This window comes from Cnephaeus nilssonii, assembly GCF_951640355.1.
Source record: "Cnephaeus nilssonii genome assembly, chromosome: 2".
Lineage (NCBI taxonomy): Eukaryota > Metazoa > Chordata > Mammalia > Chiroptera > Vespertilionidae > Cnephaeus > Cnephaeus nilssonii.
This window is the reverse complement of record NC_137073.1, coordinates 9388914-9457495: the sequence shown is the minus strand read 5'-3', so window position 1 is coordinate 9457495 and position 68582 is coordinate 9388914. Positions and strand designations below refer to the sequence as shown.

Genomic DNA, 68582 nt, shown 5'->3' with positions numbered 1-68582 from the left:
CCCATGCTCCATGGGGTCTGTGGGGAGCACAGTGGGCTCATGTTCTAGCTTCAGCTCAGTCTGAAAACCCTCGCCATCAGACATGCTTCCTGACCCCGAAGGCCTCCCTACCTGTTGCCCCCTGCACCCCTGCACTCCATCAAGAGCTGGGAGCCCCCTTCCCGTGTCAGACCTCCTTGTCTCCCAGGGATGAGGTGACCTCTGCCCAGACTGTACATAGCTCCTCTGTCCTGAGGGTGACCATCACCTACCTGTCCCCTCAGTCCCCCCAGAGGCTGTGAACATGTCCCTGGGCCTATCCCTGACAGCGGCCACCACACCCTCTCGGCTGCTGGTGAGTCGCCCTGGGTCACAGGAGCATCCTGAGGAAGGGGTGGGGACCTGGGACTGCAGGAGCTGGGGCTCTTGTGGAGGGTGGAGGTGCTGGGATGGGAGGGTGGAGGTGCTGGGATGGGAGGGTGGAGGTGCTGGGATGGAGGGTGGAGGTGCTGGGATGGGACAGAGGCAGGGGACAGAGGCAGGAGCTGCCCGCCCACCACCCCTCTGTCCCCAGGCCTGTGGCCCCACTGTGCACCATGCGTGCAACGAGAACATGCACTTGAATGGGTTCTGCTTCCTGTGGGCCTCCCCTTCCTGGCAGGCCCGGAGGCTTCCAGCTGACCTGCAGGGTGAGTGTCTGGGCCACTGGGTCTTTCGAGGAGCCCACACACATCTGACTGGAGGCGTAGTGGGGCCAGAGACACTACCAAAGAGATCAAAAGGAGGGAACTGGCCCGGCTGGTGTGGCTCAGTGGTTGAGCATTGACCCATGAACCAAGAGGTCACAGTTCAATTCCTGATCAGGGCACATGCCTGTGTTGTGGGCTCAATCTGCAGTAGAGGGCATGCATGAGGCAGCCGATCAATGATTCTCATCATTGATGTTTCTATTTCTCTCTCCCTCTCCCTTCCTCTCTCTGAAGTCAATAAAAACGTTAAAAAAAAGAGAGGGATCTGGAAAAAGGTTTACTGGGTTGCGTAGTGGGTCAGACATGGCGGGGGAGTCACTGCCCGCTTTCACGGCCTGCCCTGTGACTGCCCCGCTGCAGGGCCGCCCCTGTGGCCTTACCCTCTCTGAGCCCTCAAGTCTTCATCTGTCAGATGGGTTAGTAACACACCCAGGACAGAACCACCCCACGGCCAGGGTTTGGCACAACGCCTGGCATGTGCTGAGGGCTCAATGATTGCCAACTGCTATTGTTTTTAGAGAAAAGGGGGTTTATTTTCCCCCAGTGCACACTGGGATATACACTGAGTGGCCAGATTATTGTGATCTCTGAACACATAATAATCTGGCCACTCAGTGTATATCCTATATGATAAAAGGATAACATGCAAGTTGTCCACTCAACCAGGAGTTCTATCAGCAGGTAGGCCTGCCAACTGCCCATGTCCCCTCCCCTGGCCAGGCTGGCCTGACCCCACCCATGCACAAATTCATGCACCGGGCCTCTAATATTTATATATATATCCTCTAATATATATATACTGAGTGGCCAGATTATTATGTGTTCAGAGATCATAATAATCTGACCACTCAGTGTATATGACCAATTGGTTTGTGCCGCTGGCCAAGAAAAGGTGATGAGGGCAGTCTGAATGTGTCCGTGCATGATGTGTCTGTTTGTGTGTATGATGTGTGTATGGTGTGTGTAGTGTATGATGCCTGTGTATTTGTGTGTGTTATGATGTGTATATGTATGTGTGATGTGTGTATGTGTGCATTTGTGTGAGAGTGTATGATGTATGTATAGGTGTATGATGTGTATTTGTGTGTGTATGGTGTGTATTTGTGTGTGTATGGTGTGTATGTATTTGTGTATGAGTGTATGATATGCGTGTATGTATGTCTTTGTGTGTGTACGATTTGTGTGTGTGAGTGTGTATGATGTGTGTGTGCGCGTGCGCACAGGTTGAGGCACAGGGTCTGGCTTCCTGGTGCTGGTGGGAATGGAAAATGAGGAAGTGGGACAGTGAGTTCTTCACACCCAGCCCACAGCAGCCCAAGGCCGCGCCCTGCTGTCACTCTCACACTCAGGCCCTTGGGGAGGCGGGCATGGGCCATTGAATGCAGTGCCCCTTGCAGCACTTCTGGCTCTAACTTGACCCACAGGCACTGGGCTCCCCGGGGAACATCCAGGACGCCACTCTCTCGGGTGGGAGGCCACTGAGGCAGAAAGGGGAGCTGAGAGCTGGGCAGCCTTCTCTCCTGTGTTCACCCAGGAGGGGAGTGGGGTCCTGCATTTAAGCTGAGAACAGAATAGGGCCAGTGTGCGGCTGTTGCCAGGGGTGGCATTACAAATATTTAAAAGCCCTGGCCTGGTGGTTAGAGCAGCAGCCCTGCACCAAAGGGTCTTGGGTTTGATTCCCGGTCAAGGGCACGCACCTGGGTTGCAGGTTCGATCCCCAGCCCTGGTCAGGGCATGTGTGGGAGGCAACCAATCGATGTGTCTCTTCACATTGCTGTCTCTCTCTCTGTCTTCCTCCCTCCCTCCCTCCCTCCCTCCCTCCCTCCCTCCCTCTCTAAAAATCAATGGAAAAGTATCATCAGGGGAGGAGTAACAACAACAACAACAAATTTAAAATATAACAAAAATGCAGTTCAGCTCTGAACAGTGAGGAGAGACTTGGCCAGGGACTGGAGCAGAGTGGAGATGCTGTGGGGAGGGGCGTGGAGGGCCGGGGGTTCGGCCGCTGAGGTAGAGGAGGGGAGCAGCTTCTCACCATCTGCATTGGAGGGCCTTTCCTGTTTTTACCAACCAGGCTGGCTGCGCAGGTGTGAGCAGCCGAATCATAGGTGCAGCCTCTTAGAGACTCCGGGAGACTTCGGGCCCTGTTCTGGGCAGGGGGCAGGGAAGCCTGGGGCGGGGGGGCGGGGGGGTGAGTTCTTGTTATCAGGAGGGTCTGGGCTCTGGGAGCGCCTGCAGAGGACCATGCCACCTCCTTCCTCAGAGTGCCCGAGGCAGGAGCAGGACATCGTCTTCCTGGTCGACGGCTCAGGCAGCATCAGATCCAGGGATTTTGCCAAGATGCTGAGCTTCCTGAAGGCTGTGATGAGCCAGTTCCAGAGACCCAGGGCCCAGGTGCACCCGTGGGGCAGGGCTGGTGCTGGGCAGGCCTACAGGAGGGCGCTGGGGTTCGGGGGAGGGCGCTGGGGCTCTGGAGAGGGCGCTGGGGCTCTGGGGAGGGCGCTGGGCTCTGGGAGAGGGCGCTGGGGCTCTGGGAAGAGTGCTGGGTTTTGGGGATGGCTTTGGGGTGCTGGGGGAGGGCGCTGGGGCTCTGGGGAGGGCGCTGGGCTCTGGGGGAGGACCCTGGGGCTCTCGGGAGGACGCTGGGGCTCTGGGGGAGGATGCTGGGGCTCTGGGGGAGGACGCTGGGGCTCTGGGGAGGATGCTGGGGCTCTGGAGAGGATGCTGGGGCTCTGGGGAGGGCGCTGGACTCTGGGGGAGGATGCTGGGGCTCTGGGGGAGGACGCTGGGGCTCTGGGGGAGGATGCTGGGGCTCTGGGGAGGACGCTGGGGCTCTGGGGAGGACCCTGGGGCTCTGGGGAGGGTGCTGGGGCTCTGGGGGAGGATGCTGGGGCTCTGGGGAGGACGCTGGGGCTCTGGGGAGGACACTGGGGCTCTGGGGAGGACCCTGGGGCTCTGGGGAGGGCGCTGGGGCTCTGGGGGAGGATGCTGGGGCTCTGGGGAGGGCGCTGGGCTCTGGGGAGGACGCTGGGGCTCTGGGGAGGGCGCTGGACTCTGGGGGAGGATGCTGGGGCTCTGGGGAGGACGCTGGAGCTCTGGGGAGGACGCTGGGGCTCTGGGGAGGGCGCTGGACTCTGGGGGAGGACGCTGGGGCTCTGGGGAGGATGCTGGGGCTCTGGGGAGGACGCTGGGGCTCTGGGAGAGGACGCTGGGGCTCTGGGGAGGACCCTGGGGCTCTGGGGGAGGACGCTGGGGCTCTGGGGAGGACGCTGGGGCGCTGGGGCTCTGGGGGAGGACGCTGGGGCTCTGGGGAGGACGCTGGGGCTCTGGGGAGGGCGCTGGGGCTCTGGAGAGGATGCTGGGGCTCTGGGGAGGATGCTGGGGCTCTGGGGAGGACGCTGGGGCTCTGGGGGAGGGCGCTGGGCTCTGGGGAGGATGCTGGGGCTCTGGGGAGGATGCTGGGGCTCTGGGGAGGATGCTGGGGCTCTGGGGAGGACTCTGGGGCTCTGGAGAGGACACTGGGGCTCTGGGGAGGGCGCTGGGGCTCTGGGGAGGGCACTGGGGTTCGGGGGAGGGTGCTGGGGCTTTGGGAGGGCGGTGCCAGCCCCAGGGCTTCTCCCAGTTCTCCCTGATGCAGTTCTCCGACACCTTCTGGGTTCACTTCACGTTCAAGGACTTCACGCAGAGCTCAGACCCATGGCGGCTGCTGGCCTCCGTGCGCCAGCTGGGAGGGTACACGCACACGGCCACAGCTATCCTGAAGGTCATGTGAGTCCTGACTCTCCAGGCCCCCCAGGCGGCTGCCCTTCCCCCGGGCCTCCTCGGGCTCCGTGACAAAGGGGCCGATGGAACTGAGATTCTGCCCGATCTCCTCACCAAGGGGGTGGGTGCCCTGGGCCGCACGCATCAGGCCTCCCAGAGGAAGAGTCACCTCCTCATGGCCACTGAGGCGGAGGGCTCTGTCCAGGCGCCTCCGGACCCTCTTCTTTCCCGCAGAGACGAGCTGTTCAGTGTTCGCAATGGGGCCCGAGCGGATGCCTCCAAGATCCTCATCGTCATCACTGACGGGGAGAAAACAGGCGACAGCCGGGAATACTGGGAAGTCATCCCCAAGGCCAAGGCCAAGGGCATCATCCGCTATGCGGTCGGGGTAGGATGTGGGATGCCTGCCTGCTGCTTCCTCTTTGGGGACATCCCTTTCAGCAGGGGTCCTCAAACTTTTTAAACAGGGGGCCAGTTCACTGTCCCTCAGACCGTTGAGGGCCGGACTATAGTTTAAAAAAACAACTGTGAACAAATTCCTATGCACACTGCTAAGTCGGCTTCTAAGCAGGACAGGCAGCGGCGGCAAAAACACCCGGCGGGCCAGATAAATGTCCTCGGCGGGCCGCGTGTGGCCCGAAGGCCGTAGTTTGAGGACCCCTGCCTTTCAGGGATAGAAACCCCAGCTCTCAGCTTCCACTGCCCTCGGGATGAGGCCTGTGTTAGCCTGGGGACCTGACCCTCTGCTAACCTCCTTGTAGGGGGGGGGGGGGCGGGGGGATGGGGGAGGGCAGAGTGGCGGGGGGAGGGGGATGACACTGACCCCGGTTTCTGGAGGACATGGCAGCAGAGCGTGGCAGGCGCCCTGGGCTTGCTGTCTTTTCACTGAGTCGGTTTCCTGTGGGGACAGGTGGGGTCGGCTTTTCAGGACGCGCGCTCCTTGGGAGAACTGATCGCCATCGCGTCCACGCCCTCGCAGGAGCACATATTCCGAGTGGACAACTTTGATGCTCTGAGAGACATTCAAAAGCAGCTGAAAGAGAAGATCTTTGCCATTGAGGGTAAGGCAGAGGTGGAACTCGCTCCAGACACCTCATTCACGGGTGCCTTCCCTCTGGACAGAATCTCCACCATGAAACCCTGTTACAGCTGGGGTGTCCTGCCCTGGCCGGTTTGGCTCAGTGGATAGAGCGTCGGCCTGCAGACCTAAGGGTCCAGGTTCGATTCCAGTCAAGGGCATGTACCTTGGTTGCAGGTTCCTCCCTTGCCCGGGCCCTGGTTGGGGCGTGTGCAAGAGTCAACCAATCAATGTGTTTCTCTCATATCGATGTTTCTCTCTGTCTCTCCCTCTCTCTTCCTCTCTCTCTGAAAATCAATGGAAAAACATCCTTGGGTGAGGATTAAAAAAAAAGCTGAGGTGTCCTCAGACCTGGCAAAGCCTGCCCCGCCCCCAACCCACCCCCTGCCCTGAACCCGAGTGCCATGCCTCCCCCAGGTACACACACCGTGAGCAGCAGCTCCTTCGAGTTGGAGATGTCCCAGGAGGGCTTCAGCGCGGTGCTCACGCCTGTGAGTGGGCCCTTCTGGCCACTGGTGTGGGGTGAGGGGTGCAGGGAGGAGGCAGGTGAGGTGGGTGTGGGGTGAGGGGCTCAGGGAGGAGGCAGGTGAGATGGGTGTGGGGTGAGGGGCTCAGGGAGGAGGCAGGTGATATGGGTGTGGGGTGAGGGGCTCAGGGAGGAGGCAGGTGAGGTGGGTGTGGGGTGAGGGGCTCAGGGAGGAGGCAGGTGAGGTGGGTGTGGGGTGAGGGGCTCAGGGAGGAGGCAGGTGAGGTGGGTGTGGGGTGAGGGGGGCAGGGAGGAGGCAGGTGAGGTGGGTGTGGGGTGAGGGGGGCAGGGAGGAGGCAGGTGAGGTGGGTGTGGGGTGAGGGGGGCAGGGAGGAGGCAGGTGAGGTGGGTGTCAGGGGTGGGCTGCTGTGGAGTTGCTCTCTCCTCGCCCGGCTCAGCCCCAGGACTTTCTCCCAGGACGGACCCGTTCTGGGCGCTGTGGGAAGCTTCAGCTGGTCTGGAGGTGCCTTCCTGTACCCCGAAAATATGAAACCCACCTTCATCAACATGTCTCAGGAGAATGTGGACATGGCGGACTCCTACCTGGGTGAGAAGAGGCTTTGGCTGTGAGGACAGGCGGGAGATGAGCTGCCTGGGGGGCAGGGGCCGGGGGGGGGGGTGGGGGGGTTGGAGGCGGCCTTTGTGCTGAGGCCCAGCCCCTCAGGTTACTCCACGGAGCTGGCCCTTTGGAAGGGGGTGCAGAGCCTGGTCCTGGGGGCCCCCCGCCATCAGCACACCGGGAAGGCCGTCATCTTCACCCAGGCGGCCGGGCAGTGGAGGCCGAAGGCTGAAGTCCCAGGGACCCAGGTTGGGTGTGGAGGACCCTGAGGGGGGCGGGGTCTCCAGGGAGGAGGGAGCAGATGAAGGGGTTCGGGACTCTTGGCGGGAGGTCCTGGTGCCCAGGGAGAGGCAGGACCTGCCCAGAGGGTACCCTGCGCCAGGGCAGACAGGGTGACTCGAGGCTCTGCCCTCCAGATTGGCTCCTACTTCGGGGCCTCCCTCTGCTCCGTGGACGTGGACAGAGATGGCAACTCCGACCTGGTCCTCATCGGGGCTCCCCATTACTACGAGCCGACCCGGGGGGGCCGGGTGTCTGTGTGCCCCTTGCCCCGGGGGGTGAGTGGCTGAGGAGACCTGGCTGGGCGGGGCCTGGGTGTGGGGTGGAGGGGGTGCCCGGGGTGGGACTGGCGCTGTTTCTGTTCTGCAGAGGGCCAGGTGGCAGTGCCAGGCCGTTCTCCGTGGGGAGCAGGGCCACCCCTGGGGCCGCTTTGGGGCAGCCCTGACCGCGCTGGGGGACGTGAATGGGGACAAGCTGATGGACGTGGCCATCGGGGCCCCGGGGGAGCAGGAGAACCGGGGTGCTGTGTACCTGTTCCATGGGACCTCGGGGCTGGGCGTCAGCCCCTCCCACAGCCAGGTGAGGCCCGTTGCAGATCCTGTCACTCCGACTGCCTTCCCCTTGCTCCTCCCTGTCCCACGCTGCCACCCGGAAAAGTCTGTCACCACCTCTGGCCTCCTGTGCCCACCACGGGCTTCTCTGTGCAGCGAACAAACTCTGTGGGGCGTGAGAAACGGAAGCGTTCGATGGAGACTTCGTACTTGGGTGGGTTCTCCGTCCAGGACTTTTAATCCCCCAGCGGCCCATGCCCGGCGCCAGCCAGCCGTGTCAGAGATGGAGTCTGGGGTCTGGAGAAGTCAGTGACGGGGCTTGTCCAAGGTTTACAGTGGATCGGGAATGGGGATGAGGGCGGTTCGGTCTCCTGCTTCTAACGCGCTGCCAGTCACTTTGGGCTGGTGGCTCAGCCTGCCTGTCCACGCACCCCTTCACCTCCCGGAGGCTACACGACTTCATTCCCTGCTGCCATCGGTAATCCTGCAAATGCCCACCTAGACAGGAGCCCCCCACCCAGTGGGGCCGGGCTCCCTCGGAGGGGGGCTGCTTCCCCTGTAAAGTCAATGAAGTCCCCAATAAAAACAGGCGAAGGGCTGAGGAGACACTTCGCCAAAGATGATCTACAAAGGACCAGCAGGCAGCGTCAGTCATCAGCTAATTAAAGCCACAGTGAGACACCAGTTCACACCCGCCGGGTCGGGGTGGGGGGCTAGAATGGAGAGAGGCAACAGCAAGTGTGGGCGGGATGCCCTCGTAAGCCTCGAAGGGAGGGAAAGGGGGTAGGGGACCCGGTGCAGCTGCCTTGGACCACAGACGGGCAGGTCCTGAGAGCTGCGGCAGGAGGCATTGTACGACCCAGCGACTCTGCCCAAGAGAACTGCAAACACGTTTACACAAAACGGTACAGCAAATGTTCCTATAGCGTTATCACAATGACCCAAGGCGGAACAGCTCCCGTGCCCATCCGCGAGCGAGCAGACACACAAAGGTGGTGTGGCCCCGCAGTGGAGGGTATTCCGCCGTAAACAGGGGCGAGGGGCTGGCACATCTACAGCATGGATGGCCTTGAAAGCATGATGCTGAGAGAGAGGAGCCCGCACAGAGGCCACCTGGATCTGGCTCCATTTATATTAGCTCCAGAACGGGGGTCCACGAAGATAGAACGTAGGTTAGTGGTCGTCAGGGGCTGGGGCCAGATATGAGGGACGTCGGGGTGACTGCTCAGGCGTATGGCTTCTTTTTGGGGTGATGAAAATGTTCTAAAATTGATTCGTTGGTGGTCGCCTAACTGAACATCCTGGAAACGTGGAGCTGTGTACTTTAAACGGGTGAACTGCACGGTGTGGGAATTTTGTCTCAGAGACGTGGCCGTGGCCACTGCTCACCTGTCTGTGCTGCGCTCCTCCGCTGGCCACGGTGGCGACAAGAAGCCAGCCTTCCCAGGCCGCTGCTGTGAGGATTGCATGAGTCAGTACATAGGCGGCACGTAGCACGTCTATGGTGACATATGCATATGTGCCTGGCGCATAGTAGGTGTTACCTTATAATCAATTACGGTCGGTACAGCTTAACAACTGAAGGGCTTCAAAGAGCTTGGAACTTTAAGAAGAGGGCATGCCCTAACTCAGTGGTTGGCAAACTGCGGCTCTGTTGACTAATGAGTTTGCCGACCACTGCCCTAACTGGTTTGGCTCAGTGGATAGAGCATCAGCCTGTGGACTGAAGGGTCCCAGGTTCGATTCCAGTCAGGGGCATGTACCTTGGTTGCGGGCACTTCCCCAGTAGGAGGAGTGCAGGAGGAGGCTGATCGATGTTTCTCTCTCACCGATGTTTCTAACTCTGTCCCTCTCTCTTCCTCTCTCTAAAAAATCAATAAAATATGTTAAAAAAAAAAAAAAAAAAGGGGGCGAGAGGCTTTGCTGAGAACCGTGCGTCCCCGCGGCCCCGAACCTCCTTTCCTTGCTCTAGTCATCATGGCCACTCACCTCCTTTGAGGGCCCTTCATGGTGACATCTTTTCACTCCTCACCCCTTCTGTCCCTGTCGTTCCTACCTCCCCGTTCCTCCTGTTGCTGATTTCCAACTCGTTTTTCTCACCCCCAAACTGGCTTGCCCGCCCCTCTCACCAGAGGATCGAAGGCTCCCGGCTGTCCCCCAGGCTCCAGCACTTCGGGCAGTCGCTGAGCGGGGGTCAGGACCTCACCCTGGACGGCCTTGTGGACCTGGCCGTGGGGGCCCAGGGGCACGCACTGCTGCTCAGGTGAGAACAGCCTTCCCCAGGCACTCCCCCGGTGGTCCCTAGGTCTACCCAGCACAGCAGTCTCCTCACCCACCCCAGGTTGCCCTCCTGGGACCAAGGGCTGGCATTGTGCCCACAGGACCAGACCTGTGCTCAGGGTGTGGGTGGACATCCGCACAACACCCACCGAGATCGCGAGGTCTGTGTTCGAGTGTCGGGAGCACACAGCCTCCATCCGGGACCTGGCTGATGCCCGAGTCTGCCTTCGTGTCCACGAAAGCCCCAGGACGCGGCTGAGTGAGTCCTCTCTGGCCCAGGACTCCCGTCTCCTGCCTTGCCCCGTGCCCACCTGGGGAGTTCCTGGTTCTCTCAGCCCTCCCCACCCTCTACTTCCCCCGATAGGTAACCTCCAAAGTGATGTGACCTTTGACCTGACCCTTGACCCTGGCCGCCTGAGTCCCCGTGCCATCTTCAAGGAGACCAACACGCGGCATCTGACTCGTGTCAGACTTCTTGATCTGAGACAGCACTGCGAGGAAGTGAAGCTGCTGCTCCCGGTGAGGGTCTTGGGTGCTGGGGACGGGGTGGTGCTGAGGCTGGCAGTGGCCGGGCAGGGAAAGAACCAGTGTGTTCTGGTCCTGGCGTCGCCTCGCATGCAGGAGGAGCTTAACATTTCTTAGCCAGATAAGTGAGTGGGTCCGTGGCTGGGTGAATGAATGAATGGAGGGGTGGGCTGCGGCTGCCAGAAATCACACAGCTGCATGGCAGAGACGCGCTCGGCTGCTTCAGAGAACTAGAGCGGTGGGCTGGGATTCCTGCATCAAGCCGTTCCTCTGAGACAGACCCTGTCCTCGGTGCTAGGGACACCACAGGGGACAAAACAGTCCACGCCCAGAGGGCAGGCCGGGGAGAGAGCAAAAATAATCCGGTTCCTAGGTAACAGGGGTCAGGTAGTGGTGAATGCTGTGAAGAAGGATGAAGCCAGGGAGACAGCAGAGGGTCCTGAGGCCTCTCTGAGCAGGGAGGTTGCGAAGACCCTGAGTAGGCTGAGCTGTGGGAGGCTGGGGGAAGGGAGATCAAGGCAGAGGGCAAGCCCAGCAGAGGATTCTCAAGGTGGAATCTTAGCAATGAGCGTTTCCCCAGCGCAGGTAGGCATCACTGTTACCCCATTTCATAGATGAGGAGACGGGCACAGCTAGTGACTGAGGGTGCTGCCCTGAGCCTCCTGCTCTCCTCAATGTCCGCCTTGTAGGCTTGCGTGGAGGACTCGATGATCCCCATCACCCTGAGTCTCAATTTCTCCCTGGTGGGCAAGCCCATCCCTTCCCTTGGAAACCTCCAGCCCATGCTGGCTCCGGACACCCCCAGATACCTCACGGCCTCTGTGAGTCTCAGGTTGGGATCTTCAGGGGGCAGTGGGGTGTGGCCTCCAGGCCTTGGAGAAACCCCGCGTTGCCTTCCCTCTCAGCTCCCCTTTGAGAAGAACTGTGGAGACGACCATGTCTGCCAGGACGACCTTGGCATCACCGTTGACGCCTCTGGGTGAGCTTCCACCTCCTTAGACCTGCCCTGGTCCCCCAGCCCCTCTCGTGGGACCTAGAGCTGCTGTCTGGCTCTCCCTAACATCCCCACCCTGTGCTCAGAAACCAGACATCCCAGGCCCCGGGGCCCCCCACCTCTCCACTCTGTGTTTCGTCCCCACACCATTTCTAGCCCTGGTCATAGGCTCATCTCCTGCCCTCCACCCCAACCCCCAGCTTGGAGACCCTGGTGGTGGGGAGCAACCTGGAGCTGAACATGGGAGTGAAAGTGTGGAATGCTGGTGAGGACTCCTACGGGACCACAGTCACCTTCTCCTACCCGCCAGGGCTGTCTTACCGACGTGTGGCAGTGAGCCAGGTATTAATCCCTCTGGGGAACAAGCTAATGGCTGGGCATCAGCAGAGACTCCCGTTCAAAGCTCAGGCTGGGGCTGCCATTGCTCGGCAGCCTCTCATAGACCCAGAATCTGGGCTGATCCTGGTCGGAGAGACACGGTTGTGCCATCTGGGGCTTGCTCATGTTGTGCGCAACCCCGGGCCTCACGTTTCAAGGACACTTACTATTAGGAATGAGTGCCCAGCAGGCTGCTAATGTGGAGAGAGGGGGGACTCTGCCCGCAACTTTTTTGTAGTCCACATATTTTGTAATATCCTATCAATATTCTTCTCTTAAAGGAAAACCTACCTCGACCTTCAAATATTTTAAACACTGTCTTGTAGAAGCAGGGGTTAAATTTATTGGTTACTCTAGATCAGGTCTTGGCCTGCTTTTTCTCTGAAGAGCTAGAAAGTGAATATTTCAGCTTGGTGGGCCATAGCGCGTCTGTCACATCTGCTGAGCTCTGCTGGTGTCGAGTGAGAGCAGCCATTGACAAGACGTAAGCGAATGAGCGCCAACAGAACGTCCTCTATAAACAGTGGTGTTTGGGCTACCGTTTGGCAATACCAGCTCTGGAAGACAGAGCTAGGACCAAAGTGAGACAGATTTTCAACGAAAATTTTACAAAAAATGTTAAGCATTTATAAAAGTAGAGAGAAGATCAACAAACCTCTCAAAAACGTTATCACCCAGATTCAACCATTATCAACATTTTGCTGTATTTATTTCATCTGGCTCCCCCCCCCGCCTCTGTTTGCTGAAATATTTTAAGAGAAGTCCCAGACATCATGTCACTCCTCTCTCTTTCCCCCTATAGTTCTGGACTGTCCCCACATCCCACATGACCCAATACCATTATCGCATCCAGTGAAGCAAAGGATTCATAATAAAATTTCCTTAGTCTCAAAAATATCTTTTTATTTATACCTGATTTATTGGAACCAGCATCTAACCTGGGCCTATACATTACATTTGGTTGGTTGGTCTCTTATGTCTCTCTCAGGCATGCATTCCCAACGGGGTCATCTTTTGGTTAACGTTCAAAGGGACGCACTAGAAATGGCGAGATCCAGCTGCGCCGGGGTGAGAGCCCCAGCACTGGCAGTACTTCTAGACACACCAACCAAATGCAACACGTGGGCCGCTGTTGGGTATTTACTTTTAAAATGAGCTGTAAAACAGCATCTTTGGCGACAACCTAGGACAGTGGTTGGCAAACTGCGGCTCGCGAGCCACATGCGGCTCTTTGGCCCCTTGAGTTTTTAGCAAAGGCCAGCTTAGGAGGACCCTAATTAAGTTAACAACAATGTACCTACCTGTATAGTTTAAGTTTAAAACATTTGGCTCTCAAAAGAAATTTCCATCGTTGTGCTGTTGATATTTGGCTCTGTTGACTAATGAGTTTGCCGACCACTGGCCTAGGAAGACTGCACATGCCCCGGATACTGGCTGACATTAAGGAGTGGTTGCTTATGTTGCCGGGCGTGAGTTGTTGAGTCTTGCGGTCGGTGGTATATATTGAGGAATTTCTGGGTGAAACAATGTGATATTCAGAATGTGCTTTAAATTACTCAGAAAAAAGGTGGAGAAGCAGCTGAATAAAACAAAAGTAGGAAAATGTTGCCCATTTAAGCTGAGTGATGGGTATATGGGGCTTGATTTATCTAGTCTCTCTACTTTTGAGCATGTTTGAAAATCTCCATAACAGAAAGCCTGTTAAAAATAACAATAAATAAAAAGGGGGGAAACTTTAATAAATCTGAGATTTCTACATTAGGGAGAAATTTGACCAGACAGATAGTGTCTAAAGATTTAAAAAACAACAACACACAACATAATCTTAGGGAGGATTCCAGGAAACTGTCACTCCATCATGGCGTCTCTTTGGGACACTGACAAACGCTCACCTGCCATCCCCCTGCCCTTGCTCAGAGCCGGCCGCAGTCACGCTCCCTGCGCCTGGCCTGTGACAGCGCCCCAGCCGGGAGCCAGGACTCCTGGAGCACCAGCTGCAGCCTCAAACACATCATCTTCCGCGCGGGCGCTCAGGTCAGCTGTCTCCCACTTCCCTGCCCCCGCCCAGGCTCAGGGCTCCGTGACCTCCGCCTCCAACCCCACGCCCGCCTCTTCCTCAGGTCACCTTCGTGGCCACCTTTGACGTCTCCCCCAAGGCCATGCTGGGAGACCGGCTGCTTCTGACGGCCAATGTGAGCAGGTGAGCAGGGCCAGGCACAGGTCCGAACACCCTCGCGCCCCGCCTCCTCTTCAGGGGCTCCTGCCAATGCTCCTCCTCTTCCTCCAGCGAGAACAACTCCCCCCGGACCAGCAGGACCACCTCCCAGCTGGAGCTCCCGGTGAAGTACGCCGTCTACACCGTGATCAGCAGGTGCCACACCAGGACCCGAGCAGGGTCCTTCCCATCGCTCTGACGGGGCTGGGGGGTTCTCAGTCCCTGCGGCCCCCAACACCTGGGATACTGAGGTTCTACCACTCCCCGTCCAGTCCTTAGATGACATCTGCTAGCAGCACTTGCTAATGAACCCGAGTGTTTATTGTGGGCTAGCTCTGACAACAGGAAGTGACGTTATCACTACACGCTACATTTAACAGAGGCTATAGTTCTCAGAGGCTTTCTCCAAAGCCCCAGGACTGTCCTGGATTCCGTAAGAGATGTGAGAGACGTCTCTGTCTTCCAGGTTCTCACCGCCCCACTGGGGGTGAGGTTACCCTGATCTAGAGCAGAGCCTTACCCAGGGCCTCTCTGTGGTTCCGGAGCCTGAGGCTTTGTGAGCTTCTAGGAGGGGGTGGAGGCTCCTGTCAGGGGAGGCCTCAGCTCAGCATTGCAGGTCCTGTGGCATTGGCCGTGGCCCTTGGCATTTGGGTGGACAATTCTTCATTGCCAGGAACAGCTTTTACCTCAAAGGGCTTGTAGAACCACTCCTCCTCCCTTCCCCAGGCCCCTTGGGAAGGGTAGGGAGAGACACTCTGCCTTTTCCGGGGGTGAGGGGGGTAGGGAAAAGCCACAGATGCTGCCCAAGGAGGGGTGGATGCTGAGGGGTAGGTGCTGCCCACGGAGGGGTGGATGGTGAGGGGTAGGTGCTGCCCCAGGAGGGGTGGATGCTGAGGGGTAGGTGCTGCCCCAGGAGGGGTGGATGCTGAGGGGTAGACTGCCCAAGGAGGGGTGGATGCTGAGGGGTAGACTGCCCAAGGAGGGGTGGATGATGAGGGGTATACTGCCCAAGGAGGGGTGGATGATGAGGGGTAGACTGCCCAAGGAGGGGTGGATGATGAGGGGTAGGTGCTGCCCAAGGAGGGGTGGATGATGAGGGGTAGGTGCTGCCCAAGGAGGGGTGGATGATGAGGGGTAGGTGCTGCCCAAGAAGGGGTGGATGCTGAGGGGTAGACTGCCCAAGGAGGGGTGGATGCTGAGGGGTATACTGCCCAAGGAGGGGTGGATGATGAGGGGTATACTGCCCAAGGAGGGGTGGATGATGAGGGGTAGGTGCTGCCCCAGGAGGGGTGGATGCTGAGGGGTAGGTGCTGCCCAAGGAGGGGTGGATGCTGAGGGGTAGATGCTGCCCCAGGAGGGGTGGATGCTGAGGGGTAGACTGCCCCAGGAGGGGTGGATGCTGAGGGGTAGGTGCTGCCCAAGGAGGGGTGGATGCTGAGGGGTAGATGCTGCCCCAGGAGGGGTGGATGCTGAGGGGTAGACTGCCCAAGGAGGGGTGGATGATGAGGGGTAGGTGCTGGCTTTCATTTTAAATCCATTTTCCTAAGAATTTTTGATGTTGAACATTTTTCATACATTTGACTTCAACAAAGCTTTATTGAGCCTCTTTTGTGTGATCACCACCACACATAGACCCTGCCCCTCGGGATGTATGCGCTTGTGGTATGGGACAGGCCATGGGGCTTAGGCTGGGTGCACCACCCTGCTACGTCCACCCGCGTGCCTCGTCGGCTGCCCTCCTCCTGCCCAGAGCCCCACACTCTCCCCCGCACCTCATGCCGGGCTCCCGGCAGCCGGCAGTGCGGGCTCTGAGCTTGTCTGGGAGCGTGCGCTGGGCTAGCACGCCTCACGGGCACCCACAGGCAGGCACACGGTGTGACCTCTGCAGAGCCTCTGCCCTCTAACGGCCCCCCTGCCCGGCCCCCTGGGCAGTGTCCTCCGCGGGCAGCTTCTGCGAGCACCCAGCCGGACGCCCAGCCCCGCTCCCTACCCTTCCCACTCCTCAGGTCAGCCACACCCCTCACCCGGGACGGCCAAGGCCCCGGGCAACTTCAACCCACCCATGCCTCTTCTCTCCCAGCCACGAGGACTCCACCAAGTACCTCAACTTCTCGGCCTCCGAGGAGGAGGGGAGCCGCGGGGCCCAGCTCCGATACCAGGTGAGGACGCGGCTCCGGCCGGGGCTGCGGCCACAGCCAGGGAGCGGGGCGGGCTGTGGGTTGGGCACGCTTCGCCCTCGCTGCCCTCTGTGCAGGTGAACAACCTGGGACAGAGGGACCTGCCGGTCAGCATCCAGTTCTCGGTGCCCGTGGAGCTGAGCCAGGTGGCTGTGTGGACAGAGCTGGAGATCCTCCACCCCCAGGTGCGCGGGGACTGTGTGCGGCTCCCCCACTCGGGCCTCTGCCTGGGTTCCTGTGTCCCTCCCGATCCCCAAGGCCCCCGCCGAGACGCCTGTCCTGTGTCTTCCTAGAACCCACCGATGCGCTGCTCTTCAGAGAGAACGGTGCCCACAGAGTCCAACCCCCGGGCCCACATCCAGAAGAACTCCGTGCTGGTGAGGGGGACGGGCTGCCCCCCACTTTCCGCCACACGTCAGAGGGGCTGAATTCAGGAGTCCGTGTGACGTGCAGAGGGATGTCTGCTGCGCGGCATTCCTGAATTCGGATGTGGCTGCTCCCTTAAATCAGACACTTTAATGCTATCTTCTGCCTTCACACACACACCCCGCCCCCCTGGGCTGACCTACTTCCTGTCCCTAGGACTGCTCGGCCGCCGCCTGCCGGAGGTTCCGCTGTGACGTCCCCTCCTTCGGCATCCAGGAGGAACTTGACTTCATCCTGAAGGGCAACCTCAGCTTCGGCTGGGTCAGCCAGGTGTGTGGGCCCAGCGGCAGAGCCCCTGCCCCAGCCCCGGGCGGTCCCCGAATGTCTGTGCCGGCCTCCGGGGAGCGAGGGCATCTCCCTGGCGCCCCGCTTTCCCCAGAGCCGGCTGCCAGCTCCCCTGCCCTCTGCAGACGCAGCAGAAGAAGGTGTCGGTCGTGAGCGTGGCGGAAATCACGTTCGACAGAGCCGTGTACGCCCAGCTCCCGGGCCAGGAGGCGTTTCTGAGAGCCCAGGTAGCGACCGTGTGGGAGGCAGCAGCCAGGTGGTGAGAGGCTCTGATGCTGAATCCGTGTGCCGGTGGGGGCTCACGGCCTGGAGGGAGGCGGGGGGTGAAGATCCCGGGGTGGGACAGATGTCCCTAAACCCCCGAGGGCTTCTGTAGCTCAGCCCAGGAGTCTGGCCTGGGGAGGCAGGGGAGGAGGTTAGGGGAGGAGAGCCTGGGAGGAGCCCCGGGCAGCCAGAGGCCCGATGCTTTCTGATGGGGTCACCTCCTTCCAGGCGGAGGTGGTGCTGGAGAAGCAGGAGGTCCACAACCCCGTGCCCCTCATTGTGGGCAGCTCTGTGGGAGGACTGGTGCTGCTGGCTCTCATCACGTTCACACTGTACAAGGTGCGTGCTCGCCTCCTGACCCCCAGCACGTGCTCCCACTCTTCACAGCATAAGACAGCGCTCACCTTGGAGGCGGGCACCCGTTCTCGCTCAGTCACTGCGTGCGAGAGAGCCTCTTCCACCTCTGACATCAGCCGTCCCCACTGTCCTCCATGTGTGCCTCCTCCCTGTTCTCAGGCCTCCTTTAGTCTCTCCCCTCTCTTTCCCACTCGTCTCTGCCTTTGTACGCGTTTCCCTTGACAGCAAATCTATATATATAAAAGCCTAAGCGACCGAACAACCGGTCGCTATGATGCGCACTGACCACCAGGGGGGCAGATGCTCAATGCAGGAGCTGCCCCCTGGTGGTCAGTGCGCTCACACAGCGGGAGCGCCGCTCAGCTGACAGATGGGTGCCAGACGCAGGGCTCACGGCTGGGCAAGCCTGTGGCAGGCACAGCGGGGCCAGGATGAGCAGGAGCAGCAGGCAGGAGCGGTAGGCGGAGTTGGACTGCCGGTTTTGGCCTGATCCCCGCAGGCCACGCCAAGGGACCCTCTGGTGCACGAATCCATGCACCGGGCCTCTAGTTATAACATGGAAAGCACTGCCCTGGGTTTGATGTGGACACCACCATGGATTCTCTCTGTGACTAGGCAAGTGCCAGGTCCACGCTGGGTCTTGCTTCACACTGTAAAGGTAATTACCAGCTCACAGAACTCTGGTCCAGTCTAACGGCACTGCTTGGACATCGCAGGGGCCCCTGAATGGTGGTCCCTCCCCTTCCCCATCACCTCTTTCCCCCTCTCCCACTGGACTCCCTGACCTTCCCCTCCCTCCTCCCCTGCAGGTCGGCTTCTTTAAACGTCAGTACAAGGAGATGATGGCGGAAGCAAATGGACAAGCTGCCCCAGGGAGTGGGCCCTCGGACCCCCAAGGTGGCCAATAAGAAACTCCCTCCTGAGGAACTAAAATCGATACAGAGGCAGAGGAGCATCGGACAGACTGTCGAACAACAGCGGGAAGGCTGGGGAGGGTTGGGGGGAGGTAAGAGATCACCCGAAGGACTTGTATGCATGCATGTAAGCACAACCAATGGACACAAGACACTGGGGGGGGTGAGGGCGTGTGCCGGCAGGTAGGGGAGGCTGGGGGAAGGTCAATGGGGGGAAAAAGGAAACATATGTACTACTGTTTGTAATACTTTAAACAATAAATATATATTATATATATATATTATTATTATTATTATTATTATTATTATTAAAAAAAAAGAAAGAAAGAAACTCCCTCAGAGGTGTCCTGGCCCTTTTACTCTCCCCGCCCGCCCGCCCGCCGTGAGGGGACAAATGTCCCCCAGGAGGAGGCTGGCCTCAGGCGGCTTCTCTCTTTGGGGGGATGAAGTTCATTTGCACACAGTGTCTCCCTGGGAAGGACCGTTTGTCTTGTCAAAGCTCCAGATGGAAACTCCAGGGCAGGATCCTGCCCTGCTCCCAGAGCACATGGCTTGAAATTTCTACCTAGACATACACGGACCATAGTCCCCCGGCTCCATTCTCCCTTCCCCCACAGGCCACCAATGATCTCGCTAAAATCCAGTATTGTTTTTCGTGATTAAAAAAAAGAAATTTATTGGGCTGACGGTTGATAGGATCATGTAGGTTTCAAGTGTACATTTCTATGATACAAGATCTGTATATCGCCCTGTGTGCCTACCACCCAAAGTCAAATCATCTTCTGTCACCGTGTATTAGGCCCCCTTCCCCCCTCACCCCTACCTCCTTCCCTCTGGCAACCCCCTAAAATACGGTCTTGAACAAGTCACTCATTCTCATCCATCTTCAGTGGCTCCCCCTTGATCACAGGATAACAACAGCCAGACTACCCGGCTGGATGTCGGGGGCCAGCTCTCGTTCCAGAAGACGGGCGTTGGAGCATCTGCTGCAGGACCAGGGGACAGCTGGCCACGAGGGAAGACTGCCCTGCCCCGGGAGGGGCGGTGTCCCCAGTGCCACTCCGGCTCGCCCGGCTTCAGGGTCTCTTTGAGGCTCTAAAGATAGCAAATGAATAAATGCCAGAACATACTAGTAATTCTAAAAATTGCACATTTTAAATATGTGCATTAACACTTTGTGCAAAAAGATGCATGTGCCTTTCCTGGGAAGCATGTCAAAGACCTAAAGTTAATGCCTTTTATGGACGTGAGTCCTGGAAATGACGCTCATGCAGTCCCCGCATCATGGTAGACGCCGGCCAGCCCCGGGGCCTGGGGCCAGGACCAGGCAGTTAGACAATTAGGGTTATAAACGGGGTAGCCTGACCTCTTTTTTTTTTTTTTTAATATATTTTATTGATTTTTCACAGAGAGGAAGGGAGAGGGACAGAGAGCCAGAAACATCGATGAGAGAGAGACATTGACCAGCTGCCTCCTGCACCCCCCCCCCCCGCCCCAACCGGGGGATGTGCCCACAACCAATGTACATGCCCTTGACCGGAATCAAACCTGGGACCCTCCAGTCCGCAGACCGACGCTCTATCCACTGAGCCAAACCGGTTTCGGCTAGCCTGACCTCTTAATCTACTCATTCCATTCTCAGGATGGCACTGCTGGGAACCAGATAGGGCTGAGGGGGCGGGGTGGCAAGGAGAGGGGCAGCGCTTCGTGGCTACATTTCCATCTGGAAAGAACCAACACACAGATGTTTTGTACAAATCCCGGGATGCGTTGACACTGTTTGTATGTGGCTGGTGATCGGGGAGACTCTGAAGTCCTATCTGAGGGGCCTGCTGCCCCCGACAAGGTTATTATTGTGCCACTCATCCCGGCATAAAGCTCAAAGCGGTGCCTGGCGCTGCGCTGGGAGCCAACACCTCCCTGCCCGGGAGAGAGCCCCTGTTGCTGCCACCACACGGAGGCTCAGGCCAGGAGGATGTTTTCATTGGAAAGAAAGAAGGGGACGCAGTTGATCATGTGATCTGAGGGAATGCTAGAAAGTGGCCCTTCCCCTCCGCCCAGCAATACCCCAGCCGCCATCTTCGGGTCCAAACGCCTGTTGGATTTGGAAGCTTTGGAGCCTCCAGAAGGCCAGTTACCATACAATAGCCTCCTGGTGGGCTCCAGACTAGACTTCACTGGAACCTGGCTGTAGAGTGCTATTTCTCAGTGTGTTCCACCAGCCTCTGGTGGTCTCCACTGTCTCCTATGTGCTAAGGCTTTGTATTTACTTATTTATTCATTTCCTTCCTCACCCAAGGAAATGCTTATTGATGTTAGAGCAAAAGAAGGGGGGGGAGAGAGAGAGAGAGAGAGATCCATCAGTTGCTTCCTGTGTGTGCCCTGACCTGGGATCAAACCTGCAACGTGGGTGTGTGCCCTGACCAGGAATCGAACCCGCAACCTTGTGGTGTACGGGGCAATGCTCCAACCAACCGAGCCCCCGGCCAGGTCCTAAGTGCTAAGTTTTAGAGGAAAAAAAAGCAAGAAACGGAGGGGTCCCAGTGGTGCATGGGAAGACCCTGCGCTCACGCCCTCCCAGCACACCGAGTCTACAGCTGTGTGGGACCACTTCCCTCTGAAAAGGCCCTGGGAAGCAGATGGCCTGCTCCTCCATGACCACAGAGGAAGGACCACGGCGGGAAGGGAAGGAGAGGCAGAGGCGGGCGGATCTCACCAGTGCCGGGCCTCTAACAGGCTCAGCCCTGGGACCCGCACCGAAGAGACAAGCCCCGAACCCCTGGCTTAGAAAACCAGTGAGGCCCACAGCGCTCGAGGGCACTGAGACTCCCCGTGGGCGCCTGCCTGTGGCCTCGCTCGCCCAGGATGCGTGCAGAGCAGAAGTGTGAGAAGCACTCAGGCTGTAGGTCAGTGGCTCTCCACCTTCCTAAGGCCGCGGCCCTTTAATACAGTTCCTCACGTTGTGGTGACCCCCAACCATAAAATTATTTTCGTTGCTACTTCATAACTGTAATTTTGCTACTGTTATGAATCGTAATGTAAATATCTGTGTTTTCCGATGGTCTTAGGCTCTACAGCAGCGGTTCTCAACCTGTGGGTTGCCTAAGACCATCGGAAAACACAGATATTTACATTACGATTCATAACAGTAGCAAAATTACAGTTATGAAGTAGCAATGAAAATAATTTTATGGTTGGGGGTCACCACCGCATGAGGAACTGTATTAAAGGGCCGCGGCATGAGAAAAGTTGAGAACCACTGCATAGGTAAGTGATGGGCAACCTTTTGAGCTTGGTGTGTCAAACTTCGCCAAAAAACTGAGCATAACTCGGGTAGTGTGTCACTTTGAGGAAAAAACTAACTCCAAGACTCTAGTCACAAATGTTTCATCCTCAGGAGCAGCAAATGTTTCATCCTCGGCATGTGGCCGCGTTTCATCAGAAATGGCTACGCGTGTCAGTGCTGACACGTGTGTCATAGGTTAGCCATCACTGTTATAAACTCATCTGGAGCCCTGAGTTTTGCAATTGTCAGCCAGGGGACACCCCCAGATCTCCTGGCCTGGAGACTATCAGGGCTTCTTACTGCAGCCCCGCAGAAGTGTGTTTATTTTCATACTTTAAAAACTGCTGCCTCGCCCTAACCGCTTTGGCTCAGTGGATAGAGCGTTGGCCTGCGATTGAAGGGTCCCAGGTTCGATCCCGGTCAAGGGCACATGCCCAGGTTGCAGGCTTGATCCCCAGTAGCGGGCATGCAGGAGGCAGCCAATCAATGATTCTCTCTTGTCATCGATGTTTCTCTCTCTCTCCCTTCCTCTCTGAAATCAATAAAAATATTTTTTTTAAAACCACAACAAACAAACAAAAAAAAACCTGCTGCCTGAAGGTCTAGCTTCCAATCAGCCGGAAACTAAGTGTCAAATGAGAGTCCTCACCTTGGAATATTGACAAGACTTAGCACATCCTCAACAGTGGGGGACTATTAAGAATAAATCAAGGTGTTTAGACAATCACAAAGTTTTGAGAGATAACCAAGAGCTAGGGCAAGGTTGAATGACAAGTTTCATCACCTACACAAGGCCACTTCTTCAAGACAGAGAGGTAGCTATTGCACCTAACACGTAGAAAAATCTTGGATATCCACACCAAGACACAATATAAGTTAAAGATAGAGAATTATGAGAGCAGTAAGACAAAAGCAACTTGTTACATGCAAAGGAAATCCCATAATGCTATCAGCAAATTTTTCAGCAGAAAAAAAATTTTTAATCCTCACCCAAATATATGTTTTATTGATTTTAGAGAGATAGGAAGCGGGAGAGAGAGAAACATTAATGTGAGAGAGAAACATCGATCAGTTGCCTCTTGTACACACCCTGACCAGGGGTGGAACCCAAATCCTAAGTATGTGCCCTGACCTGGAATCAAACCTGCAACCTTTGTGGTGTACGGGGTGACATTCCAACCAACTGAGTCACTGGGCCAGAGCTCAGCAGAAGTTTTGAAGGCCAGAAGGGAGAGACATTATAAAGTGCTGAAAGGAGAAAACTTCCACCAAGAATACTCTACCCAGAAAAGTTACCATTCAGAATCGAAGGAGAGTTAGAGTTTTCCAGACAAGCAAATGCTAAAGGAGTTAATCACCACAAAACCAGCCTTACAAGAAATGTTATAGGGACTTCTTTAAGCTAAAAAAACAATGGCACTAATTAATAACAAAGAAAACATACAAAAGTAAATTCCTCTCTGGTAAAGGTAATATGTAGTAAAAGTAGTGGGATAATCACTGATAAAGCTAGTATCGAGGTTAAAAGACAAAAGTAGTTAAATTAACTAAAACTACAATAATTAGTTAAGGGATACGTAAAAAGATATAAAACATGACATCCAAAAAAACCCCACAAAATTTATGGGGAAGGAGAGTAAAAATCTAGAGTTTTGAAATGTGTTCACATTTAAATTTCTATCAACTTAAAATATGCTGTTATATACATGGCATATTATATGTGAACCTCACAATAACCACAAAGCAAAATCATATAGTAGATAAAAAGAAATCTAAAGTAAAGAAAGTAATTAAACCACAAGGGAATGAGAGAGAGAGAGAGAGAGAGAGAGAGAGAGAGAGAGAGAGAGAGAGGAACGACAAAAACAATGAACAAAATGGCAATAAGTACATACCTACTAATATTTACTCTACATGTAAATGGACTAAATTCTCCAATCAAAAGACACAAAGTGTCTGAGTGAATTAAAAAAATAAGGCGCATCTATATGCTGCCTACAAAAGACTCACTTCAGGAGTAAGAACACACATAGACTAAAAGTTAAGGAATGGAATATTATATCCTATGCAGGTGTAAATGAAAAGAAAGCTCCCATATGACCCAACCACCCCACTTCTGGGTATCTATCCAAAGAAAATGAAAACACAAATCTGATGCACTATATGTATCCTATGTTCATTCAGTGTTATTTACAATAGTCAAGATATGGAAATAGCCTAAGTGTCCATCAATGGAAAAATGGATAAACAAAATGTTACACACACACACACACACACACACACACACACACACACAATTGGCTATTACTCAGCCATAAAAAAGAATGAAATCTTGCTATTTGTGACAACATAGATGGACTTGGAGGGGATTATGCTAGGTGAAATAAGTCAGACAGAGAAAGACAAATACTGCATGATTTCACTTATATTGAAATATAAGAAACAAACCAAACAAAAAAACTGAATCCTAAAGCGAACTGATTGGTTGTTGACAGAGAAGGGGAGTTGGGGTTGGGGGAGGGCAAACTGGGTGATGAGGATCAAGAGGTATAAACTTCCAGATATAAAATAAATAAGCCGTGGGGATATACTAGTAACGTACAGCATGGGGAATATGGTCAACAGCAGTGAATTAACTTTGTAGGGTGACAGATGGTAACTAGACTGATTGTGGTGATCATTTTGCAATGTATACAAATGTCTAATCACTGTTATACACCGGAAGCTAAAATAATATTGTATGTCATTATACCACAGTAGAAAAGAGCCAGAAACAGTTTAAACCCACACATCTCACCCATTTGAAACCGGTAACTTTCACAGAAATCCTGCTATAATTTTAATAATTGTGTTCTTAAAAGTTGTCCATAGATTCCAAGGACTGCAGTGTCCTCTTATCTAACATGCAGGTGGCAGGTGCGATTTTCACATAATTTTCCTTTGTGTGTAATTGCTTACATTCACGATATTTGCATTTTCAGGGCTGCTGTTGTATTGTATCTCCAAGTAACAAAATGGATCAATGGTTCAAAAATTATTCATTGAAGCATCAACGTTGTGATAAAAATAAAACATTGCTGCATCTTAGCATAATGTCATAAAGATTAACACTGAATGAGAGTCCAGGTGCATGTAGTACTGGGGTGTGGGAATGCAGGGATGAGTGTTTGTGAGCCAGAACATTACAATAGGTCAGGAAAATATTCTATCATCTGAAAAGTAGATTTTATGGAGTCGCATATCTGTTCGCTCTTAGGCTGTGGTCCATTAGAAAACTATGTCACATAGTAGCATGAAGCTAAAAAAGCTTTTGTGACCCCTTAGATAAAGCAAAAGAGATTTCTTAGAACTGCAACATATTGCTCTCCTAACCAAAGTCAATTAATTTTATCATTAAATACACAGGAAACAGAAGAACTGCAGTGGCATAAATCAAAGTTGCTCTTATATAAATAGCATGTACAAGTCACAAATTTCCAAAAAGCTTAAAAATCAGTGGTGAGGTTACTATCTGTATTGGAAGGTTGCTTTTTTATGCAATTAACAGGCTTTAAACAAACAAACAAATAAGAAAACCTTCACACAAGATGTCCAGAAACCAATAATGAACTATCAGAAAGGAAAACTAAGAAAACAATCCCATGTACAGTTGCATTAAAAAAAAACACACCCCAAAACCTAGGAATAAATTTAACCAAGGACGTAAAAGACCTGTACTCGAAAAGTTATAAGACACTGAAGAAAGAAACGGATGAAGATACAAATAAGTAGAAGCATGTACCGTGCTCATGAATCAGAAGAATTAACATCATTAAAATATCCATACTACACAAAGCAATGTATAAATTCAACCCAACTCCTATCAAGATACCAATGGTATGTTTCACAGAACTAGAACAAATATTCCAAAAATTAACATTTTGGAATAACAACAAAAAAAAACAAAAAACACCAACCCTGAATAGCTACAGTAACCTTGAGAAAAAAAGAACAAAATTAGAGGAATCACTCTACTTGAAATCAAACTACTCCACAAGGCCACAGTGATCAGAACAGAATGGTACTGGCGTAAAAACAGACAGATATCAATGGAGCAGAATAGAGCGTCCAAAAATAAACCTACGCCTTTATGGCCAATTAATATTTGACAAAAGAGGCAAGAACAAGCAATGGGGTAAAGTAGTCTATTCAATGAATGGTGTTGGGAAAACTGGACAGATATGTGCAAAAAAGTGAAACCAGACCACCTTCTTACACCATACACAAGAATAAACACAAAATGGATTAAAGACTTAGACTAAAACACATAAAAATCCTAGAAGAAAACATAGGCAATAAAATCTCAGACATTTCTCGTAGCGATATTTTTTCTGATATATCACCTTGGGCAAGGGAAAGAAACGAAAAAATAAGCAAGTGGGACTATATCAAACTAAAAGGTTTTTGCATAGCAAAGAAAACCATCAACAAAATGAAAAGACAACCCACAGAATGTGAGAACATATTAATCAATGATACATCTGATAAGGGGTTGAATCCGGGACCCTTCAGTTCACAGGCCGACGCTCTATCCACTGAGCCAAACGAGCTAAGGCAATATCCAAAATTTATAAATAATTTATACTACTCAACACCAAAACAAACAAACAATCTAATTAAAAAAATGGACAAAGGACCTGAATAGACACTTCTCCAAAGAGGACATACAGATGGCCAATAGACATATGAAAAGGTTCTCAATGTCACTAATCATCAGAGAAATGCAAATTAAAACCACGATAAGATATCACCTCACACCTGTCAGAATGGCTATCATCAATAAATCAACAAACAACGTGTTGGCCAGGATGTGGAGAAAAGGGAACTCTTGTGCACTGTTGGTGGGAATGCAGACTGGTGCAGCCACTGTGGAAAGCAGTATGGAGTTTCCTCAAAAAACTAAAATTTAACTGCCTGGCCTGGCCAGCCTGGCTCAGTGGTTGAGTGTCATCCCATGCATCAGGAGGCCACGGTTCAATTCCAGGTAAGGGCACATACCGGGGTTTGGGCTCGATCCCCAGTAGGGGGCGTGTAAGAGGCAGCTGATTAATGATTCTCATCATTGATGTTTCTCTCCCTCTCTCCCTTTCCCTTCCTCTCTCTGAAATCAATAAAAACATATATATATATATATATATATATATATATATATATATATATATATATATATATATTTCAATGGAACTGCCTTATGACCTAGCAATTTCACTTCTGGGACTGCATCCAAAGAAACCTGAAACACTGATCCTAAAGAATATCTGCACCCCTATGTTCATAGCAGCATTATTTACAATAGCCAAGATTTGGAAGCAGCCCAAGTGTCCGTCAGTAGGTGAGTGGAAAAAAACGCTGTGGTACATTTATACAATGGAATACTACTCAGCTGTAAACCAAAAAAAGAAAGAAAGAAAGAAAGAAAGAAAGAAAGAAAGAAAGAAAGAAAGAAAGAAAGTCTTACCCTTTTCGACAGCATGGATGGATGTGGAGAGTATTATGCTAAGTGAAATAAGCCAGTCAGAGAAAGACAAATGCCATATGATTTCACTCATATGTGAAATCTAATGAACAAAATAACTAACAAAATAGAAACAGACTCATAGAGAACAGACTGACAGCTGACAAAGGAGAGAGGGGTTTCGGGGCTGGATGTCCAGTGTACCCCCTGCTCTGTGTCACAAGAGCGATTTGCCTTCACATGAGAGGGGCAACAATGGGACTTGCAAGTGCCTCACAGGCTACCCGCACGGCCCCACAGATGTCGCAGGACGGCAGCCTGAGGTCTGTGCCCGGTCTGGTCTCCTTTGCACAGCAGTGAACGGGCTGTCACGTTGATGAGATCACGCAAACCCTGTGAAGACCCGCCTCTGCTGCAGGATGTTTGGGAGGGGGAGGGGCAGCCAGCCCAAGGGAACTGCAGGCCCAGGCACCACCGACTTGTCTTTGGTGGCTTAAGACACACATTGTGCCAGGAGCTGTGATTGATGAGGTGCCAGCCTCTCGGGCCTCTCAGAACGTGGAAGACGTGGCAGCCTTCGCAGGGGGTTGTGGGTCTGGAGGACGTTCCTTCCCCACCTGGCACAGAGCCGCCGTCCCTTCTGCTGCTGGTGAGGAATGGGCACGTGTGGGACTGGGATCCGAGCAGCGAGTGCCTTTGAGCAGGCCAAGTACCAGAGAAGCCGATGGAAGCTCTGGGCATCTCCACGGAGGCTGCCATCGGAGTTAGCGGAGTCTGTGACTCCAGAAGGTAAGGGCTGGGCACCGCAGTCAGGAGGAGAGAGCACCCCCAGGATGTTGGTCCCAGCTCTGAGCAGGGTACCAGCACCGCTCCAGGCAGAGCCTCCAGGAAGGAGAGCGCATCATGGAAAGGGCTTCTCTCCCTCTCTGGGGCTGGGTGGGACTATGTCTCCTTACCCACCTCGGCCGTGGCTCAGACTCCCACGTGACTGTGTGGCATTTCTATTTGCACCCTGTCCACCAGCCCGCTGTCTGGAAATGCAGGTGCTCTAGGCCCTGAGTATGGAGGGCCTCCAAATGGCCCGCCTCTATTCCCGTGGCAGCCGCCCTGCAGCCTGTGGAGAGGGTACGAGGGAAACTCCCGCTGATGCCTGGTGCAGAGGTGGGTCTGGTCCGGGCAGCCAGGCCACGGGCACCGCCGTAGCTATTCAGCCCAACACTGACACCATCTGGATGGAATCAGGAATGAACCACAGCAGTGGTTTCGCTGGTGATCGCTCAGGAGCCCTGGCTGTTAACCCTCTGCACTGACAGTTGGGCTGTTCTAAAGGGACTGGCCCTATGCCTTGGACCATGGGAAGCTGAGGGGTGAGCTATCATGAGTGAACCCTTGTAGGGTCAAGATTTGTGGAAGGAGATTTGGGTTCACCTGTAAGAGTCGGAGGCAGCCCTGTCTGCCTGGCACGTCCCAGCTCATAAGGAGCTGACACCCCTGCCCAGCCGGAAGCCGATGCCCCAGCGCAGGTGTAAGCCCGAGCAACAGACTCTTCAGCAGGCACAGCAGGTTGGAGCACAGGAAGAGCGGCCCCCATGGCACCCAGCTGGGGGGGCATGTTGCCTAGGGTGCTGGATTGCCCTTGAAGTACAGTGACGTGGTTAGTGCCCTTGTTTTCAACAAGCCTGAGCAACTGGCAAAGGAATCGGGGGCTGTCCCCTGGAGTTCTCACCAGGCGAGGGTAAATTGATTACATTGGCCCGGGCCCCCTGCGTGAGGGTTCTGAATACACCTTGGTTTGCGTGGACCCTGCATCTGGCCTAACCCCAGCTTTCCCCTGTCGCCATGTCAACCAGGCTGTCGCCAGGAGGGGGCTGGAGCTACTGAGGACCATGTATGGATACCCCCGCAAACAGGCAGTGCTCCAGAGTCCCATTCAAAGGCCGTGATGTGCAAGACTGGGCTGCGGAGGATGGCATCGAATGGAGATGCTACGCCCATGCGGCCCGCAAGCATCAGGGTTGGCAGAAAGGAATAATGGAATCTGAGAACATCAGATTAAATTACTAACATGTAAAGCCACCTTGGCTGGGTGGACTGAAGAACTATCCCAGGCTTTAATGCATTTGATTGATCAAGCAGGAGGGTCCATGGCCCCATATGCCAGACTGGGGACCCCTGCCCAGACACCCAACACCGTAAAGGTGTGGAAGTTGCCCAAGACAGCCATTGCTCCAACTCTCACAGTGGCTCAGCGTGCTGTGCTACTGAGAACACCCAGTCCCATCATGCCCGGGAGCGGTGTGATGGACTAGAATTTGCAATGGGATGTCCCACGGGGTGGGTGGGTTACTTTGTACCCCTAAGTGCCCTGAGTGAGGGCGAGCTACTCAGTCTCCGCTGGTTCCCCATTGTCCTGCTGCAAGCTGACCTTGACCTGGAAATGCATTATTCCTGGGATGGAACTCACTCCATTGAGAGAGGGGAGAAGGAGGGGTCCTGGTCTGGCAAATCCCACCGGCACGCCATCTCCTCGTGGCTGACAGTGCAGCCTCCCCTGGCCAACATGAATGGTACGCAAACCAGGTCAGGTTCCTAAAGCTGCAGCGACTAAGGATTAGGCCCCAGGGTAATGCTTACGGAAGGGGAGGCCTCCAATACAAGTTCCTCCTCTATACCTGCCATTTTGACTTTAGACTCCTGCTGCTCCTGTGGTGTCCGGGCACAGGATGGGCACCTGGTGAAAATACCCTTCCCCGGGCCCACTCCTGCAACAAAACAATCCAGCTCTTGGGTATGTGAGCCCCTGCTTCTCTCCAGCTCCTCAGGATTGACCGAGTGGGAGCCACCGCCCCACGGAGCGGACTAGACGGCTCCAAAGCAGTACACTCAGGAGGAACAAGCTAGGACCAGTACTCTTAATTCAAGGCAGCCGTAGAGAGCACTGTGTGGTTGAGACCACCTGGATGGTCCCCGTGACTGAACCCCGTTAAGGCTTCTGTAGATACTTAAGATCCTGGCAGGTGGGGCGTAGATCTACTCCTGTGGCCCCGAATGTAAGTCCCCTGACTTGTTAAACCTGCCACCTAGCAACCTGGATGGCCTATCTCAGTGGTCGGCAAACCGCGGCTCATGAGCCACATGCAGCTCTTTGGCCCCTTGAGTGTTCTAACGCCACTTCTTCAAAATAGACTCACCCAGGCCGAAAACCCACTTCTGGGCATGGGCCACAAAGTTTCAATCGCACTGTACGTGCGTGCCCGCACGTGGTGTTTTGTGCAAGAGCCACACTCAAGGGGCCAAAGAGCCGCATGTGGCTCGAGAGCCGCAGTTTGCCAACCACTGGCCTACTTCCTTCAGTCTCTCCACGCCCACAGGGTAGGGGGCGGAGCTGGTTTCAGATTTTCCAGGGAACCCCCAAGGTTGAGAACCAGCCTAATGTCTCCTCCCATCTTTCTACATCAAGGAGGCAAATGCCTCAGATACCTCAGATACTCCCTTAGATCCCATGGACCAGGACTGAGTTAAACGACATTCCCAACTGCACGGAACGCTGAGCAAGTGGGCATTGGCCTTTTGCAGGCTTAATGTCCGAGGGAGCTGCGGCGGCCAGGAAGCGGGTGGCCGGGCTACCCCCCGGCCTGGTAAATGTTACGTCGGAAGAATAAGCTGTGGGCAACATTCCTTTATCAAGGAACAGCTTGGACGCTGTGTGATGTCAAAGGTCTACACAGGAGCAGCAATGGCTGAGGATTCAGTCACTGACCGGGGAAGTCTGAGTCAGCTCCAGGCTCTCGTGCATGAATGCGAGGGAGAAGCGCTTGGTGAGTTTTTGCTTCTTGCTGGCTGCCGAGGGACCAACAGTGATGTCTGGTTGCTGGTGATGAACAGCCTTCCTGTGAGTGGCAGGACGGGGTAGCATCGCCGCTGAGGGAGCAGTGGCCTCAGAGACTGGTCTACATACACTTTATTGGCGGGGGGGGGGGGGGGGGGGGGGAGCGGGGGGGGGCGGGCGGGGGGCGGGGGGCAGGGAAACAGTGCCGTTTCCCCCTGACTCCGCGCTGACGCAGGGAGAGAGCATTGTGGATCCGACCAAACACGGCCCCTGGCTGTGCTCTGTGCAATGCTGCATGGAGAAGTAGGCGAGCGGGAGGCCGCTTTCGCACTAAAGTAACGTCAGGGAGGGCTGCGGCTGCTCGAGATTCTATTTTTTATTTTAAATTGTGACAAAATACACGAAACATGAAGTTTGCCTTCGTAACCATTTTAAGAATGGTGTACATTTCGGGCGTGTCAAGTACATTCCCATTACTGCACGACCATCACCACCTTCCACGCCAGGACTTTTTCATCTTGTCAAACTAAACCTCTACACCCATTGAAAACCCATCCCTGTTACCCCTCTCCCAGTCCCTGGCAGCCACCATTCTCCTGCCCGTCTCTATGAATTTGACTGCTCTAGGGACCTCAAATCAGTGGAATCATAACAGTGTTTGTCTTCTTGTAACTGGCTTATTTCACTTAGCATAATGTATTGTTCAATTACTTTTTTACATATAAATGTAATGGTTCTAAGCACCTGAACTCCAACGGGTATGTGGTGGGGGGTGGCTTTTTCCCATCACCGAGCAATTCTTCAGCACCAGCCAGGTGTTCTACAATTCAGCTCCATTCTGACCCTTCTCTCCATGGACACAGCGTCAGGTTCTACAGGTTAGGGGCTCAGTCCTACAAGGCTGCCCATTGGGTGTGGATGGCAAGCCTGGGCTCTATCACCTGTGCTTGTGATTCACTGGCTGCAGACTGGAGGTTCCAACGACCCTCCCTCCTGGGCTTTGGCTAACTTCCGAGAATGGCTGACAGAACTCAGAGGAACATATTCCTGCGGGTGACTAGTGTCGTATAACTCAGGAACAGCTCATGGAAGGGATGTGCAGGGCAAGGTAAGTGCAAAAGGCCTGGCGCTTCCATGCCCTCGGAGGGCGCCACTCCCCACAAACCCTCCTGTGTGCACCCCCCTCCCCCGGAAGCTCCCTGACCCCATCCTAGTGGGTTTTGTGGAGGCCTCAGTTCACAGGCCATGCTGATTAAATCACTGAGCATTGGTGAGCGAACTCACTCTTCAGCTCCTCCCCCAGGAAGTTGGGGGTGGGGTTGAAAGTTCCGACCCTCCAATCACGTGGTTGGCTCTACTACAACCAGCCCTCATCCTTAGGTGATTTCAAAAGTCACCTCATTGAGGTAACAGGAGGTACATTTATTTGTTGCTCTTGCTCTTGCTATGGAGCAAGGGCCTGCTGCCCTGTGTGTGTACATAGGAGCCAATGCTATGACGTCAGCTTTTGAGAAATAAAAAAATAAAAATAAAGGAGAAGAAGCGTTTATTGCTAAGTTGACCAGCAAGGAGGAGGCAGAGCTCAGACCCAGGTTCAGGCGAGTTTGGGGAACGGGCTGGTGTTGGGAAGTGCGGGCAGGGCCGGTTTCAATGGAAAGTTTTGGAACTTGGCCATTTATGGTAGAGGGGCTCCAGCACCGATCTTTCTGGACAACGGACCCTTCGCTTCGGAAAGGGTTCCGGTGTTCAGGTTCTGGTCATGTCCTGGTCCTTTGGTTCCATCATGGTGGTGGTGGTGGGGGGTGTGTGGGGCGGGTGGGGGGGCCTTTTGTCCTGGGTGCAACTGGAGGTCAAAGTTCTCTCCTTTTTGCAGACTTGGGCTGCATGACTTGCAGTTTTGGTCTGTTGTCTCTGAAAAGCAACTCAGTATCTTGTTAGAAACAAGGACCAGTTTGAGCTGGTTCTGCAGTTATACGCTTATGACTTAGGAAATTCCAAGAGTTTTAGGAGCTCTGTGCCAGAAACGAGACAAAGACAATCCTACCTAATAATAGACAAATATGCAAATTGACCGCACCTTCGCTACGCCCAAGCCACGCCCACCAGCCAAGCCACGCCCATCAACCAATCAAGACGAGTATGCAAATTACCCCAACAAAGATGGCGGCTGATTTGCATATCAAGACAGTGTAGAAAGAAGTCAAGAGCTGCAGAAGGGAGCAAAGCTGCGGAGAAGCAAGCAAGCCAGGGGGAGGAGAAGGGAGGAGCGGAGGCGGGGCGGGGGGAGAAGGGAAAAGCAGGCGGGCTGGCGGAGAAGGCGGGCCGGGGGACAAGGGAGGAGAGCAGGCAGGGCGGGGTAGAGTGCAGCAGGAAACCCTATTGCAGGATTTTTCCTGCAACAGGAACGCTAGTATATATATACTAGAGGCCTGGTGCACAAAATTCATGCACGGGGTGGGGGGGCGTCCCTCAGCCCAGCCTGCACCCTCTCCAATCTGGGACCCCTCAAGGGACATCCCTCTCACAATCCAGGACTGCTGGCTCCAAACTGCTCAACTGCCTGCCTTCCTAATTGCCCCTAACCGCTTCTGCCTGCCAGCTTGATCACCCCCTAACCACTCCCCTGCCAGCCTGATTGCCCCTAACTGCCCTCCCCTGCTGGCCATCTTGTGGCAGCCATCTTGTGTCCACATGGGGGCAGCTATCTTTGACCACATGGGGGCAGCCATCTTGTGTGTTGGAGTGATGGTCAATTTGCATATTACTCTTTTATTAGATAGGATACACATACTAGTGACCCAGTGCACAAAATTCGCGCACATTAAAAGGGGATTAATTAGAGGAAATAATTTAATATTGCTATTTGCCCTTTCTCTATAATAGAAGTATCAGAGATGAAAGAAAATTAGTAAAATGTATATGAAAACCTTCCTCCTGTCACAGTCTGGGGCTCACCATGGGACCCAGAGTCAAGTCCCCGCCCACCCACATGCAACCTCAAAATCACGTGAGACCCAGACCCGGCTGGCCCCCCCTATTGGGCTAGATCCAGACCCGGCCAGTCCCACCCTTGTCAAGCCCTGCCGGGCAGGGGGGTGTACTCTCAGGTCTCCTGGCCTGGTGCCAGGATAGGGGTGTGGCCTGAGGTCCCCCAGCCCAGACGGGGGGTGGGGGGGGGCCTGTGCCTTGAGGTCCTCCGTCAAGCCCCGCCAGGTGGGGGACGCAGCCTCAGGTCCCTTGTCAAGCCCCACTGGGTAGGGGTTATGGCCTGAGGTCCCCTGTCAAGCCCAGCCAGGCAGGGGGTGCGGTCTGAGGTCCTCCAGCCTGGTGCCGGGCGGGGGGCATGGCCTGAAGTCCCCTGTCAAGCCTCAGGTCCCTGCTGATTGCTTGTTAAGGCTTCTTATGGGAACTTGGCCTCAGCTGTGGGGCAGCCATCTTTGTGACAGAGTGATGGACAATTAGCATATTCCCTCTTTATTAGATAGGATATTTCTCATAAATGGCAATATCACAGGCCCCGAGGATACCCAGGTCGAGGCACCTCACTTACAGCAACTGCTGGAGGTGGGGGGGGGGGTGCCTTCTGCACCCAGCCTGGGGGAAATACAACGTGTGGTTTTTGCAAGCACTTGTTTATCTTTTCTGCAATTTGCCCTTATTGTTCTTTAAAAAAATGACTGGGCAACAAAAATCTTTTGCTGAGACAAGTGATAATATAATTGAAGCAAAGGTGAAAATCTTTACAGTGGCCGAATCAGCAAAATGTTAGCCTTAAGCCCTGCTTTTGAAGGGAAGTCCCAACTTAAAGATTATGTGTGAAAGGTGACATCATTCAAGGTCGTGTCTATTCGATGAGGTATGGTGAAGATGAAGAAATGAAGAGATCTTTACGTTTTGGGATTTAGGGAAATCATTAACAGTTATTTTGAGTTTCTAGACACAGAGAGAGGGTCACAGATCCACAGAACTGATGACAGGGCGCTGTTTGCGACAGACCCGTTAGCACAAGAGGGAGAAAGCTATTGTTCAACTTGGCCTTGATCGTGTTAAAGGGCAAAATTCAGCCAAGCACCTTGGAGATCTGACTGGCTTTACTAAGTGACTCATGAGTCCAGCAGCACCCTGTCTAGCAACGGAAAGGGAGGTTTCTTCGGGAAGGTATTTTATAGGAAAGAGGGCGTGGCAGAGAAGTTAGCAGTAAAAGAAAAGGAAGGATTCTTGTTAGACCGGGACTTCTTTCCAGTGGCTTGCCTTCCTTTCGGGTGGGTGGAGAAGGCCCGTCCCAGATGACCGTTCTGGTGCTCACCCAGGACGTCCCGGGCTGGTTAATGAAGACTGTTTCTGGGAGAGGTCCAAGCAGGTGTTCACTGTAGGTGTAGTGTCATGGGCTTCTAGCACAAGTGGCTCCGTTCGGGGGCTGTGGTGTTCTCTTTAACGATAATCTGCAGAAAGCAGGAACATTCTCCTCGAAGCCTGCAGGTGCAGTCCCCGGCCCATCCTTGCCAGGACACCATCAATGCCCTTCCCAGTGTCTCACTGATCTCTTCTGTCCACCACGTATCAGCTCAAGTAAACTGAGCTAAAAGTTCTGTTTAGAAAACTATTTTATATTGTCTACACTTGACATTTAACCTACATTTTAAGTGTTAGAAATAACTGTCATAAATATATACTTAAAATAATATGCCATGGTTAGGGATTTTCTCATATATTTTCACCTTCTAAGTCTGGGCTTTATATATCGGACCTTTCTTCACGTTGTTACAAAACATCTATTTATGTTTAATTGTGTAATACTTAGAGCACACAGAAAACTACAGAGAGAGAAAATAGCAACCACACATTTATCAACCCCCCCCCTCCCTGAATTCACAAATGCTAAAATATCCAGTGCTGAATGTTAAATTTAAAAAATGCTAGCAGCTTCCTCCCCACCCCACCAGAGGCGGTCACCCTTCTGACTTCTACCTCATGGGCGAGTTGCACCTGTTCCTATGAAAGGACTCATACATATGCCTTCTGGCGCCTGGCTCCTTTCACTTAGGATGCTGTTGAGATTCATCCATGTTGTCACATGTACCTGTGACTTACCGCTCACTAGTAAGTCCATTTGTATGACTTCACCAGTTTGGTTCTGCTTGGTTCTGCTTCTTTCAACAACACCCTGGCCCACGTCCCTCCTGCCCGCCCTCCCCCCATTGACTATTTTAACATTTGTTAAGTCTGGGAGGAGTAGGTAAATGTGTGGTTGCTATTTGTTCTCTGTAAATGTCTGTGTGCTTTAAGTATTACACAATTAAACGTAGATAAATGTTTTGTAACAACATGAAATAAGGTCCGATATATAAAAGCCCGGGGGTAGATTTAGAAGGTGAAACTATATGAGAAAAATCCCTAACTGCGGCATACTATTTTAAGTATATATTCTTGACAGTTATTTCTAACACTTAAAATGCAGGTTAAATGTCAAGTGTAGAGTCATGTGGGTGTAGACCTGAGGGGTGGTCTGCCCCTCTCCTGCTCACATTCATGTTCTAGGGCTCATATGCCGCCTGGTTTCGGAGGCACCAGCTGGGTCAAAGGGCGGGGGGGGGGGGGGGGGGCGCAGGGGGCGGGGTGTCTTCTGGGTGAGCCAGGCCCTAGAGGTGGAGAATTTGGGGATTGTCTCCAAGGGTGGCGTTGGCTTCTGCGCCTGCCTCTGCTCTATGGTGAACCAAGGACTTCCTCAACTAGCCTTCTCTTCCCGCTTCAAGGCCCTGAGTAACTGTGACTCTTCACCCAGCAGCCTCCAGCGTGTGCTCAGCCACAGCCGCCCTCACGGCTCAGCGATGGCCCCTGGGGCTGTGCTCTTCCTGGGGGGTGAGTGGGCCCGGTGCGGGGAGAAGCCCCGGGCAGCTCTCCCGGGAGCTGAGGGCAGGGAGGGCTGCTGTCCCCGTGGGTGTGGAAGGAGGAATGGCCTGGAATGTGGGGAGGGCGCGACCGGAGCCGAGGCGGGGAAGAGGGGCGCTGGGTGCTGCTGGGGCCGAGGCGAGCTGCCTCTCCGCACCCCAGGCACCCCTCCCGCGTGGGCCGGGTGGGGGCGCGGCGTGGGTGAGAGGAGCCGCCGGCCGCGCGGGGAGGGAGGCCGCAGGAGCAGCAGAGGGGAGGCCGGTACCACCTCCCGGTGCCGCGTTTCCCGCGAATCTTGGGTTCAGGTTGGCACTCGTGCTGCTGCCCAGAGAAAACGCTGGAAGCTGAAACCGGTGTCAGGGCACATCCTGAGGCATTTAAACTTCAGTCGTGTGTGTGTCTTAAAGGCCGGCTTCACACAGAAATCAGAGTCCCAGCTTCTCTTGAGCCGTGGGCAGGTCCAGCCGGGGATGGCTGCCCTGGAGGAGGGCCGCGTCTCTGGGGCCCGCACGCCCGGCTTCACTCGCCCATGTCACCTGCCTGGCCCCTGAGGCCCCGAGACCGCGGCTCCCTGCCAGGTCCTGGGGGCAGCGTCAGACTCGCCGCAGTCACTCTTGGGCAGGAAGGCCTGGGGCGCGAGGCTCCCTGCCTGTGGCCATAGTGGGTCCCAGAACCCTAAACGCTGTCCTCTTCCCGGAACCCCGGGCCTGAGGGTCACGGCCCAGCCTCGTGCCTTGGGGTTGAAGTCGAGTCCTCGGTACAGAGAGGACGCGGAGCTCTAGGAGGGAGGGGAGGGAGGGCGGCTGCCTGGGATGGGCAGTAAGAACAAGCCCTTAAAATGTAGGGGTTTCCCTGAAGCTTTGGGGCGCAGCCACCGGAGAGGAGCCTGTGGCCGGTGAGGGCCGGAGAGGGGCCGGCTCCTGGCTGTGCCACAGACAGCTCGTCCCCGGCTCGGGGCCAGGCACTGGGCCAGCTCCCGGTCAGGACAGACAGTCCTCGCCCTCCTAGCGCCTGGCGCCAGGGAGAGGGGCAGGGAGACGTCTGGCTTCGAATGATGGACCGCAGAATTCTCTACTGTTTGTCTGTGTGCTTTTGCTGCTTGTCCTCATCTGAGGGTATGTCTCCATGGCTCTTCAGAGCGTGGAGGGAGGAGGGAGTGGGGGGGAGAGAGAGAGAAGTGTTGATGTGAGAGAGACACAGCGACTGGTTGCCACCCACACACGCCCCACTAGGGGCAGGGAGTGAACCCGTAACCCGGGTATGTGCCCTTGAATGGGAATCAAACCCACGACCCTCTGTGCGCGGGCCAGCTCTCCAACCACGGCGCACACCGGCCAGGGCTGATCCCAGAATTCTAAGTGTGCTCCCCAATCTGGCCCTCAGGGTGACGGACAAGGAGAGGGTGCGGCAGGGTGACGCTATGCCCTGGTTTGCGGGGGGGCAGCCCCAGTGTCCGGGGTGTGATTGTTAACGTGCTCCTTTCTCTCTCGGAAGGTCCCCATTTAGGCAGTAAACCCTGTGGTCACTTTGTCTTTAAAAGGCTTCGGTTCCTGATCCGACACGCCGGGCGGTGCCGGGCCTGAGTCCGGGCTCTGGGCGCCCGCTGAGGTCCCTGAGGCCTCCCTCTGCGTCCCCGTCCTTGGCAGTGTGGTCTGATTGTTTCTGAGGGAGGGAGGGAGGAGACAGGAGCCACACAGCCGGCTACCGGGCAACAACCCCGGCTGGGGGAGGGTGGGCATCCAGATGCCCAGAAGGGGGGTCCGGAGGCCGGGGGCTTCTCTGACCCTCCCGCCCGCCCCTCCGCCCGCCTCCCCTCAGTTCTGGCTGCTTGTCACGGATTCAGCCTGGACGTGGAGGAGCCCACGGTCTTCCAGGAGGACGGCGCTGGCTTCGGGCACAGCGTGGCCCAGTTCGGCAGATCCAGGTGGGCCCCCACGCCCCCTGCCTGCCCGCTGCCTGCAGGCGGGGGCTGCGCCCAGGCGTCCCCGGGGAAGCGCAGCAAGGTCCTCCCCCCCCCCCACCCTGCCGGACACCAGGACTAACGGTTCACAATTTCAGGCCCGGCCACACACTCTGGGCAACACATGGCCTTGGGAGAGAGGCCTTGAATGTGCCCCCTGCACGCAAGTACTGCTCCGCAGCCTCCCTCTTGAAACGATTAATAATTTAATCTTTGCATCTCGTTGTGTCAGTAAGATGGACGGGACAGAGACGCGCTGGCGCTTCGGAGCCCGCCTCCCGCAGCCTCTGCGGGAAGGTCCTCAGCCGCCTGCTTCCCACCCTCCCTAGTGACGGCTGCTGACCTTGGCCCCTGGCCTGGGCCGGGCAAGGTCATGATGGGCTGTGCCCGGCTTGCCCAGTCCTGTGAGGGTCTGTGCTGGCCCTGTGAGTGCCCCTGTGCCTGAGGGAGAGTGAAACTAAATGCCAAACAGAAATACCAGGACAGGTAGAGAGGAAAACACTTATTGTCAAGAACAAGAGGCCTCACATTTTATTTTATTAATTTTTGGTTAATCCTCACTGGAGGATATGTTTTCCACCCGTTTTAGAAAAAGTGGAAAGGAGGGGGAGGGGCAGAGAGGAGAGAGAGAGAAACATCGATGTGAGAGAGCCACATCAGTCGGTTGCCTCCCGCACTCACCCCACCCAGCGCAGGGAACCTGCAACCCAGGTACGTGCCCTGGCCCTGATGTGAACCCACAACCCTTCGGTTCTCGGGCCGGTGATCTAACCACCGGCCACTCCGGCCAGGGCAGAGGCCTCGCATTTTAATTTTGCATTGGACCGGCAAACTTCGCACCTGGACAGAGACCCAAGGAGCTGAAGTCACGGTGTTAATGCAAGCACCCCAAAGTCCAGACTATTTACCCAAGCGTGTTCTCCAATCTGGACCGCAGGCTCTCTGTGCCGTGAGAAGATGAAGGGTGAGATCTGGCCCAGGAGGGGATCCAGGGAGGCTCCTGGGGGCTGGGCAGCGAGCCTGAGCGCACAGGACGGTTCCCGCGCCAGGAAGGGCCATGCAGAGGTCACTGCGATCTCAGTGCCCATCCCGCCCCCTTCCCACCCGGCTGGCAGGCTGGGGACAGAACAGCAAGAGCCAGGCGCCAGCGTTTCGCTTTTTCTTTCTTTGCTTTGAAATATAACACACAGACTGAACAGCCGAAATCCGGACAGCCCAACTCAATACTTTTCTATGTGTGCCAGGTAACCCTACCCAGATCGACATGGAGAACATCTCCAGCTACCCACCCCCAGGCCCTGGGCCCCTGCTGGTCGCCCAGCACCCAACAAATCCAAGGCAGCCACTGTCCCACTTCCATTACCACCCATTTGTGTTCGGGCCCCTCTGTCTTAAAAAAATGCATATAGAGCTACTGACCAGCATCTATGATAAAGTAAATCCTATATAATAAAAGCATAGTATGCAAATCATCCCCTCAACTCGGAGCTTGTCCGGGAGTTTGACCAGGGAGTGGGGCCGGCCAGGGGGAGGGAGGGAGGCCCCAGCAGGCCACCAGGGGAAGGGAGGGACTACCTGGCCAGCAGCCAGCAGCCACTAGGGACCCTACCAGTGCACGAATTTCATGCACTGGGCCTTTAGTCGTATATATTGGGTGATATTCCCGTTGTTACAACGTTATTGTTTTTCCTGGTTTCTGCTGAATTATAGCCCAAACACTAAAAAGACTGAGCCTACGTGTAAGGAATGGGATAAAGAAAAGCACGCAGTATGATAGTTTGACTAAAAGTTGGCTTGTGCATGGAGACCAGCAGGCCAGGCTGCTCCAGGTCTAGCCAGCCATTTAGGTTCCCACCAGCATCTTAGACACACAGGGGCCTCAGCTTTCCCTGCAGGAATGGCTCCAGGGAAGGCACTTTAAATACCAGCTTAACGAAGCCTTGCTCAGATAATTAATTAAAACACACCCGTATTTCTCTGATTTTCTCATCTAAGTGGAGGAGTTGCTGATGGTGATAAAAATTTGTTCCAAAATTAAAAAATTCTCTTCTCTCAAGTTTTGCAAAGAAACCATTGCATTTATATGACTACTAGAGGCCCGGTGCATGAAAATTCGTGCACTTGGGGGGGGGGGGAGGGTCCCTCAGCCTGTCCTGCGCCCTATCCCAGTCCAGGAGATCTCGGGGGATGGCCTACTGACAGCCTGACAGCTCGGGGAGAGGGCCTAAGCCGCAGTCTAGCCTCCCTCTGTGGGAGGTGACCGGGCTGGCCAATGAGGGGACGCGCCACCCCCATCACCCCACCATTGCTGCCTGGCCTCCCTCTGTGGGAGACAACCAGACAGTAGATCAGGGGATGGTGCCATTCCCCCCCCCGCCCCCCATCGCTGTTCCCTCCCTCTGCCTGCTGGCACCAGCCTTGGCTGGCTTGGCTCCGCCTGCTCGCTGGCCCCGCCCCACACTGACTGGTCCTTTCCCCCGTTTGGTCGATTTGCATATTATGCTTTTATTATGTAGGATAGATATAGTTATGGATTCTGATATAGCTATAGCTGTTTTAAATTGTTCAACTTAAATTTTTTATATTATATTTTTATATAATTCATTATAGAATCATCAAATTGTTTCAGAAACTAGGACTTCAGAAAATTTTCCATTGAACTTGAGGTGATCTGTTTCTTGGGGTGACTAAGAAGGATGGCACCCCAGAAACAAAAGGCACTTACCCACAATTGGGAAATGCTGTTTTGCTGTCAATAGTTTTATTTTTGGTGAATGTTAAAAAACAAAAACAAAACAACCAAACCATCTGTGTACAGAAATACACATATATTCATGTACACACACACACACACACACACACACACACACACACACACACACACACACGATGCCCCCACATGATCCTTCCCATTTGTGGCTTAAACTCAGGCCCTGATATATATATATATATATATATATATATATATATATATATATATATATATATATATATATTTATTTATTTATTTATTTTTATTGATTTCAGAGAGGAAGGGAGAGAGAGAGATTGACACATCAATGATGAGAGAGAATCATTGATTGGCTGACTCCTGCACGCCCCCTACTGGGGATCGAGCCCACAACCCGGGCATGTGCCCTTGACAGGAATCGAACCCGGGACCCTTCAGTCCACAACAGGCCCTAATTTTTGAGTCGCTGCGCAAGTGCCAAATGCCTAGAGCAAAGTTTCACTTCTCCCCCCGCCCTGACCCCAAACCCTGTGCCCGCCCCTGCGACGTGCGTCATGGTTGTGCCTCCCCCACCCCACCCCCTGCAACGTGTGTCGTGGTTGTGCCTCCCCCACCCCCCCTGCGACGTGTGTCATGGTTGTGCCTCCCCCACCCCACCCCCTGCAACGTGTGTCGTGGTTGTGCCTCCCCCACCCCCCCTGCGACGTGCGTCATGGTTGTGCCTCCCCCACCCCACCCCCTGCGACGTGTGCCATGGTTGTGCCTCCCCCACCCCCCCTGCGACGTGTGCCATGGTTGTGCCTCCAGACTCGTGGTGGGAGCCCCCCTGGAGGTGGTGGGAGCCAACCAAACCGGACGGCTGTACGACTGCGACGCTACCTCGGGCCTGTGTGAGCCCATTTCACTGCCCCGTGAGTGATTCCACCCCGAAACCGGCCTCAGCTCTCCATGCCCGCGTGCCCCTCTCAACTTTCAGCCCAGGTTCTCCCGAGAATGAGGGGTGCCTGAGTGTGACCATGTGTGTCTGGCCCTCAGTCCCCCTAGAGGCTGTGAACATGTCCCTGGGCCTGTCCCTAGCGGCCTCGGTCACCCGGCTGTTGGTGAGTTTCCTGGGTCACAGCAGGGCCAAGAGGGGCAGGGGCCAGCGGGGCTGGGGCGGGGCCGGAGGGGGGTGTTCTGGGCCCTCTTGCCTACACAGGCCTCTGCACCCAGGCCTGCGGCCCCACCCTGCACAGAGCCTGCGGGGAGAACGTGCATGTGGAAGGGTCCTGCCTCCTGTTGGGCCCCCAGCTGCAGGTTGTGCGCACAGTCCCCGCTGCCCGGCCAGGTAGGTCTCTGGGGGGCAGCAGTTCTGTGGGGGCACGTGCTGCCCCGGAAGTGGAAGTGGGAGGGCATGAGGCCGGGTCTCCGCCTCCTGTGCTGAGGCCGCCTCCCCCACGGCCTCAGTGCTGAGCTGCCGAGTCCCCAGATGACCTTTCCCCTCTACTCTACGGGCGGCGAGTGGCAGGCCCTGGGAGGGTGCTCAGGGCGCACAGAGCACGGGCCGGGCACCGCACAGGCGTCTCTTGCCCGTGTCACCTCCTGTGTCCTGGGGCCGTGCTCCATCCCCTGGGCCTTGGTTTCACCATGGGAAAACGGCGCTACCTCACCAAGGTGCTTGTGAGGATTAAATGGACATAAAGCGCGGCCTGGCCTCGCCGCGGGCTCCGTGGGCGAGGAGGGAGACCACGCTGCCTCCCCCGTGGCCGAGGGGACAGCGGGCCCCAGGGCCGGGCCGGCCTCTCCGGTGCTGACTGAGGACATGACCGGGGACAGTGCGTTGGGTCAGGGGAGCCGTGATGCCAGACGTGGTGGCTTTCAGCCGAAGGGGAGGCGGCAGCAGAAACCCCGTAGCCACAGGGTCTGCAGAGGGGGAGCTGGAGGAGGGTGCCCGCTTTCGGGTGCCTGTGCGGGGGATGTGGCATTTAAATACTCGGAGGGGAATGTCTCCCCGAAGTCTCCGGGGCCTGAGGAAATGGAACCTGCAGGAGAGGCGTTTGCCTGGAAGGGAAGGGGCGGTGTCCAGGCAGTGGAGGGTGCCCGGCTTGTTGCATCCTCACGAGATAGACCCTGGGTGCTGGGCAGGTGCTGGGTGGGGGTAGCGTGAGAAGGGGGCCTGAGGGCCTCTGAGCCTGCCGGCGGGCGGGCGGCTGGATTTCCCAGTCCTGAGGAGGCAGGGCAGTGGTCTCCCATTTGCTCTCTGCAGAGCTGGCTGAGCAGGAGGATGGGGGCGGAGCGGCCGCGGCTGAGCCTCACTCCTCCGTGCTGGGTCCCTGGCCCCACCAGCCCGGGCAGCACAGGATGTGGGCACACTGCAGGCAGCCACTGGGTCTGGAAGACAGGCCACAGCCCCCCACACGAGTGTGGGGACCGTCTGACATGTCCTCTTTGTACCGTGCTTAAGGCCTGGCTTCCATCACAGTGTGGACTCCACAGGCAGGGATGGAGCTCTTTAAAGCTCTGGTCTTACATTACATCCCCTGGAAAAGACCGGAGGCTCCCTTGCGAATGTTCTCGGGAACCATGCCCGTGAGTGTGAGGAAAGCAGGACTGGGCAGAGGGAGAGGGTGGGCGCAGAGCCATCGGATCAGAGGCCTCAGCCGGAGCTCGGAGCTCGGAGCTTGGAGCTTGGAGCGTGGAGCGTGGAGCGTGGAGCATGGAGCGTGGCTGGATACAGGTTGCCTCCAGGAACAGGAGGTGTAACTGTGGGCAAGACAGCTTCCTTTTGGACGGGCGTGATCCCCGGTAGGGACTCCACAGGGAGCCCTACACAGCTAATTCCCTGTGGCTGCGATGAGCGCTTTGTCCTGATAGGGGTCAGGCGTGGTGGCACGCCCCAGCTGCACCTGTGTCCTTCCCTGGGCGGGCCTAGCGCCACGCCAGCATGTGGTGCCCTGGGGATAACAACCACCGCTCACTTGGGGATGGGGGCGGGACACCCCTATCTTTGCGTACATATATCAGTTCTTTTTATCCTGGCAATAATCCCACGTGGGAAGCCCTATTATTATGCCCATTTCACAGATGGGGAAAACTGACGCCAGTGAAGTTACATACCTTGCCTGAATCCACCCCTGGTAGGTGGTGGAGCTGACTTGAGCCCAGCATGCTGGCTCCAGGATGCACACGCTGAACCACTTTGCTAAAATGCCTTCTCCTAACCTCTATGACATCTTTAGAGTGCGTGTTCAATAGGTATTTGTTGACTACATGACTGAGGAGCCCACTGGGCCCCTGCCCTCTACTTCCTCCTTCCCCTTTCCACGCCTTGTGGGCAGAGGGGAGCCACAGGGACTCCGCTGAGGGGAGAAGGGGCTGGGCCACAGGCGCGGGTCTCCTCTGTAGAGGGTGTGGGAAACCGGGTGGGAATTGATTCCTGCGCCCAGAACAACCCCCTGCGTCTGTGGAGGGGGAAGGCTCTCTGGGTCCTCGGAGATGGCTGGCACCCACACGCGCATCTCTGATTCTTCCCGCCCTCTCTGCAGAGTGCCCGCACCAGGAGATGGACATCGTCTTCCTCATCGATGGCTCGGGCAGCATCGGCCAAAGTGACTTTAAGCAGATGAAGAACTTTGTCAGAGCCGTGATGGACCAGTTTAAGGGCACCAACACCCTGGTGAAGACTGGGTCCCCTAGGCCTGAGGAGTGGGATGGGGGGTGTGCGGGGTCTGCTCCTGGGGACGACAGCCTGGGAGGGAGCGTGGCATCGGGAGGTGGCTGGCTCAGCGGACCTGTGCTGTGATGAGGCCAGGGTCCAGGGTCCAGGCAAGGTGCCAGCGTAGGGCCAACTTGAGTCCTGACCTAGGAGGTCCCCCCCAGGTGCATTTAATAGGTTCCCACATGCCACAGACAATAGGCTGTTTTGCTGTTTAAAAGCATTGAAAAATTTGTAAAATAATTCTGCTGTGAAATGTGACTGAAAGTAACATGGCCAGATAATTGATGATTCTTTACAATTCTTAACTCATGGCTTCTCCAGCTCAGTATTTGATCTCCCGGTAATCAGTGAATGTGCATGTTCAAATTCTTGAGAAGGAGGAAGCACAGCCTACCAACTGATTTCATGTGTTATCGTTTTTAAAATGTAAGTTTAACAAATACTGTGGTTGGCAAGGTCTGTTAGAAGCACTATTGGATTTCGATGTTCTGGATTTCTTTTGGGTCATTTTCTTTCCTTGTGGGTTTCAGTATGTGTTTGCTGGGCCTCAAAGACACAGACCATGGGTTGTAAGTCCAAAACTATTCCAAAATAAAAAGCGTATTACACCCCAAAACGACAGCCCCTGAGCCCAAGCCCCCGTCTCGGCCCGCAGTTCTCGCTGATGCAGTACTCCAACATCCTGGAGACCCACTTCAACTTCATCCGGTTCCAGACCAACCCGAGCCCTCAGCGCCTGCTGGATCCCATCGTCCAACTGAGCGGGCTGACCTTTACAGCCTCAGCCATCCAGAGGGTGGTGTAAGCTCCCCCGGCTGCCTGCGGGATCCCGCCTCCCCCCACCCCCTGCGGCCTGCGGGATCCCGCCTCCCCCACCCCCTGCTGCCTGCGGGATCCCGCCTCCCCCCACCCCCTGCGGCCTGCGGGATCCCGCCTCCCCCACCCCCTGCTGCCTGCGGGATCCCGCCTCCCCCCACCCCCTGAGGCCTGCGGGATCCCGCCTCCCCCCACCCCCTGCGGCCTGCGGGATCCCACCTCCCCCACCCCCTGCTGCCTGCGGGATCCCGCCTCCCCCACCCCCTGCTGCCTGCGGGATCCCGCCTCCCCCCACCCCCTGCGGCCTGCGGGATCCCGCCTCCCCCACCCCCTGCTGCCTGTGGGATCCGGCCTCCCCCACCCCCTGCTGCCTGCGGGATCCCGCCTCCCCCACCCCCTGCTGCCTGCGGGATCCCGCCTCCCCCACCCCCTGCTGCCTGCGGGATCCCGCCTCCCCCACCCCCTGCTGCCTGCGGGATCCCGCCTCCCCCCACCCCCTGCGGCCTGCGGGATCCCGCCTCCCCCACCCCCTGCTGCCTGTGGGATCCGGCCTCCCCCACCCCCTGCTGCCTGCGGGATCCCGCCTCCCCCACCCCCTGCTGCCTGCGGGATCCCGCCTCCCCCACCCCCTGCTGCCTGTGGGATCCCGCCTCCCCCACCCCCTGCGGCCTGCGGGATCCCGCCTCCCCCACCCCCTGCTGCCTGTGGGATCCGGCCTCCCCCACCCCCTGCGGCCTGCGGGATCCCGCCTCCCCCTGGGTCCTGTACAGCCTCCCTCCAGGCTGAGGGAGGCTCTAGGGAAAGGGGCGCAAAGGGAAGGGAGGGGCTGCAGGCAGAGTCCTCCCTGGAGTGCTTCTGGCCTCCTGGCTCACTGCATCCCCCCCCCCCCCTTGCAGGAAGGGCTCCTCTGCCCCCTCCCCGTGCCTGGCCTTACACTGGCTGGACCCTGAGCCCACCTAGGGCAGCCAGCTCCTGGCCTTTGGTTCAGACACACCTGGCTCCCCACGCTGGCTCCCCACTTGTGGTCTGGGCAACCCTGGGAGTTACTGACGCTTTCTGTCTCAGTACATTGTCCAGTGAGAACAAACTCACCAGCTGGTTGTAGGGTGAAACGAGGTACCATGTGTGAGGAGCTAATGCAGAGAAGGCGCTGGATCAGCGACGGGGCTGTTCGAGCCGTGCCGCCCTCCTCCCCGCCCCGCAGGCCCCGCGCCTCTCTCCCGCTCCTTCCTCACCCACGCGTGCCCTCTTCATTACCTGGGTGCTTATGTTGTATTCTGTAACTTTTGGTGTTGTTTGACTGTGTTTAAAACCAGCACATGGAATGCATTACTAACCACGTGCTCACAGGATACAGATGGCCCCACCATACGCTGGCGCCGGCCGGGCACCTGTCAGCACTGGGTGCGGAGGCCCGGGAGGAGGGCCTCGGTGAGGCCAGCACAGAAGACGCGGTTCTCGTGGGAGAGCCGGGCTGAGTGTCCTGGATGCTTTGCTGCCCGCACGCTCCCGGGCGCGGCTCTGGGGGTGCCCCTGCCAGACGCCCCCTCTTTCCTCCTGGTGGCTCTTCGGCCCTGGCCACTGGCCCCTGGGGCGGGACAGGCGTGAGAGCAGCCTCTGCCCCTGAGTGCGGCTTCTGTCCTGGTGCCGCCCCTTCCTTCCCTGAGCCCCGTCCGGGGCGGCCCGTGGCAAGGTTCTCTCAGAGCCGCCCTGCTCCACTCTCCGTGGCCCAGACAGCGCCGGCCAGCCGCTCCCCAGAGCCACGGAGCCTCAGGCTGACTCAGCTCCTCCCGCCGCTGACTGGGGTTGGGGTGGGGAGTAGGAATTTTGTTACAAAGGAGACAAAAGGGCAATGACGTTAAGGAAATATTGGGGACTTACTGTCCCTCCAGCCTAACACCTCACTGTATTTATTTTTTTAATCCTCACCTGAGGATATGTTTATTGATTTGAGAGAGAGACAGAGAGAAACATTGATTGGTTGCCTCCCACTTGCACCCCAACCAGAATCAAACCTGCAACCTGGGTATGTGCCCTGACTGGGAATCGAACCCACCACCTTTTTGCTATATGGATCCGGGGCTCAGCCATGTCACACAGGGCTCCCGTCCCTCGTGTGGCTGGTCAGGGGGCCCTGAGGCTGGAACACGAGAGCCGCACTCGCGTGGCGGCCGCCTCGGCAGGATTGGCCGGGGTGGCGGGCGGGCTGGGATGGCTGGGCCTCTCTCCCTGTGGCCACTGCAACAGGGTAGCTAGACCTCTCTCCTGTGGCTCAAGGGCTCCCCAAGGGGCAAAAGCTACCAAGGCTTTGGGGCCCATAACTGGCATGGTGTCTCTTCCACGGCAGCCGAGTAGAGCAAGTCCCAGGCGGGCTTCAGCATGGGAAGGGGATCGGGTGGGGCTCCTGGGGCCACCTTGGGAGACCGGCTATGGCACAATCGTCATCCTCATCTTGATGGAGGGAAGCAGAGGCTCAGAGCCGAAGCAGCCCGCCCGCCCGCCCGCAGAGCGGCTGACCCAGAGCTCCTGCCCACACCACGCTGCCCCCGGGAGTGAGAGTCCGCCGCGGATGGCCTTCTGGGAGCAGGGAACCGAGAGTCTTCGTTGTTGGCCTTTCTGGTCACTGTCAGCATGGTTTTCAAAAGGGCTGAATGGACCTCTTCACAAGCCTGGCATCTAGGGCGCCAGGACGCCCCGGCTCTCGGATGAGCTAGTGGTGCTGCAGACGATTTCCTCCCAGAGTCGGTCCCCTCAGCAGCATCTCCCTGTCTTCCCTGGCAGGAAGGAACTATTTCACAGTAAGAACGGGGCCCGCAAAAGTGCCAAGAAGATCCTCATTGTTATCACAGACGGACAGAAATACAAAGACCCCCTTGAATACAGCGATGTCATCCCCCAGGCCGAGAGAGCCGGCATCGTCCGCTATGCCATCGGGGTGCGTCCTCTTCCTCTGCACCTCCCAGGCTCGGCCTGCACCTGCCCGCGCCCCCCCTGCCCCCGCGCCCAGCTCCTCCTCAGCTGCCTCTCTGCGCAGGTGGGAGGCGCTTTCCAGGAACGGGCCGCCAGGCAGGAGCTGGACATCATTGGCTCAGCGCCCTCGCAGGACCATGTGTTCAAGGTGGACAACTTTGCCGCACTCGGCAGCATCCAGAAGCAGCTGCAGGAGAAGATCTTCGCAGTGGAGGGTAAATGGGGAAAGAGCTGGGGTCTCAGAACTGAAGGTGTCCGGGCCCAGTTGTCCCCTGCGGGTCTGAAGGCCCCTCCCTGGTCACAGCTCACAGCTCCCCCAGAAGTGAACCCACGCCCCAGACCACGTCCCCGTCCTCTGCTCTGAGTCCTTGCGGCCTCATGGCCTCCGGAGCCTAAGTGACCTGTTCCCGCAGGAACCCAGTCGAGGACAAGTAGCGCTTTCCAGTATGAGATGTCCCAAGAAGGCTTCAGTTCAGCACTCATGACGGTGGGTGGAGCGCGTGCGTGGCAAACAGGCCTCGGGCCCTGCCCTGGGCCAGCCCTTGGCTGGCAGCTGGGACCCAGAAGTAGACAAGAAAGCCGACCCTGTCCTCAAGCTCACCATCTGTTCGGGGGGAGACGTTCAGGGTGTGTGTGGGCGCTGGGGGCACGGCAGAGGACAGATTAGCCAGCGCTCCTTCTGCTCCTGATGACCAGGACACCACGCACTTTCACACTGTGCTGAGGGTCGGGGCAGAGCAAGAGAGGGGCTCGGAGGAGACCGGGGTGGTAACTGAAGCTGGATGCTGAGGAAGGGCCAACCCTGGAAACGCGTGGGCAGAGAGCGCTCCGGGTGGAGGGGAAAGCGCGTGCACGGGGCCTGAGGCAGGACAAGGTCACTGCAGCGGGGCGCTGGAAGGACCAGCGTCCCGGGCAGAGCGCGAGGGCCGCGTGGAAGGAGATGGCCACGGCGGTGGGGAGGGCCAGACCGCACAGACCCAGACATGACACATCGCATGCCTGTCCAAAGGTCGGTGTGTGGTCCATATGTCCAGAGGGACCTGCTTCCAGGCAATTTGTGGAGAGAGCGAGGGGGACACAGAAATGAAATGAGGCTGGCCATGAATTGGTCCCTAAGCTGAGCCATGGGTCCTATGGGCTCGTTATACGCTTCTCTCTACTTTTGTAAATGTTCTAAATTATCCACAACGGGAAGTTTCCAAGTAAACGGTCTGTGTGGAGCAGGAAATGCCCATGGCTTCCCGGGGGAGGAGCAGCCCCAGGAGGGAGGAGGCTGCCGCTTCCAGAGGGAGGCGCTGAGTCCCAGCAGGAGAGGAGCGGTGCCCGGCAGGGCTTGGTGTGTTGGGAACAGAGGGGACTCCACAGGCTGGACTGGGGTGGATCCTAGATGCCACCCTCAGGGGCCTGGTGACGGGTGCCATCTTGGTTCCCCAGGAGGGTGGTGGCTGCACACTTGGGTTTGAGGAGACCTAGCTCTGGGCAGTGAGAGGTGGTGGGGCTGACCAGCAGGGCCCGGATGGGGAAGAGGAATTCCAATGATGAGTGAGGCCGCCGTGGAGTTGCTCTCTCCTCGCCCCCGGCTCAGCCCCAGGACTTTCTCCCAGGACGGACCCGTTCTGGGCGCTGTGGGGAGCTTCAGCTGGTCTGGAGGTGCCTTCCTGTACCCCGAAAATACGAAACCCACCTTCATCAACATGTCTCAGGAGAATGTGGACATGACGGACTCCTACCTGGGTGAGAAGAGGCTTTGGCTGTGAGGACAGGCGGGCGATGAGCTGCCTGGGGGGCAGGGGCGCGGGGGGGGGGGGTGAGGGGGGCAGGAGGCGGCCTTTGTGCTGAGGCCCAGCCCCTCAGGTTACTCCACGGAGCTGGCCCTTTGGAAGGGGGTGCAGAGCCTGGTCCTGGGGGCCCCCCGCCATCAGCACACCGGGAAGGCCGTCATCTTCACCCAGGCGGCCGGGCAGTGGAGGCCGAAGGCTGAAGTCCCAGGGACCCAGGTTGGGTGTGGAGGACCCTGAGGGGGGCGGGGTCTCCAGGGAGGAGGGAGCAGATGAAGGGGTTCGGGACTCGTGGGGGGAGGTCCTGGTGCCCAGGGAGAGGCGGGACCTGCCCAGAGGGTGCCCTGCGCCAGGGCAGACAGGGTGACTCGAGGCTCTGCCCTCCAGATTGGCTCCTACTTCGGGGCCTCCCTCTGCTCTGTGGACGTGGACAGAGATGGCAGCTCCGACCTGGTCCTCATCGGGGCTCCCCATTACTACGAGCTGACCCGGGGGGGCCGGGTGTCTGTGTGCCCCTTGCCCCGGGGGGTGAGTGGCTGAGGAGACCTGGCTGGGTGGGGCCTGGGTGTGGGGTGGAGGGGTTGCCCGGGGTGGGACTGGCGCTGTTTCTGTTCTGCAGAGGGCCAGGTGGCAGTGCCAGGCCGTTCTCCGTGGGGAGCAGGGCCACCCCTGGGGCCGCTTTGGGGCAGCCCTGACCGCGCTGGGGGACGTGAATGGGGACAAGCTGACGGACGTGGCCATCGGGGCCCCGGGGGAGCAGGAGAACCGGGGTGCTGTGTACCTGTTCCATGGGACCTCGGGGCTGGGCGTCAGCCCCTCCCACAGCCAGGTGAGGCCCCTCTTCAGCCTCCTTCGCATTTTTTAGATTCACCTGCTGCTGCCCCCCCTCCGGCCCCCCCCCACACACCTGCCTTGGCAGGAGCCAGCCCCTCCTCCTCTCCGCGGCGTGTTTCCCTGACGTCCACCAGGCCCACTAAGCAGATTGCCTCCTCCTCTCCTGTGGTTTCAACAGGCTTCAGCTTGTTGTGGGCAGCTTATCGTTAAGAGACGGTAGGCCCATGTAAATGCCTGGCCAGCAGATCAGCTGTGTGCCTTTAGGCAAAGGGCTGAGTTGGCTTTAGTTTCCTTCTATGAAACATTTAATAATAAATCCACTCCATAGGCTTCGTGTAAATATAGCTCAATGGGAGTCCATTCATCTAACGTTTATGAATAAACACAAATTAATAACTGGCTCTGTTGTGTTCCCATCGTGATGCTTTTATTTTGTTGTCAACCTGCACCCTCATGATGAGTTGGCCCCAAAGCGCTCCCCTGTCTTTGTCCAGGGTCCCTGAGACAGTTACTCTGCCTGCCTTCCATCCTACCCCCATCTCTTCGGTCCAGTGTCTCCACTCCGATCCCATTCACTGCAGCCTCCTTCCCAAATCTTTCTCGTCAAATCTCTCCGTCACCTCCCCCTGACCTCTACCTTTCTCCTCCCTGGCCAGCGCATCGCAGGCTCCCAGCTCTCCCCCAGGCTCCAGAATTTTGGGCAGTCGCTGAGTGGAGGTCAGGATCTCACCCAGGATGGACTGGCAGACCTGGCTGTGGGGTCCCGGGGTCACGTGCTGCTGCTCAGGTGACAGCTCCCACATCCCACCCTGCTTGCTGTGCGTCTGACCTACTCTTCCTCGTCCTCCCAGAGGCAGAGTCCTCTCCTCAGCCCTGTGTGTACCCCCAGGAGCCGGCCAGTGCTGGGCATGGGGGTGGCCATCAGATTCGCCCCCTCCGAGGTGGGGCAGGCTGAGTACCAGTGCCTGGAAGAGGTGCCCTCCCCGCTGGGAGCTGGGAGCGCCACCATCTGTTTCACTATCCACAAAAGCTCACCTGACCAGCTGGGTGAGTTTCCTCCGGTGGGACCCAGTCCCTCAGCCCCCGAGGCCCCAGCCCTATCCTCAGGACAGGGGGGCCCTGAAGCCAAGTCTCACTTCATACCCACTTCTGCCCGTGGTGGGAACCTGGGCCCTTCTCTCCCCCTCTCCCCCGCCCGGGCCAAAGGTCTGTCTCCAGCATCAGTCTGGAGTCTGCGGACCTCTCTCCACCCGCCAGCCGCTGCCTGCCTAGAGGCCACCCTCTTCCTTCTGGGCTTGGAGCTCTTCCCCTGTCTGTTCTCGCACCTTCCCATCCTCCTCCTAGAGTGATTAGCCCTAAAATGCAAACCTGGCCTCCTCACGTCCCTGCTTAACACCCCTCAGCTCTCCCCTTGCCTTTGTAAAGACCAAAGCCCCTCCTCACAGCCTCAATGACCCGGCCCCTCCCCCGACGCCAGCCTTCCTCGTCCTGTTCCCCCTAATCCACATGGACCACAGAGACTGCTCAGCAATATCTGTTGCATGAATACATGAGACAGGACACTGGAGGTTCTCTTTCCCATTCTGTCTTCCATCCTCCTCCTCCTCAGGCGACGTCCAAAGCTCTGTCCGGTATGACCTGGCGCTGGACCCCGGCCGGCTGACTTCTCGCGCCGTTTTTGAAGAGACCAAGAACTGGACTTTGACTCGAAGGAAAATCTTGGGGCTGGGAGAGCACTGTGAGACCCTGAAGTTGTTTTTACCTGTGAGGACTTTGCATTGTGGGAAAGGGAGAGGGAGAGGGAGGGGGAACCCAGGGCTGGCACCCCTGTTCCCCACTGAGTGAGGTGGGAAGCGGGAGGGGGAGGGGGCCTGGGGCTGGAGAGAGGGAAGTTGGGGTCAGAGAAGCGGGCTCCACAGCGTGGTTAGGGCACCGTGTGACAGCGGGAAATGAATCCAGCGGAGGAGAAGCCCCCGGCGGGGAAAGGAGGGAGGCAGAGAGAGGGTTCTTAAAAGCCCATCCTCCCTCAGGACTGCGTGGAGGATGTGGTGAGCCCCATCATCCTGCGGGTCAGCTTCTCCCTGGTGGGGCAGCCCATCCCCTCCTCCCAGAACCTCCGCCCTGTGCTGGCCATGGGCTCCCAGGACCTCTTCACAGCTTCTGTGAGTCTCCCGATGAAGCCCCGGGGATGTGTTGACTTTCTTGTGTCTCCATGTGCGTAAGAAACTCCAGTAGCTCCCAATCGCCCACCAACCACGTCGAGTCCAAAAGGGCACCCCCCGATCACCGAGACCCTGTCCGCTTGGACCCTACACACACACACTCCCGTTTTCATTCTGCAGGCCCTTCCTAACGTGTCTCATTCCTGCCCCTGTGCCTTTGCCCACGTTGTAGCTCTTATGTGGAAGACATCTTCTCTCCTCCTCAGCGATCCTTAGTCCCTGAAGCCCCAGTCTCACCTCCCTTTCTCTGGGAATCCACACTCGGCATCCGTCTCTTCTCTGGCCTCGTAGCATGTCACGGTGACGTGCCACATGTCGCATACGTGCAGTCATAGCCATGTGCATCTACCTCTGTGGCTCTCTTCAAATTGCTCTCTTGGCAAGAACCAGGTCTCATTCACCTGTAGTTTCTACCTTTCCTAACTCTCCAACCCCATCCGACCCAAAGCCTGTCCGAGTATCGACTCTTAACAATGTCTGTTGAATAGTTGTCCCAGTGTGAGTTAGGTTTGATTTCTCAGCTAAACATTATGTTCCTTGAAGCCAAGGATGTTGTCTTAGCTTTCTTTTATAGTCTCACTGCCTGTCTCCCACCACCCCACGCCTTGCCAGTGCCTAGCACAGTGCTTGGTGCAGGGTGTGGGCTCAGTAATGCTCAGTGTTGATGAGTGCTCTTAATGAGGGAGTTGGAGAAGGATTAAGACATGGATGGGAAGAGGCCTACTGTTTCGCTGCAGCTCCCCTTTGAGAAGAACTGTGGGCAAGATCACCTCTGTGAAGGGGACTTGAATGTCCACCTCAGCTTCTCAGGGTGAGTGCTATCTCCTCCCACATCCAGGCACTCGAGCTTCTGGGTCTCCTGCCAGCAGGATGAGAAGTGCTTGTGTTCCCCTTTGGCTGTCTTTATAACAGAAATGATTGGAATGTTATCAGCTAATAGCTCATGAGCTTCCAGGGTCCTGCCCCTGCCCCTGATTCAATTCCAAACCCTTTCCAATGGAATCTCTCTCGAGTTGTACTTCCTCCTTCAGCCTGCAGGCCCTGGTGGTGGGAAGCTCTCCAGAACTCAACGTGACAGTGGCTGTGTGGAATGAGGGTGAGGATTCCTACAGAACTGTGATCAACTTCTACTACCCAGCAGGGCTGTCCTATCGACGAGTATTAGGAACTCAGGTAAATAGCTCCTTGCGCTCCGGTTGGCTGGGACCTTTCCCCTGCCCTGGCTTATAGTAGGTTCCTTTATGTCTCCTATGATAAAAGATAAAACACAGAGAAAAGTACGTAAAGCAGATATACACTTTAACAAATAATATTAAGTAAATGTCTATGCAATTAGCACCCCAGTGGGAAATAAATCCAGGTCAAGAAATAAAATAGGGCTAGCACCCCCAGAAGCGCTCTCAATATGCACCTTTCCTCATCATAACCTCACTCTCTCCCCAAAGTAATCGCCATCTGACTTGTGACAATCCACTCCTTGTATTTCTTTATAGTTTTTTACCGTCCATGAGTACATCCCTGGTACTGTTCAATTTTGCCAATATATGAACTTTATTTGGATAGAAACATGCTACTTTTTTTGTCTTTCTTCTTTTCTTTAATGCTATGCTTGTGAGATTCATTCCTGTTGTTGCTTGTGGCTGTGGAACATTTTCATTGCTATATAGAAGCCCTTTTGTATGACTATACCACAATTTGTTTACCTATTCTATAATTGATGGTCATTTTGAGTTGTTTCCTGATTTTGGCCATGACCATTCTTTTTTTTTTTTTTTTTTTTTTTTTTCTTTGTTGATTAAGGTGTCATATATTTGTCCTCATCCCCCCATTCCCATCCCACCCCCCTCCCCATGGATGCCCCAACCCTCTGTTGAACTTAAGCATTGGTTAGGCTCATATGCATGCACACAAGACCTTTGGTTGATCTCTCCCCCCTCCCCCCACCCTCCCCTATCCTCCCTCTGAGGCCCGATAGTCCGATCGATGCCTCCTTGTTTCTGGTTCTGTTCTTGTTCATCAGTCTATGTTGTTCATCATTTCCCCTAGATGAGCGAAATCATGTGTCACTAGAGATATACTTATAAGAATTGAATGTGCGACGAGCAATAATAGTTATGCTGACAGGCAAATGAATCAGTCTGTAGTGAGTTTCTTTCTGGTCCAACAGTTCTTTTGAGACCCAATATCAATGTCCACAAGTTCCTTATGAGTACATGTCGGCACTGACCCCTCAGCTCTGGATGGTGGACAAATGGTGGTAATGCAGGTCCGACTCCCTCTGGTTTGGTCTCGGCCGGATCCAGGGGCACGGCTTCACCCGGATCCAGGGGCCCACGGCCTCACCCGGACCCGGGATCCAGTCTCACTCGGATCTAGGGGCACACAGCCTCGCCCAGACCCAGGATTCAGCTTCATCCGGACCCAGGGGCGCATGGCCTCACCCGGACCCAGGGGCGCGTGGCCTCTCCCAGACCCAGGGTCGCGTGGCCTCACCCGGATCCAGGGGCCCACGGCCTCACCCGGACCCGGGACCCAGGCTCACCCGGATCCAGGGGCCCACGGCCTCACCCGGACCCGGGGCCCAGGGGCCCACGGCCTCACCCGGACCCGGGACCCAGGCTCACCCGGATCCAGGGGCCCACGGCCTCACCCGGACCCGGGGCCAGGCTCACCCGGATCCAGGGGCCCACGGCCTCACCCGGACCCGGGGCCCAGGCTCACCCGGATCCAGGGGCCCAGGGCCTCACCCGGACCCGGGGCCCAGGCTCACCCGGATCCAGGGGCCCAGGGCCTCGCCCGGACCCGGGACCCAGGCTCACCCGGATCCAGGGGCCCAGGGCCTCGCCCGGACCCGGGGCCAGGCTCACCCGGATCCAGGGGCCCAGGGCCTCGCCCGGACCCGGGACCCAGGCTCACCCGGATCCAGGGGCCCAGGGCCTCCCCCGGACCCGGGGCCAGGCTCACCCGGATCCAGGGGCCCAGGGCCTCCCCCGGACCCGGGGGCCATGACCATTCTTGATCATATATTCTGGTGTGCCTATGCATTAATATTTGGAAGGTATATACCACATGTGGGAATGCTGATCATTGGGTAAGTGTGTCTTCAATTTTCATAAGTAAAGCCAAACCACTTTCACCTATTGACACTCTACCAGTAGTGTATGAGAGTTCTTGTGACTTTCATCCACTCCAACACTTGGCATTGTCCAATTTTTTAAATTTTCATCTATCCAGTAGGTGAGTAATAATATTTCCTAGCAGTTTTAATTTTCATTTCTCTAATAAAGTTGAAAAACTTTTCATATATTTCCTGGTCACTTGCTTCTTTTAGGAAGTTCCTGTCCAGGTCCTTTTCTTCTTCTTCTATTGAGTTGTCCACCTTTTTCTTATTGAGTTGTAAGTGTTTGTACATATTCTGGTTCCTATTCCTTTTCCAGTTACATGTGCTCAAATATCTTTTCCAATAAATATCTTTGTTGTTTGTTTTTTTTCAGTCTCCTTATAGTGTCTTTTAATAAATGTCTTAATTTGATTGTGGTTGATTTTTATAAATCTTTAGTGTATTTTTAAATAATTTTTTTATTTTTTAATCATAGTTGACACAATATTATATTAGTTTCAGGTATGCAAAATATTAGACATTTATATAACTTACCAAGTATTCACCTCAATCAGTCTACTACCCATCTGACACCATACATGGTGATTACATTATTGACCACATTCCCCATGCCGTACCTTACATCCCCATGACTGTTTTTATGGCTGGCAATTTGTATACCTTAATCTCCTGCCCTCCTTTTCTTTTTGTTAATACTCACCAGAGATATTTTTTCCGTTGAATTTTAGAGAGAGTGTAAGGGAGGTAGGTAGGAAGAGGGAGAGAGAGAGAGGAAGAGAGAGAGAGAGAGAGAGAGAGAGAGAGAGAGAGAGAGAGAGAGAGAGAGATGCATTAATTTGCAAGAGACACATTGATTGGTTGCCTCCTGTACCCTCCCTGACTGGGGCTGGAATTGAACTTGCAACCCAGGTACATTTCCTGACCAGGAATTGAACCCACACCCTTTTTTTTTTTTATTGATTTCAGAGAGAAAGAGAGAGGGAGAAACATCCATGATGAGAGAGAATCCTTGATGGGCTGGCTCCTGCACGCCCCCTACTGGGGATCCAGCCTGCAACCCGGGCATGCGCCCTCCAGGTTCATAGGTGGTGGCTCCACCCCTGAGCCACGCCCGCCAGGCCCGAGTGTAACTTTTACAGACTTTGAACCGAACGTACCCGTGCTGGCTCTGTCCTGGGGGCCTCTGAATCACGTGCTGACTGAGGACAGTGGCAGTGAGTCACTGAGGCCTGGCTGCTGTTTTAAAGTCAAGGGACACAGTGCCTGTGCTTGCCGCCATTCTAACTCCGAAAACCAAGTCTTCTGATGGTTTCCAATCCGTGGATTGTGTCCTTTACGGATTTAGATGTCCTGTGCTACCTTTCCCTCAAAGTCAGCGCCATCCGACTGTGCTTTGCACATTTTCAGCGGTCAAAGGAGGTCCGGGGAGGGCGGTGGCCGGTGGGCGCCGGGGTCGCGGGCAGTGAGACCTTCCCTCCCGCCGAGGACAAGGAGTTGAGAGACAGGAACGCTGACTTCGGTGACACCTGGTGGGCCCGAGGCATCCCGCCCAGAGACCACTTGGAGGACTTGGGGGGGAGGGAGGAGATAAGAAAAGCCGCCCGCAGGACCGAGGTCTCGTCGCCCCGAGTTGCAGGGCAGCGGTATCCCGCGTCGGGAACCCACGTGGTACCCGAGCGCCTCCTGAACCCGAAGAGTCAAAATGCAAAAAAAACCCCGAATGTGCAGGCTCTGCCCACATTAGGGAGCCCGCGGGGCCAGGGCTGCCCGGAACCACGAGGAGTCGTTGCTGCACGTGCAGGTCGCCATCCTCCCGGTGCTGGCGGCGGCGGAAGCGGGTGTCTCCGCGAGCAGAGCTGTCCTGGGGGGCACGGGACAACGCAGCGACGTCCCTCGCGCAGAGCTGAACCCACACCCTTTGTTGCATTGGCCGACACCATATCCACAGAGCCACACTGGCCAGGGCCTCTTCCCCTTTTTCATTCATTCCCCCAAACCCCCTACCATCTGGAAACCATCAAAATGCTCTCTGTAGCTTTAAGTTTGTTTCTGTTTTGCTTGTTCATTTTTGTTTGTTTGTTTTTTAGAGTCCACATACAAGTGAAATCACATGACATTTATCTTTTTCTGTCTGACCCATTTCACTTAGCATAATACCCTCCATGTCCATCCACGCTGTTGCAAATGCAAGATTTTATTCTCTTATGTAGCTGAGTAATATTCCTTTGTATATATGTACCACGTCTTCTTTATCCATTCATCCATCAAACTGACACTTAGGTTGTTTCTATATCTTGGCCAATTGTAAACAATGCTGCAATGAACTTATGGATGCATATGTCTTTTTTAAAAGTATATTTTTATTGATTTCAGAGTGGAAGGGAGAGGAAGAGAGAGATAGAAACATCAATGATGAAAGAGAATCATTGATCAGCTGCCTCCTGCACGCCCCCTACTGGAGATGGAGCCTGCAACCCAGGCCTGTGCCCTTGACCGAAATCAAACCCAGGGTCCTTCAGTCCACAGGCCGACGCTCTATTCACTGAGCCAAACTGGCCAGGGCGATGCATGTGTCTTTTTGAAGTAGTGTTGGGTTTCTTTAAATAAGTGCCCAGAACTGGCATTACTGAGTACTTGTTTGTCTCTTGTTATAGCTTTTGTTTTAAAGTCTATCTTGTCTAGTATAGTATTGCACCCCAGCTTTCTTTTCATTTCCATTTGCATAAAATATCTTTTCCCATCCCTTTACTTTTAGTCTGTGTGTGTCTTTCATTCTGAGGTGGGTGTCTTGTAGACAGCATACATATGAATCTTGTTTTCTTATCCATTCAGCTACCCTATGATTTTTGATTGGAGCATTTAATACATTTACATTTAAAGTTATTTTTGCTATGTTCTTTGGTTAATCCCTTTAACTTCTTTATCCAGTCAACAAGACATTGAAATAAAGTCATTATTGATAGGTATGTAGATATTTCCATTTTATTATTCATATCTTTATTTTTCCTCCTTCTCCCCTTCCTCCCTCCTCCCCCCTCCTTCTTCTCCTCCTCCTCCTTCTCCTCCTTCTCTTCCTTCTCCTCCTCCTCCATTACATACAATAATGATGAAGTTTTTCATCATTATTTCTTCAAATAGGTTTTCAATTTCTTGCTCTCTCTTTTCTCATTCCAGCATCCCATGATGCAAATGTTAGTACACTTGGTGTTGTCCCTAAGCCCCTTAAACTGTGTGCTTTCTGCTACCTTGTTTTCCAAATTGCAGATTTAACCCTCTGCTTCATCTAAACTACTGTTGATTCCCTCTAAGGTATTCTTCATTTCAATTATTGTATTCTTCATTTTTGACTGGTTCTTTTTTGTTTTCAATCTCCATTTGTATGTTCCCCATCTCACTCAGCCACAACCCCTGCTGGTTATCACAGCCAGAAGTTAAGGATGCTTTTCTTCCTGGCACTGGCACACTGAGCTGGGGAGCCTGGTGTGGGGCTGAGACCCCTTGCTCCTCAGAAGGGACCCCCACAGCCAAAATATCCCTCCTGATTTTTAACCACCACACACAGGTTTAGGACCAACCTGTTCCATGTCTCCACCCCTCCTACCAGTCTCCATGTGGTTTCTTCTGTATGGCCTTAGTTATAGGACTTCTATTCAGCTAGTCTCAATGATGGTTGTTCTGTAGTTTGTTTGTAGTTTAGATGTGGCCATGGGAGGAGCTGATTACAGAGTTTACCTGCTCTGCCATCTTGACCAGAGGTCCTTCTTTAGTGTTTTTATGTATAGATCTTATTTAAGATATATTTCCCTCCTCCAAGGTAATGAAAAAATACTCCCTTATATCACCTTCTAAAAGCTTTATAATGTTGCCTTTTGACATTTAAGTCTTTTAGTTGGAATTTATTTTAATGGACGGAGTAAGGTAGGGATCCAATTTTGTTGTTTGTTTGTTTTTTTGTTTTTGTATGGGCCAATTTTCCCGGGATAATTAATTGAAAAGCTTGTCCTTTCCTCTATTGCTCTGTAATGCCACCACTGTCATATATCAAGCTCATATATGCATGTGGGTCATTGTTTTGGATTCTCTCTCCTCCTCTGGAAGCAGCCCCATCAGCGCCCACTACACCTGGCATGTGAGGCAGTGCCCACAGGGAGTGAGAGCCTGAGGAGCAGCAGCTGTAGCATCAACCACCCCATTTTCCGAGGGGGCAGTAAGGTCAGTGCTTACCCCCAAATCCTCACACTCTCCTCACTGTCCTTCCCTCAGTCCCCCATAACCTTCCCTCTCCCCATTCCTTCTTTCTTCTTCCATCAGGGCACCTTCATAGTCACATTTGATGTTTTCTACAAGGCCACCCTGGGAGACAAGTTGCTTCTGAGGGCCAATGTCAGCAGGTAAGCCCAGACCAGGTATGGTGTGTCCTTCACCCTCCAGTCTCCTGTGCCAGCCTGAGATTCCTCTCTTGGTTTCCTTCCCAACTGGGCTCCCCCCTCTCTCCAGTGAGAATAATAAGCCTACAACCAACAAGACCACCTTCCAGTTGGAGCTCCCGGTGAAATACGCCGTCTACACAGTGATCAGCAGGTGACTAATCCCTGGCCCTTTCCTTGGACCTCTGACCTTCCTCCAAGGCCAGTACCTCCCCTGCAGCCCAGCCTGCTCTTTTGAGGATGGGTATCTAAGCTAGTCCCTCTGGTTCCTCACATGTAAATATTTGTGACCCGCCATATGCTTGTTCCACCTGCAGACGTATCTTTAGTTGCCCTTCACTTTCTTGCACTTCACAGATACTGTGTTTTTTTACAAACAGAGGGTTTGTGGCAACCTCCAGTCAAGCAAGTCTATCTGTGCCATTTTCCGACAGGTTAGGATGGTTAGCATTTTTTAGCAAGGAAGTATTTTTTTTTAATGAAGGTATGTTTATTGTTTAGACATAATGCTATTGCACACTTAATAGACTACAGTGTTCATGGAAACATAACTTCGATAGGCACTGGGAAACCAAAAGACTCGATGGACTCAATTGCAATATTTGCTTTTTATAGAGGTGGTCCGGTTCTGAACCCATGATATCTCTGAGGTGCGCCTGTGGCATAATGCTTGCTTCTTCTCTGCCGCCTTGGCCTGCTGGGGGGACGCACACACCGTGCTGCTGCTGTGTGCCACCCCCTCTCTCTGAGATGCAGCCTTCCTTTCACCCGGAGCCAGTCCTGTGCTTGGTGCTAAACAGGAGTGTGCCCAAGCTAAGCTACTAGACTGAGACTGAGGCTCTTTCTTCTCAGCACTCGAAAGGGGGACCTTGTGCCCAGCAGGATATGGTCTTTCCACACACACAGGAAAGGAAAGGTCAGGTTTTCACAAAACTGAGAGGCGAGCGGAGGTGTGAGAAACTGCGGGAAGGCCTCTAACAGCCCAAGGCCGAGGCAGGCCACAAGAAAGGCAGTGCAGGGTGCTGCTGGGTGCCGAAGGTGGAGGAGGAGGGGCAGGCCAGGCAGGAAGCAGGGCAAGGACTCCACAACCTGGCTGACCTCCAGAGGGTGAGAGACTTGGTCAGAAACTGACAGCGTTGCCAGGGGACAGTCTGCTGCTGATGTGTGAATTTTTAGAGGAACGAGGGAGGGGGTCAAGCAATGTCATTGCCCGTCCACACTCGGTGTGCATTTCCCCTTATGTCCATGGGAAAATACTAAAACTTATCCTCAGAGCTTATAGTGGTGTGCGCTTATGATGTGCCAGGCATTAAAGCACTTCACATGTATTTATGTTTATTTCATCCTTCAAACAACTCTATGATATAGTTATTGTTACCCCCTTTTTACCAACAAAGAAATCAAGGGGCTAAATAACTTGCCCTGACATTCAGCTGGTAAGTGGCAGAACCAGGAGTCAAACCTAGATGGACCAGAGCTTGTGCCAGCGGCCAGACAACATACTTCCCTAAGGAGTGGCAAGGCTGAGTGACTGACTCAAATATGAAAAGAGATTTAGAACGAGACGATTTTAAGGTAGAAAACTGATGCAGAGAAGGGGGTCGGGTAGGGAGCAGAGAGAAAAACTAACAATATTAAAGGAAACAAATGAATTCTAACATTTATGCACTGCTGCAAACATCACAACTCCATTATAGGTCGCCACTATTCTTAACAGCCCCACTTTAAAGAGTAAAACACTACAGGGCTCCCGAGAGGTTCTGTAGTTTGCCTTAAATTACTCAGGCAGGAAGTGGTGGACCTCAGCTGTGAACCCAGGTGGTCGGCCCCTATGTTCTCTCTCTCTCTCTCTCTCTCTCTCTCTCTCTCTCTCTCTCTCTCTCTCCTCATTCTCTCTCTCTCTCTTTCAATTGATTTCAGAGATGGAGGGAGATGGAGAGAGGGATAGAAACATCAACGATGAGAAAGAATCACTGATTGGCTGCCTTCTGCACTGCCCCTGCTGGGGGTCGAGCCCACAGCCCGGGCATGTGCCCTAACTGGGAATCGAACCATGACCTCCTGGTTCATGGGTTGACACTCAACCACGAAACCACACTGGCAGGGCTGGCTCCTATGTTCTTAATCATCAAAGTGACAGCCACAGCTGTGGGGTCTGCAAAGGCAAGATTTATGACTTAACTGTTGAATCTCCAGAGCCAAGCACACAGCCTGGCACAGGGTAAATGTTTACTGGAGGAGGCCATGGATGGATGGATGGATGAATGGATAGGTGGATGGAAGGATAGATGAATAGGTGGATGGAAGGATGGATAAATAGGTGGATGGAAGGATGGATGAATAGGTGGATGGAAGGATGGATGAATAGGTGGGTGGAAGGATGGATAAATAGGTGGATGGAAGGATGGATAGGTGGATGGAAGGATGGATAGGTGGATGGAAGGATAGATGGAAGGATGGATAGGTGGATGGAAGGATAGATGGAAGGATGGATAGGTGGATGGAAGGATGAATGGATGAATGGATGGATGGAAAGCCTCCTGCAGCCAAGAACATGTATGTCCACTCCATGAGCTTGTGCCCATGTGCCATGTTTATTTAACTGCCCAGGATAGTCACGTCTATTTTCTTCACCCCCATTATGGAGGTGCTCATGCTCCATTTTTTGAGTGACCCAGTCATTCCTGCGAGCCTCCTTAGGCTTATGTGTTCTTACAGTAGCCGGAGCAAGCCTCACCTGAAGTCAGCCTTAACCTACTAGAGCAGCAGCTCCCAACCCTTTTTGTCTCATGGCACATAAACTAATTACTAAAATTCTGTGGCGCCCCCAGAAGATGTATTTTTTCCAATCTGACCAAAAATAGGTGTAATTTTGATTCATTCACACCAGCTGGCTATTGTTGTGTTGGCCATTGTCATTTTTTTTTTTTTTGACACTCTAAGGGAAAAGAGGTCAGCGCTCCTGACTAAATAGTCAGGTATTGCATGTTTTAAAAATTCTTGCAGCACAGGTTGAAAATTGCTGCTACAGAAAGCAAATCTATAAAACGCATGTAAACACCTTTTTCCCATGGGAAATGGTTAACTGTTATGGGAGGTGATGTTTCGGTTATGCCTCTAAGTGGAAATTTCCAGAAGGGGAGTGAGTAAGGGCAAAGGCACGGGCATCTGAGGGAGCCAGGGCACCCCAGGACAAGCTGGCAGTTCTGGTGAAGAGGGCAAAGGGCACAGGGGGAGCTGAAGCTGAGGCTGCAGAGGCTGTGGGAACCTGGGTCACCTGCCGATGGCCCCAGCACCGTGTCTCACCAACAAGCCCTCTTTCTCCAGGAAGGAAGAATCCACCAAGTACTTCAACTTTTCAACTTCCGATGGGAAGAGCAGGAAAGAAGCTGAGCATCGATATCGTGTGAGAGGCGGAAATATTCGTGTCTGCCCTCCCGTGTGCTGCCAACATTGAAAGTTGGTGGGAAAAGATGGAGAGGAGCTGGGGGCTAGAGCCAGAACAGAAAGAAATGGGATTTGGGGTGCTCCAGGGACCACCGTAATGTTGTCTCGGTTTCCTGCAGGTGACTAACCTGAGCCAGCGGGATCTGGCCATCAGCGTTCATTTCTGGGTCCCCGTGCTGCTGAATGGCGTGGCGGTGTGGGACGTGGCTGCGGTGACTCCCTCACAGGTGCCTGCCTGGCTTGCCTCACTGAGCAGGGCTGACCCCACAGTGCCCCGCACCCTCTCGCCAGGGACATTTCCATCATTCTGCGGCTGTTTCTCTCTCACTAGAGTCTCTCTTGTGCGTCAGAGATGGGACCTCCCCAGCAACCTGACTCCCAGACTCAGATTCCAAGGAGTTTTGTGCTGGTGAGAAAGGCCCTGGGCGCCCCTGTCAGACCAGCAGCTCATGGGGGAACACGGGGAAATGCAGAGCTATATATAGGGTACCCCCCAAAATGTAAGAGGGCAGTGTTTATTAAAATACGGTTCATTTTCAAAATTGAACTATCAACTGTTAAAGTATATACACATTTTTGGGACATCCTGTATACGTCCTATAATTGTTAACCTGTTCCTCACCCCAAATCTGACACTTTCTCTCCTCTTGTTATGGATGAATAGGTGGGTGGATGGAATAGGTAGGTTAAGGCCCTCCTTAACTTCATTGCTCTCCTGTCCCTAGGACTGCTCGGCTGCCGCCTGCCGGAGGTTCCGCTGTGACGTCCCCTCCTTCGGCATCCAGGAGGAACTTGACTTCATCCTGAAGGGCAACCTCAGCTTCGGCTGGGTCAGCCAGGTGTGTGGGCCCAGCGGCAGAGACCCTGCCCCAGCCCCGGGCGGTCCCCGAATGTCTGTGCCGGCCTCCGGGGAGCGAGGGCATCTCCCTGGCGCCCAGCTTTCCCCAGAGCCGGCTGCCAGCTCCCCTGCCCTCTGCAGACGCAGCAGAAGAAGGTGTCGGTGGTGAGCGTGGCGGAAATCACGTTCGACAGAGCCGTGTACGCCCAGCTCCCGGGCCAGGAGGCGTTTCTGAGAGCCCAGGTAGCGACCGTGTGGGAGGCAGCAGCCAGGTGGTGAGAGGCTCTGATGCTGAATCCGTGTGCCGGTGGGGCTCACGGCCCGGAGGGAGGCGGGGGGTGAAGATCCCGGGGTGGGACAGATGTCCCTAAACCCCGAGGGCTTCTGTAGCTCAGCCCAGGAGTCTGGCCTGGGGAGGCAGGGGAGGAGGTTAGGGGAGGAGAGCCTGGGAGGAGCCGGGGCAGCCAGAGGCCCGAAGCTTTCTGCTCCCCTCTCAGATGGAGATGGTGCTGGAAGAGTATGAGGTGTATGACCCCCTGCCCCTCGTTGTGGGCAGCTCGGTGGGAGGACTGGTGCTGCTGGCTCTCATCACAGCCACGCTCTTCAAGGTGAGTGCTCGCCTCCCACACCTGGCGCCGCCCGCAGCCGACCCCAGGCCTCCCAGACAGGGCGGCCCAGCGGGAAGAGCGCAGACCCTGGAGCCAGGCCGGCCTGGGCGCACATTTCGGCTCCTCTTACCGTTTAACGTCAGGCGAGTTGCTCAGGCTCTCTGGGTTTGTCTCCCATTTTGGGAATAATAATAATGCCTACATCACAGAGTGGCTACAGCAACAGAAATGAGGCCCTGACCACAGCATCCGTGCTTTCCCTGCTCCACACTATGTGTCTAACCGCTGATCTTGGAACTCGGGGCCACTGGGAACGTGATCGCTGCGTTCACATAAGCGTTCCGCACACCACACAGTCAGCTCAGTGCCCTTCTCACTCAGCTTCCCGCTCACTCCCAGCACCTTCCCTGCCCTCTTACCCAGCTCTTCTCATTACTTCCCGTCACAGCTTGGCTTCTTCAAACGTCGGTACAAAGAAATGATGGATGACAAGCCCGAAGACGCCACCATGTTCAGCGGGGAGGCGCCCCGGGAGCCTTTGTCCTAGTGACCTGCTCCCCTGTTTATTGCTCCCCATGGCTGGGGTGGCCTGGGCCTCCGGACCGGCTTCCTTGGGGGTAACTTCTGCATGGAGCGGGCTGGCTGAGCCACTCAGCGGGTGCTGCCCGCCTTCCCACGGCCTTGCCAGCCCTCCTCAGTGGGAACCCCCTTTTTGCCGAAGCAGGCCCGGGGCCAGCATGGACTTCCTTATGTGTGAGAATTGCCACATTAAATGAGGATGGAAAACGCATTTTCCTGGTGTGAAAGAGCTCTGATCCCGGCAGGCCCGGTGCTGTTCTAGGAAGTCTGGGTGAACCCTTTGTGTGTAGAGAGAATGTTCTCTCCCTTCCTCAGGGGACAGGCCTGCCCCGCCTTCTCCCGGTGGTGGGAGCAGTGTCCGGGGAGGGGGGAGCAGTGTCCAGCTTCAGCCCAGGCTCCGTGCCCCTTGGCGATGGGCCGTGAGCAGAGGGTCTCAGTGAAGGCAATGCCCAGAGCTGGTTTCACCAGCGACCCCCTGGAATGGGTTCCCCGAAGCTAGGAGAGCCAGGCTTCCAGACAGAAGCACCCGATTTCCCAACGAACGCAGAAGACCCCTCGCAGGCGGCCATGGAGGGCGGGAATGCCCCCCTCGGAGCCAGGGCATGAGCCTCTGCGGGGGCTGCAGACCCTGTTGGACGTCAGGGCTGTTTCCGGTGGCCGGACTCCCGTTCACCCTGAGAGCCTGGGCACCCGCAGCCCTCATTAGTGACCCCTGAGCCAGAGGGAGCGCCGCCCCCACCCGCCCCGTCGGGCCTGGAGGGGAGCGCGCACCGTGCGCATGCGCCGGCGCCAGGAGGGCCCCGTCCCCCCCCCACCCCCCCCCGCCCCGTCCCCCGTCCCCGGTCCCCGGTCCCCACGGAGCTGAGCCACGGCTTCCACATCTTTATTGAGCGGGGCCTCCGCCGGGCCTCAGGGCCGCTCGTAGCCGGTGGGCAGAGGGTTGACGTGGGGATTGTGGAAAAGGGTGTGGTTGCCGTCGCCCCAGGAGAAGGGCTGCGGAGAGAGGGGGAGAGCGAGCCGTCACCCCGGCGCCCCGCGCCCCCCGCGCCCCCTCCCGGCAGCAGGGAGCTCCCCTACCTTGGTGCGGATGCGCAGGTGGTGGTAGGGCACGAAGGGGGGGCGCTCGTGGTGGCCCGCGTGCAGCCAGCAGTTGAGGGAGCAGAGGGCCACGCCGGGCAGCGCCAGCACGAAGGTCAGGAGGCGCCAGGTGCCGCCTGCAGGGGACCGGACAGGGCGGAGAGGGGGAGTCAGCGGCGGGGCGTCCCGGGACCCGGGAAGGCCCTGCGGGCGGGAGCGGGGCGTGTGCGAGGGGGAGAAGCCACAGCCGGGGGCCCCCACTCACCTCCGGCCCCTCCGTGGCCGCCCTGGGCCGCACTCGCCAGGCCGCGGCTGCAGGACCTCAGCGGCAGAGCCAGAGCCATGGCGCCCAGCAGCCGGCCCGCAGGTCTGTCCTTCCTCTCCTTCACCCGGGCCCAGCTCCCCTCCCCGCGCGGGGCCAATCACCTGTTGAGTCTGCACCAGGGCGGCTATTTTTAGGGGTTCTATATTTAAAATGAAGCCTGACTGGCATGGGTCCTGCCGTCCGGACAGCTGCCGTGTGTGCCTCTTGTCTTGGTGAGGGGCATTGCTGATACCCTAACTAAGCCATTCTTTTCATAGCCGCGGGGAGCGATTCTGTTCAATACTCTGTTCCCAGTGGCTGGCACCCAGTGGGCCATGAGTAAACATTGGCAGAATGAATTGTGTCCTTTTGAATAT

General features: G+C 55.3%; 3 protein-coding genes across 3 annotated transcripts in view; 2 read left to right on the top strand and 1 right to left on the bottom strand.

Moving 5' to 3' along the window:
• Window positions 1-18292, top strand: part of LOC307110784 (integrin alpha-X-like) — a gene marked incomplete at its 3' end in the record, with an annotated part of 20039 nt that extends 1747 nt beyond the window's left edge. The window contains exons 4-30 of the mRNA XM_079790157.1: window positions 264-334; window positions 554-668; window positions 2992-3122; window positions 4351-4496; window positions 4725-4878; window positions 5401-5551; window positions 5986-6059; window positions 6512-6641; window positions 6759-6901; window positions 7070-7210; window positions 7302-7511; window positions 9616-9746; window positions 9865-10022; window positions 10128-10282; window positions 10978-11109; window positions 11194-11267; window positions 11483-11624; window positions 13578-13694; window positions 13781-13860; window positions 13948-14031; window positions 15956-16034; window positions 16130-16237; window positions 16346-16429; window positions 16635-16748; window positions 16889-16990; window positions 17256-17366; window positions 18194-18292. Of these exons, the coding sequence (XP_079646283.1) occupies window positions 264-334; window positions 554-668; window positions 2992-3122; window positions 4351-4496; window positions 4725-4878; window positions 5401-5551; window positions 5986-6059; window positions 6512-6641; window positions 6759-6901; window positions 7070-7210; window positions 7302-7511; window positions 9616-9746; window positions 9865-10022; window positions 10128-10282; window positions 10978-11109; window positions 11194-11267; window positions 11483-11624; window positions 13578-13694; window positions 13781-13860; window positions 13948-14031; window positions 15956-16034; window positions 16130-16237; window positions 16346-16429; window positions 16635-16748; window positions 16889-16990; window positions 17256-17366; window positions 18194-18292 (3236 nt within the window). The remainder of the gene's footprint in view (window positions 1-263; window positions 335-553; window positions 669-2991; window positions 3123-4350; window positions 4497-4724; window positions 4879-5400; window positions 5552-5985; window positions 6060-6511; window positions 6642-6758; window positions 6902-7069; window positions 7211-7301; window positions 7512-9615; window positions 9747-9864; window positions 10023-10127; window positions 10283-10977; window positions 11110-11193; window positions 11268-11482; window positions 11625-13577; window positions 13695-13780; window positions 13861-13947; window positions 14032-15955; window positions 16035-16129; window positions 16238-16345; window positions 16430-16634; window positions 16749-16888; window positions 16991-17255; window positions 17367-18193) is intronic.
• An 18443-nt stretch (window positions 18293-36735) lies between these two features.
• ITGAD (integrin subunit alpha D) lies at window positions 36736-66828 on the top strand (the record flags this gene model as incomplete). The annotated part of the gene is made up of 30 exons (XM_079790167.1): window positions 36736-36766; window positions 38615-38720; window positions 42295-42398; window positions 42523-42587; window positions 42700-42814; window positions 45012-45142; window positions 45840-45985; window positions 48782-48935; window positions 49035-49185; window positions 49384-49457; window positions 50575-50704; window positions 50825-50967; window positions 51136-51276; window positions 51368-51577; window positions 52239-52369; window positions 52454-52629; window positions 53192-53346; window positions 53613-53744; window positions 54542-54615; window positions 54836-54977; window positions 61024-61137; window positions 61237-61316; window positions 61423-61506; window positions 64680-64758; window positions 64919-65026; window positions 65131-65208; window positions 65525-65638; window positions 65779-65880; window positions 66135-66245; window positions 66694-66828. The coding sequence occupies 30 exons, from the start codon at window positions 36736-36738 to the stop codon at window positions 66790-66792; spliced, it is 3480 nt and encodes a 1159-aa protein (XP_079646293.1). The 3' UTR covers window positions 66793-66828.
• Window positions 66829-67733: 905 nt separating this feature from the next.
• Window positions 67734-68245, bottom strand: COX6A2 (cytochrome c oxidase subunit 6A2; the record flags this gene model as incomplete). Its single annotated transcript, XM_079759758.1, has 3 exons — window positions 67734-67817; window positions 67902-68038; window positions 68167-68245. The coding sequence occupies 3 exons, from the start codon at window positions 68243-68245 to the stop codon at window positions 67734-67736; spliced, it is 300 nt and encodes a 99-aa protein (XP_079615884.1).
• Between the last annotated feature and the right edge of the window lie 337 nt (window positions 68246-68582).